This window comes from Salmo salar, chromosome ssa16 (assembly GCF_905237065.1).
Source record: "Salmo salar chromosome ssa16, Ssal_v3.1, whole genome shotgun sequence".
Classification (NCBI taxonomy): Eukaryota; Metazoa; Chordata; class Actinopteri; order Salmoniformes; family Salmonidae; genus Salmo; species Salmo salar.
The window spans coordinates 64044660-64116509 of NC_059457.1; the positions used below are offsets into that span (position 1 = coordinate 64044660).

Below are 71850 nucleotides of genomic sequence, written 5' to 3' on the forward strand. Positions count from 1 at the left end.
AGTTGAGCTCAGCTCAATGCTGTTTGGCTAATTATTTTATCAAGGGAGGCCAAATGCTTGCTGGCATCAATCAGATGCTACGGCAGCAACATACTCTTTTGGTCCAGACAGCATCAGATACAGTGCCTTCAGAAAGTATTTTCCACATTTTGTTACGTTACAGCCTTATTCTGAATTTGATTTTTTTTAATCCTCAGCAATCAACACACAATACCCCATAATGACAAAGCGAAAACAAGTTTTTAGCAATGTGTGCAAATGTATAAAAAAAAAACAGACATACTTTATTAAGTATTCAGACCCTTTGCTTTGAGACTCGGAATTGAGCTCAGGAACATTCTGTATCCATTGATCATCCTTGAGATGTTTCTACAACTTGATTGGAGTCTACCTGTGGTAAATTCAATTGATTGGACATGATTTTGAAAGGCACACACCTGTCTATGTAAGGTGCCACAGTTGACAGTGCATGTCAGAGCAAAAACCAAGCCATGATCTGGGGAAGGGTACCAAACAAATTCTACAGCATTGAAGGTTCCCAAGAACACAGTGGACTCCATCATTCTTAAATGGAAGAAGTTTGGGACAATGAAGTCTCTTCCTAGAGCTGGCTGCCCAGCCAAACTGAGCAATAGGGAGAGAAGGGCCTTGGTCAGGGAGGTGACCAAGAACCCGATGGTCACTCTGACAGAGCTCTAGAGTTCTTCTGTGGAGATGGGAGAACCTTCTAGAAGGACAACCATCTCTGCAGCACTAATCCAATCAGGCCTTTATGGTTGAGTGGCTAGACAGAAGGTACTCCTCAGTAAATGGCACGACAGCCCTTTTTGAGTTAGCCAAAAGGCCCCGAAAGACTCTCAGACCATGAGAAACAAGATTCTCTGGTCTGATGAAACCAAGTTTGAACTCTTTGGCCTGAATGCCAAGCGTCACATCTGGAGGAAACCTGGCACCATCCACGAAGCACCGTAGGACGGAAGCATGGTGGTGGCAGCATCATGGTGTGGGATGTTTTTCAGTGGCAGGGACTGGGAGACTAGTCAGGATCGAGGCAAAGATGAATGGAGCAAAGTACAGAGAGATCCTTGATGAAAACATTCTCCAGAGTGCTCAGGACCTCAAACTGGGGCGAAGGTTCACCTTCCAACAGAACAATGACCCTAAGCACAAAGCCAAGACAAACGCAGGAGTGGCTTCAGGACAAATCTCTGAATGTCCTTGAGTGGCCCAGCCAGAGCCTGGACTTGAACCAGATCGAACATCTCCCCATCCAACCTGACAGAGCTTGAGAGGATCTGCAGAGAAGCATGTAGCATCATACCCAAGAAGACACTATGCTGTAATCGCTGCCAACGGAGCTTCAACAAAGTACTGAGTAAAGTGTCTGAATACTTATGTAAATGTGATATTTCACTTTTTTATTTTTAATAAATTAGCAAACATTTCTTAAATGTTTTTGCTTTGTCATTGTGTAGATTGATGGAAAAAACGATTTAATCAATTGTAGAATAACGCTGTAACGTAACTAATTTTGGAAAAAGTATTTCCGAAGGAACACATACTGAAACAGAGGGGAGCTGTTTCACTCGCTTGGATGCTTTCTCTGGTGAGAATCAGACACTTGCAAATTGACGGAAAATTATAAAAAGAAAGCGAGAGACGAAAGGGAATGTTTTTAAATTTGATTTATTTGTCAAATATTTGGCTAAGCCTGGCTTTCCTTGGCACCCATGAATACACGCTACTGCACCATTATGTGGTATGTCGAAATACCTTTAAATACATTTTTTCTTGACAGTAGAGGCAGTAGACTACAGACATCAACGCGCTCATTGGGCTTACACAAATTTCGTATGGATTCGCTTTGGATTGGTCGACGTGACCTCCTCGCGTCTGATTGAGCGTGCACAATTCGATATTCCCGTAGTTTAAGATTTGCGTAGAGGCCGTCGTAGAGGGTCGTCACTAGTTACCACAGTCACAAAGTCAAAACCCCCGCCCATTTCTAAAATGTATTTTCTTAAAATGTGTTTTTAATCCTAACCGTATGCCTAACAATGGCCTGAAATTAAGACCAAAAATGTATGTTTTCTTTTCATGAATCTTTACAATAGTGGGACTTTTTCTTTGTGGCTGTGCTATTTAGTGGAAATCGTGAAAGGAGATTCACCCACTCAATAGTTTAAGTAATTTGCGTTGTTTTGGTCGTAGTCTGACAAAGAGAACTAGCAGACAGAGAAAGAAGGAATCAAAAGAGAATTTCAGATTTAGTGGTGCTGTATCATGACTATTTTCAACAAAAAAACACATTTGCAATAGTCTTTCACGTCGCCGTCAGCCAGCAAGGACTATCGACAATTGCTTCCGTGTTTATGGGGGCGAAGTTGTCACAGAAACGTCCGTGCGTTTCTTTCGGCCTAAAATCGTGAATTTAGTTCATTTGTGTCCGATTTGAATGTTGGTCGGTCTGAGACTGGGAGCCGCCATGGCTGGTGCTTTCGGATCCTTTAGTCTCCATATAAGAATATGAAGAATTGCTATTGGACCTGATATTGTTTTATTTGGGGAATCATTCAACGTAAGCAGACTTGTCGTTCATGCCACTGTATGTAGCCTATTCCTGTTTACGGTTATGTTTTTTTTAATGTACTGGCAACTTTGAGAGGCCCAATTTATGAGACACCTGGTTCAGGCCGTTATTTTATAGAATGCCTTTATAACGTTAGCCTAGGTAAGTGAAAAGAGCATACAAAATAAAAGGAATGACAGATTCTTGCTGAATGTGGCTGGACGGACAGCTCGAGACCTGACACAGCTGACCGGTTCGAAATTAGTTTGCTAGCTAACAATAAAATTCATGGCCTCGTTGAAAAAAAAAATACTCCAGTATACTGACAGTTGACAGCAACTAGCTGGCTGGCTAGCTAAAACGATATAAGAAGAAGCAGACCTCTATCGTGGAATTAGCTAGCAATTTTCTTTTAAAGTCAAAAGACTAATAGTACTGGAAAAAGTACGATTCGACTGAAGAAGAAGCAGGGATATCTTGGATTGGAATATGTCGGGTCGGCCCAGAACCACCTCCTTTGCGGAGAGCTGCAAGGCAGTGCCGCAGCCCTCAGCATTTGGCAGTATGAAAGTCAGCAGTAAGTATGACCATAGAGCTAAACGCTAGTTTACAACAACAAAAAATCTGAAATGTTCTCTGTGCTTTTTTGTCATAATACTCTGCTGCTGCTATTATGATACAAGGGTAGAAATATATATATTGGAGTGGACTAGGCCTAGCCTAATTCACATTTAATACTGAAATGCCATATGGGTCCACACACATTTTCAGACAGTAACGTTACTCTCCCATTCACTGTCCAAGTCATTTGCTTAGTTAACCGTTGTCACCTAGACCCAACCAGTGCACTTAGAGCCACCGTCTGGTATTTTGCATGACGTTATTAGCATTATGTCTGGGATTATTGAGAAACGTGATCATACAAAATGTAAATGGATGGTAAAATACCATTGTAGCTTTCCAAATGATCACTGATCATATTATTAACCACCATAAAATAGCCTAGATGTAAAAGTATCTTTGCTTGTAGTGCTCAATGTGTAAGCTAGTCAAAATGCCTCTGGCAGGAGGAGTGATCACTGCATTTGAGCCTTACCTCTACTCTAGAGATTGACCCCTTGATTTTTGGGAGTACCGAAACAATGAATTGGTGAAAGAGCTGATAGGGCATGCCTAGGGGAACACTGTCATGTTCAATCCACTCATTCCCCACCCTGCAGCTCTGAGGCAGACACGCCATGGGTAGTGTTGATCGAGCTCTCTCGGGTATCGAGCAGGGTTAGGTCAGATGAAGCCTCGGGGCTACAGAATTAATCCAGACCAGTACATTTAAAGAGAGGACTGTCCACTGGATTGGAGAGCCTACAGTATGTATTGCAGGTTGGTTTTGCTAGACTGTTGGGTTAGGTGTGACCCACAGTATCATTGGTCTTTGCCAAAGGGTTTGTGAAAGTGGGATAAAAACCTAAAAACGCTGCTTAACTTTTCTGTAGGATTCCATTGTATCTCCATTTCATTATACTCACATCTAATACCAATATAAGATTGCTTGGTTCATCAAAATAATAACTGGCACATAGGAGCATCGGCCTTTCACCAAATTGATTTAATCTTCATCTAAATTCTCTATACTGGATGATTTGGCTGCATAGGTCTACTTCTAGTAAAGCTTCAACATCTGGTAAATGAGGCTAGTTCTGACTACTACTACTATTGGAGCTTCACACACAGCCAGCCAGGTCACACAGCTCATCAGCACTTTGTTCAGCTCAATAATTGACAAGTTGCTCAGCGGATGGAGAGCTGCTGGCCCCTGCTCTATCGTTCAGCATCAGCAGACCCCAGAAAATGGGGGCAGGACCGGGACTTTCTGATTGGTCCGCAGCATCTGGTGTCTGCCTACGTCTCTGAAGGTATCCATGGTTGGTCATGACTCCAGTCAGTCAGTCAATCCTGACCTGCTAGTGCTTTTTAAAATGTCTGTCTACTGAAAAGCTTGGTCAACCCTTGGAGAGCAAATAACTGTCTCGTTTCAACACTCCGACTTAATTACATTATAAATAGGCCAAAACCAAGTTCCCATCTTTGGAGAGTCATCCTGTTTATGTGTGCACATAAGATGACAGTGGGCTATGCTCTTTTCTCTCACATCAGTGTATACTTTTTAGCCACTTGTCCTAAGACAGATCTTTTTTTTTACTTGTCCAAAAGATCAAGTCACTTGTCCTCTTTACAAAATACAATGCATATTTTTTACCATAGAGAATAAGACAAATGTAGGCAACATGTTGCCTATTGGCTTTTTTTTAAGGCTCTCCTGGAGGATGGTTGCCCCCCCCCCCTTGGTAGCCTATAAAATATTGCAACATTACAATGACAACCAAGTACTTATGTTTTTATGAAATAATTCCCTCCAGGGCTCGAAATTAAGAGCGTTCCGGCATCCCTGGGACGATAAAAAAAGATGTCTACAGTCGAAAACAGACTCTGGGACAGTTATGGGACCATTGCACGTATATTTTTTTTATAAACAGAAATGAGGCTGATGCAGCAGGTCAGACCGTTTAGTTTAAAATGTTGATAAATATTTATTACTTCATATTATAAGCTCAACAATGCGTACATGGCTGTAGGCTATGCATGAATGTTCCAAAATGCAATAAGGGGGAAAACACTGTGTGTCTCAAAAGTGTACCGCACAATCTGTTTAATGTGACAGAGATTAAAATATCCTTTAGAAATTAAGAAATAGGGGAGTTTTAAAGACGCATCAACTAGCATGGGTTACTAATATGACTAGAATTATGCCTTTGGCTGCTGGACAATAAAAAAGTTGATTTGAAAACCAATGGAACATGAGAAATGCTGGTTTCAATAGCATATTAATCAAGCCTTTAGACATTAATGTTAATTATCCTTCATTATATTTGTCAAACATGAGTGGCGTTTTAACTTATATTTATGTTATTAAAAGTCTCATTAAAGTTTGCCTACATTTTCTGCCGCCTTCCTCATATCAGCATCGTTTTGGACATTAGACTAGCCGATATGCATATCACCTACACTTTGAAATGTAGACTTTTTTAATATGAAAAATTGATTTGAATATTATTCTGATCGGAGTAATTGTTTGATATTGTGATTTATATATATATGTTTTTACTCAAATCTATATTTTTACTTGTCCCGGACAAGAGGACAAGCGTTAATGTCAAGCTATGCCTTGGTGTTTGCTTGCTTGTTTGCTGATGTACAAATTAAATAACCTGGACAAAGATGTTGGGAAATTGCTCAACATAAGATTACCTTTTTAGCCCTTATTTGTATTCGGAGAAGGCTTTGCTCCCTAGTGGTGTATGACATAGTCTATTGTGTACTAGCCAGGAGGAAATGGAAATAGGGATCTGGAGAAGAAAGCATCAGAAGTAATGTCCAGCTGGGGAGAGGAGGAGAAGGAGGACGTGAAGGCTGAGTATATGAGCATGGACGGATGACTGGGTGATATGCGGGTGGGTGAGGTGGCGGCATTGATCATAATTAGATATCTTCTCCATCATTTCCAAGGGAAACGTTCAGTAGGCACCAAACAGTTGAAAACAGAGTAAACCCTAATCTTGGCAGCAGGTAGCCTAGCAGTTAAGAGCGTTGGGCCAGTATCTGAAAAATCTCTGGTTTGGAATCTCAGCGCCGGCAAGGTGGAAATATCTGCCATTCTGCTCTTGAGCACGGCAGTTAACCCCCAACAACAACTGCTCCCGGGCGCCGATGACATGAACGTAGATTAAGGCAGCCCCCCTCACTTCTCTAATTTCAGAGGGGTTGGATTAAATGCGGAAGACACATTTTTGTTGAATGCATTCAGTTGTGCAACTGACTAGTTATCCCCTTTCCCTAAAGCTGGAGGAACTTCCTGGACCTGCCCAATTAGAAATCCAAATGTTCATTTGTTTGCTATGGTGTGTCCTACTGAACATTAAACATGGTAATGAAGGTCAGTTGACATGCCTTGGGCTGCGTTTACACAGGCAGCACATTTCTGATGGTCAGCTCTGAAAAAGATCTGATGTGAAAAAACCTGATGTGATTGGTCAAAGGACCAATTTAGTGTTTAAAAGTTTTTTTAATACGTATTGGACTGCCTGTGTAAACGCAGCCTTGGTGATGCAATTAAAACAGCTGATAAAGAACCCTAATTGACTTGGGAGTTTACTGAAGGGAAACGTAAGTTTAAAGTCCTCATCTAATTGGATCATATGAGAAGACCGAAGTCCACCACATTTAAAAAAAAAAAAAAGCCTTTTTATGGCTTGTTCAAGTCATCATATATTATTTACGCCCATATGTTATCATCAAAAGTGGCTAATTTGTCTCATTCTTCCGTGTGGCCTTGGCTTTTGTAACAGGATAACGCGATGTGAGATGCTCATAAAGAAGAGAGGTGCCGTTACGTAATTCCATTTCAGCTGCCCTCGATCCACTCTTAGTAACGCATAGGGGAGAAAATTGGAGCCAGATATGAGACCTCAGCAGATCCTTCAAGACTGTCGCTAGCTGCCTGGTTCGTTGAATTGGCCTTTTTTTCCCCGCACCGACTCACTCCCCTCTGAATGAAAAATAGGATTACATTTGCTGTTTATTCTCAGCAGGCTTACTACGGCCCAACTGTCACGAACATGCCAAGGGTCTTGTGACCAGTTCAGTGGGTTGTGCGTCTCCTCTGGTGTCCTGTTTCCTTCCTGTTGCTGAGCTACTGCTGCTCCGGTGTCAGGGCTTCTCCCCGTGGCCTTTGGGATTGACTCCGCTGGTAAGGAAACTCAAATAAATCAATGTCCTTATTGGCGTTTGTGGCACCGGCATACATATATTTTACTCGTGCACATGATAGTCTTGACATCAGCTAATGTAGTCATAAGCAAAGTATAGCTGAATATGCACATTACACAATGTCAAAGAAAAGGGTTTGGGAATTGTTTGGGGGAGCAGTTACTGCGTTACATCCCCCAGGAGTTACGCCCTTGGTCTCAGTGTGTGGGTTATGTCTGTGTTTATTTCACGGGATTGGCCTCACCTATAGGGCAGTATTTTGGGCTGAGTGTGTGTATGTGGCAACAGTGAAGCATCCTCCGCTTATAACACTATACTTAGAGGCACGGGTGCTCTTTCCCTCCCCGTTGTGCTAAACCGCACCTTATCAGAGGGAATCACGTGCTGACTCACCGTGGCAGAGGCACTATGGCAACCTACAAACCAAGCAGCGTTAGGATACGTCCTCACCTGGTTGTGGTTTGTGTTGGAGAAGGAATGCCAATGTGTTAAGACACATTCTCATAAAAAAAAGCTGAAATTCATAATTTCTATACATTTCTGTCAGTTGATAGCTTATGAGTATTGCTCATCAACATTCTTAATGACGGCAAGAAAAGGCTGCTTCCACCCATCTCTCACAGCTAAACTGAAAAAAGTTTAGGGAATTGGATGATAATGGCAATACGTTCTTTAAAAAAAGTAAAGGTGGCTCTGTATGAAAAAGGTTGTTCACAGCCTAGGTGTGTGTCAGTCAGTCAGAAGGTGGGTGGGTGGGAAATGTGCCTGTGTTGTCACAGGCTCTGCTCTGACTCATCACATAGCAAAGTGCTGAGCCGGTATCAGGCTCCTCGTCACTCTGCTCACCTTGTTCTCCGAGGAACAGCTTTTGATCCAGAGGCCCTAATCAAACATGCTGTAAGGCAACGTTGAATACTCACACACCCACGCCTACAGTAGTATCACTAACTTGTTTCAGTTCTCTTCACACACCAGGTTTTGGTAGTATTGGGCTAAGACACAAAAACCTTTCCTTTACAGGATTGCTCAAGCACATCAAACCCACATTGCATTCATCCCCTCGCCACATTGAAGTGACACATTATTCCTAGTGGATAAGCTGTTGTGTGCGATGGGCTTCACTTTCTCCCCAGTGTACTGCCCTGCTACAGTGCGTGCAGAAGGTAGACCCTTGTAGTATAACGGCTAACCATATATTGCTCAGGCCCTGCAGGCCTGCGCTCCAATCGTAATCGCATTTGTCTGTCTGTGGGAACGCATCGGTCTCAGTCTGTCTGCTGAATGTGGCGGCTGGGAACGTGGCCCCAGATCTGAAGAACTGGTATTAGCAGCATCATGATGCAACTGCAAACCTAGAACAGCTTGTGACTCGCTCGCTTGTTTAGTTACTCGCTCTGCATCCTGCCCCCTCTGAGGAGTTTCCAAAGCAGCTGGCCAAGAACAAAAAAAGTATTTCGCTTTTATCCCCTGCCCTTATAAAGATTTTTTAAATGAAATCTATACTGCAATCAATGACAGTACTCTGTGTATGCAGGGTTGGGTAGGTTATTTTCTAAATGTAATCTGTTAGTTACTAGTTACATGTCCAAAATTGTAATCAGTAACGTAATTTTTTTTGGAATACCCAAACTCGGTAACGTAATCTGATCACTTTCAGTTACTTTTGGATTACTTTCCTTTAGGCATTAGAAGAAGACAAAAATGATCTATCAAATGCATTTGGTGTGTCATCATAGTGGTCTCTGACTTGGGCCTTGTTTCAATGCTGAATTTAATGTAATTGAGAAAACAAAGGTACGATAATGTATTTTTTCACAAACATACTTTCTGAATTTAATCCAAGAAGTAATCATCTAGTTTTTCCAAGTGTCTGTAATCTGATTACAACATTTTAGCTGGTAACAAAGCTGGTTAGTTGTTTCGTAGTCAGATTACATGTAATCATTTACTCCCCAACCCTGTATTTGTGTGAGGAGGTGGACCGTTTTGATTGCGACGCTTGTTTTCAGGAACTGAGTGACCACATGGCAGCTGTGTCTCTGAAACCAGATCTCTATCATTTCCAACCTAAGAGCATCATGTGTTGTCTGCCGCTTGTTTGCGTCTCCTGCAAGTCTGTGTGAATGGTTCTCTGCTTGCATCCCTCCCTGCGTACATTTGATAATGTGCATCTGGGTAGTGTATCGACAGTGTTGATAATGGTAGCCAGTGTGATGTTATGATGATAGTGTGAGTCAGTGTACAGAAGGAAATGAAAGGCTCTGATGTAGCTGTTGACGTGGGCCGAGCCTCTGGTCCCTGTAGGGAGGGGAAATGGCTCACCACCTGCCAGGCTCTGGAATGTGCGAGGAAAACGTAGGTATCTGTGCTCAGGACTCGGTACTACCGGGAACACATTACATGAGTTCTGCAATCCAAGAGGTTTCGCATTACCTTTCCATTACACAACTCTGAAAAATGTCTAATTAAAAGTTGTAAGATGCCTGGCTTTCACGTGTAGTTCATAGCAGAATGTTGGGCATTCTATGGAAAGTGTATCGGTGACATAACAATTTCAAACATAATATTTTTGTAGTATTAACCCCAATGATAATTGATGGGGGATAACATTAATCTGAAGGTATCAACATAATATGGCAAAAAAATCCTGTGACACTGTTTGAGACAGTTGTGTAACTGTCTGACTGTCAGTCAGGCAGTATCTCTGTCTGTTCAGCAAGAGGTCATTTTTCTCTCTGGACTTAAGACAGTCTAAACTAAACCTTTCCAATCTAAGCCTTAAGGGTGTCCTACAACAAGGGGTGTAAACCTGTTGACAGAGCAATAATACTAAACCCTTTGCTCAGAAATGGTACAGAGCTCTATCTATCTGGTCAATTGTTTTCTGTGGGGCTGACCCTCCATAACCCACATCCTAGCCCTGACTCATGAAATGGGAAGCTGTCAGTGTTAGTGGCCAGTCAGTCAGTCCCTCATAGGAAGGAAGGGAGGGTTGGGCTCTCAGTAGACCAGGGCTCTCCAACCCTGTTCCTGGAGAGCTACCGTCTTGTAGGTTTTCGCTCCAACCCTAATCGAGTGCACCTGCTTCTAATAATTCGTTGGTTGATAAACTGAATCAGGTTAGTTACAACTGGGGTTGGAGTGAAAACCTACAGGAAGGTAGCTCCCCAGGAACAGGGTTGGAGAGCCCTGCAGTAGACCATTGAACTAATGGATCCGGTCATGTGATCAAATCAAATGTTATTTGTCACATGCGCCGAATACAAGTGTAGACTTGACTGTGAAATGCTTACTTACAAGCCCTTAACCAACAGTGCAGTTCAAGAAGAAATAAATCAAATCAATTTAGTCTCAAATAATGAAACATTAATGCAAAAACACAGTGTTGGAGAAGAAAGTACATGTGCCATGTAAAAAAAGCTAACGTTTAAGTTCCTTGCGCAGAACATATGAAAGCTGGTGTTTCATAGGACTATTTCTCTCTCTTTGTATTAAAAAAAAAAAAATACCATTTGTATTTCATATACCTTTTGACTATTGGATGTTCTTATAGGCACTATAGTATTGCCAGCCTAATCTCGGGAGTTGATAGGTTTGAAGTCATAAACAGCGCTGTGCTTCAAGCATTGCAAAGAGCTGCTGGCAAACGCAGGAAAGTGCTGTTTGAATGAATGCTTACGAGCGTGCTGCTGCCTACCACCGCTCAGTCAGACTGCTATATCAAATCATAGACTTAATTATAATGAACACACAGAAATACGAGCCTTAGGTCATTAATATGGTCAAATCCGGAAACTATCATTTCGAAAACAAAACGTTTATTCTTTCAGTGAAATACGGAACCGTTCCGTATTTTATCGGAATGGGTGGCAACCCTAAGTCTAAATTAGAGGTCGACCGATTATGATTTTTCAACACCGATACCGATTATTGGAGGACCAAAAAGAGCCGATACCGGTTAATCGGACGATTATTATTATTTTTTTATATATATATATATATATATATATATATATATAATGACAATTACAACAATACTGAATGAACACTTATTTTAAGTTAATATAATACATCAATAAAATCAATTTAGCCTCAAATAAATAATGAAACATGTTCAATTTGGTTTAAATAATGCAAAACAAAGTGTTGGAGAAGAAAGTAAAAGTGCAATATGTGCCACGTAAGAAAGCTAATGTTTAAGTGCCTTGCTCAGAACATGGGAACATATGAAAGCTAGTGGTTCCTTTTAACATGAGTCTTCAATATTCCCAGGTAAGAAGTTTTAGGTTTGTAGTTATTATAGGACTATTTCTCTCTATACGATTCGTATTTCAAATACCTTTGACTATTGGATGTTCTTATAAGCACTTTAGTATTGCCAGTGTAACAGTATAGATTCCGTCCCTCTCCTCGCACCTACCTGGGCTCAAACCAGGAACACATCGACAACAGCCACCCTCGAAGCAGCGTTACCCATGCAGAGGAAGGGAAAAAACTACTCCAAGTCTCAGAGCGAGTGACGTTTGAAACGCTATTAGCGTGCACCCGGCTAACTAGCTAGCCATTTCACATCGGTTACACCAGCCTAATCTTGGGAGTTGATAGGCTTGAAGGGGTGGGTATAATTTGTGGAACGTTCCAACAGGAATCTGTTCCAAAAAACGTAAAGTAAAAGGTTGCCAACCAACAACGCATATAAACCTAGCTAACTAGCTGCCGAATAGGCATCAACTCACCACGTAGCTTATTCTTAATGTTTGTCCATAGGCAAACAGACGTGAGGACAGACATTTTTCGGAATAAACGTGATGCGTGAAAAACGCTATGAAATAGACCACTCCCTACCCGGTATCTTATTCTGCCGCTATACAACTTTGTATGCGTTGTTTTTTGGAAACCTTATTATTTACGAAGTTTTTGGAATAGATTCCTGTTGGAATGTTCCACAAATTATACCCACCCAGGTTGAAGTCATAAACAGCGCAATGCTTGAAGGGCTGTTTGAATGAATGCTTACGAGCCTGCTGCTGCCTACCACCGCTCAGTCAGACTGCTCTATCAAATAATAGACTTAATTATAATATAATAAACACACAGAAATACGAGCCTTGGGTCATTAATATGGTCGAATCTGGAAACTATCATCTCGAAAACAAAAGTTTTTTTCTTTCAGTGACATACGGAACCGTTCCGTATTTTATCTAACGGGTGACTAAGTCTAAATATTCCTGTTAGGCATTGATGTTTATGGTTAGGTACATTGGTGCAACGACAGTACTTTTTTCGCAAATGCGCTTGTTAAATCAACACCCGTTTGTCGAAGTAGGCTGTGATTCAATGAAAATTAACAGGCACCGCATCGATCATATGCAACGCAGGACACGTTAGATAAACTAGTAATATCATCAACCATGTGTAGTTAACTAGTGATTATGTTAAGATTGATAGTTTTTTATAAGTCTAATGCTAGCTAGCAACTTACCTTTGCTTCTTGCTGCCCTCGCGTTACAGGTAGTCAGCCTGTTAATCCTTGTGGAGTGCAATGTAAGGCAGGTGGTTAGAGTGTTGTACTGGTAACCGAAGGTTGCAAAAACGAATCCTCCCTGAACAAGGCAGTTAACCCCCGTTTCTAGGCCGTCATTGTAAATAAGAATGTGTTCTTAATCTGACTTGTCTAGTTAAATAAAGGTCTAAAAAAAAATCGGTGGCCAAAAATACCGATTACCGATTGTTATGAAAACTTGAAATCGGCCCCAATTAATTATATATGCAACGCAGGACAAGCTAGTTAAACTAGTAATATCATCAACCATGTGTAGTTAAGATTGATTGTTTTTTATAAGATAAGTTTAATGCTAGCTAGCAACTTACCTTGGCTCCTTGCTGCACTCGCGTAAAAGGTGGTTAGCCTGCCACGCAGTCTCCTCGTGGATCGCAATGTAATCGGCATCAAAAAATGCCGATCACTGATTATGAAACCTTGAAATCGGCCGTAATTAATCGGCCATGCCGATTAATCGGTCGACCTCTAGTGTGGAGTGCGATTGAGATTGTGTCATCTGTGGATCTGTTGGAGCGGTATGCGAATTGGAGTGGGTCTAGGGTGTCCAGGAGGATGCTGTTGATGTGAGCCAATACCAGCCTTTCAAATCACTTCATGGCTACCGACGTGAGTGCCATGTGGTGGTAATCATTTAGTCAGGTTACCTTCACTTCCTTGGGCACAGGGACTATGGTGGTCTGCTTGAAACATGTAGGTATTACAGACTCGATCAGGGAGATGTTGAAAATGTCAGTGAGACACTTGACAGTTGGTGCTTTGAGTACACGTCCTGGTAATCTGTCTGGCCCAGCGGCTTTGTGAATATTGACCTGTTTAAAGGTTTTGTTCACATCGGTTACCGAGAGCGTTATCACATAGTCATCCAGAACAGCTGGTGCTCTCGTGCATGCTTCAGTGTTGCTTGCCTCGAAGTGAGCATAAAAGGCATTTAGCTCGTCTGGTAGGCTCGCGTCACTGGGCAGCTCGCGTCTGGGTTTCCCTTTGTAGTCCGTAAATAGTTTTCAAGCCCTGCCACATCCGACGAGCGTCAGAGCCTGTGTAATGCCATTGGATGAATCCTGGAACATATTCCAGTCAATGCCATTGGATGAATCCCGGAACATATTCCAGTCTGTGCTAGCAAAACGGTCCTGTAGTGTAGCATCCGTGTCATCTGACCACTTCCGTATTGAGCGAGTCACTGGTACTTCCTGCTTTAGTTTTTGCTTGTAAGCAGGAATCGGGAGGATATAATTATGGTCAGATTTGCCAAATGGAGGGCGGGGGAGAGCTTTGTATGCATCTCTGTGTGTGGAGTAAAGGTGGTCTAGGATTTTTTCCCCCCATGGTTGCACATGTGACATGCTGGTAAAAAATTTGGTAAAACTAATTTCAGTTTGCCTGTATTAAAGTCCCTGGCCACTAGGAGCGCCGCTTCTAGGTGAGCATTTTCTTCTTTGCTTTTGGCTTTATAGAGTTGGTTGAGAGCGGTCTTAGTGCCAGCCTCGTTTTGTGGTGGTAAATAGACGGCTACGAATAATACAGATAGTGCGGTCTACATCTTATTATAAGGTACTCTACCTCAGGCGAGCAATACCTTGAGACTTCTTTAATATTAGACATCGCACACCAGCTGTTATTGACAAAAAGACACACAACCCCACCCCTCGTCGGGTTTTCTCTTTTGACATTTCGAGGATATACAATAGTCACTGACTGTAGACACTGTCAAACGCATTAGGATAATGAACAGTCTCGTCAAATCTGTAATCTCTGATTGTCAGTCTTTAACTTCAGTGATCACCATTATAATCGACATTGTCCTCATTACAATTCCATCCCCTGCAGTAGTAAGATGGTGTCAGGCTTCCGGTTGGGTGCTTGTTTTCTGTGCGTGTGTGTTCAGAGGAGGAGGAGATGCCTAATTTGGCAGTACTCTCTGCTCTGTCCCTCCCTTCCCCGTCAGGCTTTGACAGCTCTGACATTTTGCTCCACTTTCCTGCTACTCAGCAGAGAAAGGGAGGAAGTGTGTGACCTGGAGTGGTCTGACCCCCGAGACCAAATTCCCATATATTCTACCGCATTACGAGCTCAGTGGCTTCCTACATAGAGATGCAACGTGTTCAGACAGGATTGGCACATTGATAATGTGTACTTAACATTTTGTTAAGACTCTAGTATTTCCTCTATCCCTTGACTTCTGACCCAGACAGTAGCAACGCTGTAGAGAGTGCAGAGTTCAGTGCTGGATCCCCCGATGTAGCTGTTGTGAAATTCTGCTGCTGCAATGTCTCTTCCCTCGTCAAGCCTCTGCAGTAGCTAAGGCAGTAATATCAGAGGTCAGTGTTAGAGGGGCATAAGGGCACTCTGTGTGTGTACACCACAGAGATATGCAAGTGCTGGTTGTAAAACAGATTGCAGGGTGCTAAGAGGTCAGTGCTACACCAACACTCCTCCAAGGTATAATCACTAGTATATAGGCCTAGAGCTAAATCTTCAAAGTATGGAGTGGCCATTTTAAAGCGACTGGAAAAAATAATCCCCCTGTATTTAACAAATCATCAAGCCCACTCGCCTACGTTCCTTGCATGATCTGAGATGATAAATTATCTCTAGTAAATTGGTGAGAGTGGCATTTTGTAGTCTCCTTCTTTCAGAGTGTTTTCTATTTATTCAGTTTGGTGTCTAATTGATACCCAGGACTAATATTCACTTTACGGAATACTTCACTGCTGGTGTCTTTCATTCTCTTCATGCCAATTGGAATGTTGCATGATTACTGTTGCATATCTACTGCCTGGTATGACAACTGCTCGGCCTCCGACCGCAAGGCACTACAGAGGGTAGTCCGTACGGCCCAGTACATCAAGCTTTCTTACATACAGGACCTCTATACCAGGCGGTGTCAGAGAAAGGCCCAAAGAATTGTCAGACTCCAGCCACCCTAGTCATAGACTGTTCTCTCTGCAACCTCGTGGTACCGGAGCACCAAGTCTAGGTCCAAGAGGCTTCTAAACAGCTTCTACCCCCAAGCCATAAGACTCCTGAACATCTAATCAAATGGCTACCCAGACTATTTGCAGGGCCCCCCCTCATCACCTCTTGACAACAGAGAGTAGAAGTGGTGTAATTTAATAACTCTACCCACATGTACATACTACCTCAAATAACCGGTGCCCCCGCACATTGACTCTGTATCCCCCCCCCCCCATATAGTCTCTCTATTGTTACGATCTGCGAACAATGAAGGCTTAGGGCCAAGCGGGATGGGTAAAGAGTGATTTGGGACCGGCTGTTAGTGTTCGTCTTGGTCTGTCAACTCACACCTCCAGTAGACTTTCATTTTCATGTTGTCAAAAGTTGCAATGGCGATGTGCAGTTGTTGAATTGGAGCTATTATTTGGGGAAACATTTGATGCCTGCAGCGCTGCTTCAAAATAGGAACAGTACTAGAAAAGTGCTTAGCCGTTTGCAGTGCACCCACCCACACATTATCTTCGACTAAAACTACATCCTCATTTTCACCACAACCTTTACGCCTATACCTTTTATTCTTATACTTTACTTTCAGGCTGTCGTCATTACACTGTCTGCCAGAGCCCGTTAACATGGGTAGCCCTGCTCCTAGGAAATTACTCATAGCTAAAAAGTGGGTTAGTACAGCTTCCAATTTCTGGCTTACAGGCTTCAGTCTGAGCCTACATCTAGAGATGCAGTGACGAGAGAGGATGACAAATGTTACAGGAGCTTCTTGGTGTAAAGACTGTGGCTGAATGAGTTGTCCTATACTGCATCTCTTGTGTGACATTGCTTGTTCTCTTTCTTTCTCTCAGGAGACAAAGATGGCAGTAAGGTGACCACAGTGGTAGCGACCCCAGGCCAGGGCCCCGACCGGCCGCAGGAGGTCAGCTATACAGACACTAAGGTCATCGGCAACGGCTCGTTCGGCGTGGTCTACCAGGCTAAACTGTGTGACTCCGGGGAGCTAATAGCCATCAAGAAGGTTCTGCAGGACAAGAGGTTCAAGGTGAGGACCATTTCACTGCAGAGACGAATACATCGGAGAGTATTTATTTAAATTTTTATGAGTTCTTGTTGCACGGTGTGTTTTTGAGTAACGACAGTTCTTTGTCTTGGGGTCATTGAGTCACTGTCAGTATGACGTCACTGAAACTAGATCCCTAACTGGAGTCTCACATTAAATAGGCTCACATTTCTACTGTCATTCGACTGAAAACACTAGGAGGTTTGTCAGGGCACTTACCGCTGTGAGACTGCTCTCTCATGGTGATCGTAGCCTGCCATACCACACTGATAGGCATTTGGTTAATCATCCTGGAAGTCGGCCTGTGCATGATGCCCTAGTCCCCAGTGATGTCATGTCTCGTGAGAACACGCCCCTTCCTGTTGGACTCTCTCTCTCTCTCTCGCGCGCGACCTCTCTCTCTCTCTCTCTCCGCGCGACCTCTCTCTCTCTCTCTCTCTCTCGCGCGCGCGACCTCTCTCTCTCTCTCTCTCTCTCTCGCGACCTCTCTCTCTCTCTCTCTCTCTCTCTCTCTCTCTCGCGCGACCTCTCTCTCTCTCTCGCGCGCGACCTCTCTCTCTCTCGCGCGACCTCTCTCTCTCTCGCGCGACCTCTCTCTCTCTCGCGACCTCTCTCTCTCTCTCTCTCGCTGACCTCTCTCTCTCTCTCTCTCTCTCGCGCGACCTCTCTCTCTCTCTCTCTCGCGCGACCTCTCTCTCTCTCTCTCTCGCGCGCGACCTCTCTCTCTCTCGCGACCTCTCTCTCGCGCGACCTCTCTCTCGCGCGACCTCTCTCTCTCGCCGCGACCTTCTCTCTCTCTCGCGCGACCTCTCTCTCTCTCTCTCTCTCGCGCGACCTCTCTCTCTCGCGCGACCTCTCTCTCTCGCGCGACCTCTCTCTCTCTCGCGCGCGACCTCTCTCTCTGCGCGACCTCTCTCTCTCTCGCGACCTCTCTCTCTCTCGCGCGACCTCTCTCTCGCTCGACCTCTCTCTCTCGCGACCTCTCTCTCTCTCTCTCTCGCGCGACCTCTCTCTCTCTCTCTCTCGCGCGACCTCTCTCTCTCTCTCTCTCGCGCGCGCGACCTCTCTCTCTCTCGCGCGACCTCTCTCTCTCTCGCGCGACCTCTCTCTCTCGCGCGCGACCTCTCTCTCTCGCGCGACCTCTCTCTCTCTCGCGCGCGACCTCTCTCTCTCTCTCGCGCGCGACCTCTCTCTCTCTCGCGCGCGACCTCTCTCTCTCTCGCTGACCTCTCTCTCTCTCTCTCGCGCGACCTCTCTCTCTCTCTCGCGCGACCTCTCTCTCTCTCGCGCGACCTCTCTCTCGCGCGCGACCTCTCTCTCTCGCGCGCGACCTCTCTCTCTCTCGCGCGACCTCTCTCTCTCTCGCGCGCGACCTCTCTCTCTCTCGGCGACCTCTCTCTCTCTCTCTCGCGACCTCTCTCTCTCTCGCGACCTCTCTCTCGCTGCGACCTCTCTCTCTCTCTCGCGCGCGACCTCTCTCTCTCTCTCGCGCGACCTCTCTCTCTCTCTCGCGCGACCTCTCTCTCTCTCGCGCGCGACCTCTCTCTCTCTCTCGCGCGACCTCTCTCTCTCTCTCGCGACCTCTCTCTCTCTCTCTCGCTGCGACCTCTCTCTCTCTCTCGCGCGACCTCTCTCTCTCTCTCGCGCGACCTCTCTCTCTCTCGTCGCGACCTCTCTCTCTCTCTCTCGCGCGACCTCTCTCTCTCTCTCGCGCGACCTCTCTCTCTCTCTGGCGCGACCTCTCTCTCTCTCTCGCGCGCGACCTCTCTCTCTCTCTCGCGCGACCTCTCTCTCTCTCTCGCGCGACCTCTCTCTCTCTCTCGCGACCTCTCTCTCTCTCGCGCGCGACCTCTCTCTCTCTCGCGCGACCTCTCTCTCTCTCGCGCGACCTCTCTCTCTCTCTCGCGACCTCTCTCTCTCTCTCGCGCGACCTCTCTCTCTCTCTCGCTCGCGACCTCTCTCTCTCTCGCGACCTCTCTCTCTCTCGCGCGACCTCTCTCTCTCTCTCGCGCGACCTCTCTCTCTCTCTCTCTCTCGCTGACCTCTCTCTCTCTCGCGACCTCTCTCTCTCTCGCGACCTCTCTCTCTCTCGCGACCTCTCTCTCTCTGCGACCTCTCTCTCTCTCGCGACCTCTCTCTCTCGCGACCTCTCTCTCTCTCTCTCGCGTGACCTCTCTCTCTCTCGCGACCTCTCTCTCTCTCTCGCGACCTCTCTCTCTCTCGCGCGACCTCTCTCTCTCTCTGCGACCTCTCTCTCTCGCGCGACCTCTCTCTCTCTCGGCGACCTCTCTCTCTCTCTCGCGACCTCTCTCTCTCTCTCTCGCGACCTCTCTCTCTCTCGCGCGACCTCTCTCTCTCTCGCGCGACCTCTCTCTCTCTCTCTCGCGCGACCTCTCTCTCTCTCTCGCGACCTCTCTCTCTCTCGCGCGACCTCTCTCTCTCTCTCGCGACCTCTCTCTCTCGGCGCGACCTCTCTCTCTCTCGCGCGACCTCTCTCTCTCTCGCGCGCGACCTCTCTCTCTCTCGCGCGCGACCTCTCTCTCTCTCTCGCGCGACCTCTCTCTCTCTCGCGCGACCTCTCTCTCTCTCTCTCGCGCGACCTCTCTCTCTCTCGCGCGACCTCTCTCTCTCTCGCCGCGACCTCTCTCTCTCTCTCGCGCGACCTCTCTCTCTCTCGCGACCTCTCTCTCTCGCGCGCGACCTCTCTCTCTCTCGCGCGCGACCTCTCTCTCTCGCGCGACCTCTCTCTCTCGCGCGACCTCTCTCTCTCGCGACCTCTCTCTCTCGCGCGACCTCTCTCTCTCGCGCGACCTCTCTCTCTCGCGCGACCTCTCTCTCTCTCGCGCGACCTCTCTCTCTCGCTCTCTCTCTCGCGACCTCTCTCTCTCTCTCGCGACCTCTCTCTCTCTCGCGACCTCTCTCTCTCTGCGCGACCTCTCTCTCTCTCGCGCGACCTCTCTCTCTCTCTCGCCGACCTCTCTCTCTCTCTCGCGACCTCTCTCTCTCTCGCGACCTCTCTCTCTCTCTCTCGCGACCTCTCTCTCTCTCGCGACCTCTCTCTCTCTCGCGCGACCTCTTCTCTCTCTCGCGCGCGACCCTCTCTCTCTCTGCGCGCGACCTCTCTCTCTCTCGCGACCTCTCTCTCTCTCTCTCTCTCTCGCGACCTCTCTCTCTCTCTCGCTCGCGCGACCTCTCTCTCTCTCTCGCGACCTCTCTCTCTCTCTCGCGCGACCTCTCTCTCTCTCTCGCGCGACCTCTCTCTCTCTCGCGCGACCTCTCTCTCTCTCGCGCGACCTCTCTCTCTCTCGCGACCTCTCTCTCTCTCTCGCGACCTCTCTCTCTCTCTCGCGCGACCTCTCTCTCTCTCTCTCTCTCGCGCGACCTCTCTCTCTCTCTCTCGCTGACCTCTCTCTCTCTCTCGCGACCTCTCTCTCTCTCTCTCGCGACCTCTCTCTCTCTCTCTCGCGGACCTCTCTCTCTCTCTCTGCGCGACCTCTCTCTCTCTCTCGCGCGACCTCTCTCTCTCTCTCTCTCTCTCTCTCGCGCGACCTCTCTCTCTCTCGCGACCTCTCTCTCTCTCTCTCTCTCGCGACCTCTCTCTCTCTCTCTCGCGCGACCTCTCTCTCTCTCTCTCGCGCGACCTCTCTCTCTCTCTCTCGCGACCTCTCTCTCTCTCTCTCTCGCGCTCTCTCTCTCTCGCGACCTCTCTCTCTCTCGCGACCTCTCTCTCTCTCTCTCGCGACCTCTCTCTCTCGCTCTCTCTCTCTCTCGCGCCCTCTCTCTCTCTCTCTCGCGCGACCTCGCTCTCTCTCTCTCTCTCTCGCGCCCGCGCTCTCTCTCTCTCTCGCGCCCCGCGCTCTCTCTCTCTCTCGCGCCCCGCTCTCTCTCCCGCTCTCTCTCTCTCGCGCCCCGCGCTCTCTCTCTCTCGCGCGCCCCGCGCTCTCTCTCTCTCGCGCCTCTCTCGCTCTCTCTCTCGCGGCGCCCTCTCGCTCTCTCTCTCTCTCTCGCTCGCTCTCTCTCGCGCTTCTCTCGCTCGCTCTCTCTCGCGCGCTCTCTCGCTCGCTCTCTCTCGCGCTCTCTCGCTCGCTCTCTCTCGCGCTCGCTCGCTCTCTCGCTCGCTCTCTCTCGCTCGCTCTCTCTCGCTCGCTCTCTCTCGCTCGCTCTCTCGCTCTCTTCGCTGCTCTCTCTCGCGCCCTCTCGCTCGCTCTCTCTCGCGCCTCTCGCTCGCTCTCTCTCGCGGGGCCCTCTCGCTCTCTCTCGTCGCCCTCCCGCTCTCTCTCGCGCGCGCCCTCTCGCTCTCTCTCGCGCGCGCCCTCTCGCTCTCTCTCGCGCGCGCCCTCTCGCTCTCTCTCGCGCGCGCCCTCTCGCTCTCTCTCGCGCCCTCTCGCTCTCTCTCGCGCGCCTCTCTCTCTCTCTCGCTCGCCCTCTCTCTCTCTCTCTCGCGCTCTCTCTCTCTCGCGACCTCTCTCTCTCTCTCTCTCTCGCGACCTCTCTCTCTCTCTCTCGCGCGACCTCTCTCTCTCTCTCGCGCGACCTCTCTCTCTCTCTCTCGCGCGACCTCTCTCTCTCTCTCTCGCGCGACCTCTCTCTCTCTCTCTCGCGCGCGACCTCTCTCTCTCTCTCTCTCGCGCGACCTCTCTCTCTCTCTCTCTCGCGCGACCTCTCTCTCTCTCTCTCGCGCGACCTCTCTCTCTCTCTCTCGCGCGCGACCTCTCTCTCTCGCGCACGCGCGACCTCTCTCTCTCGCGCTCTCTCTCGCGCAGCCTCTCTCTCTCGCGCTCTCTCGCGCCTTCTCTCTCTCGCGCGCCTCTCTCGCGCTCTCTCTCTCGCGCGCCCTCTCTCGCTCTCTCTCGCGCGCTCTCTCTCGCTCTCTCTCTCGCGCGCCCTCTCGCTCTCTCTCTCTCGCTCTCTCGCTCTCTCGCTCTCTCTCGCGCTCTCTCTCTCGCGCGCGCCCTCTCGCTCTCTCTCTCTCTCGCGCGCTCTCTCTCGCGCGCGCCCTCTCGCTCTCTCTCGCGCGCGCCCTCTCGCTCTCTCTCGCGCGCGCCCTCTCGCTCTCTCTCGCGCGCTTCCTCTATTCCGCTCTCTCTCGCGCGCGCACTTCCTCTATTCCGCTCTCTCCACAGCCTTTTCTCTAATCCTGGATCTGTCAGCCCATCTCAGATGAGCCTCAAAGCCATTTTAAGACTCATTTAAGAGAGAGTGTCTGACTGGTCCAGAATCAGAGGAAAGTTCCTTCTGGGAGAGTGCAACTAGCTCAGTGTGAAGCTAGCTTCTCTAGCCTGTTTGACTTGTCTAATGCTCACTGGTTGTCAGATTTTATCAATGTCTCTCTGTCTCATCTCATCTCAGAACCGGGAGCTGCAGATCATGAGGAAACTGGACCACTGCAACATAGTGCGTTTGCGCTACTTCTTCTATTCCAGTGGAGACAAGGTGGGTGGTTGCTGCTCATACGTCAGTCTGTCTCTGTGTGTTTTTGCAGGTGATGGAGACTCCCTATTCAACAAGTTTTTGTTTGACACTGGCTAGGCTAAATGTTGCTCCTGAAATCTATTTCTACCACTTATATTCTTAGGCTTTCCATTGTGAAGATTTTCATATTAAGTTAAGCTGTTTAGGTTTATACTCTTATATTGTTGGGATTAGGGCTGACCCCATTTAGTTGACTGGTCAATTATTTGTTCAATAGGCTGTTGGTCGACCAAGATTTCTTTAGTCAAGCAGTAGCAAAAAAATAAAAAAATGTATAATCGAGTACCAGTTAAAGGTTTGGACACCTCATTCAAGGGTTTTTCTTTATTTTACTATTTTCTACATTGTGGAATAATAGTGGAGACATCAACACTATAAAATAACACATATGGAATCATGTAGTAACCAAAAATGTGTTAAACAAATCAAAATATATTTTAGATTCCTCAAAGTAGCCACCCTTTGCCTTGATGACAGCTTTACACACTCTTGGCATTCTCACAAACAGCATCATGAGGTACTCGCCTGGAATAGTGCCGACAGAGATGGTGGCCTCACTTCGAGTCCTTAGGAAACTATGCAGTATTTTGTTAGTGTATTATTTCTTACATTGTTAACACTTAAGATTTCCTGGGCTATTACATACAGCTGGGAAGAACTATTGGATATAAGAGCGCCGTCACCTTACCAACATTACGACCAGGAATACGACTTTCCGTAAGCAGATCCTTTGTTCGGACCACCACCCAGGACATTGGATCTAATCCTATAGGCCGGCCCAAAACAATGTATTCGCAGAAGAGGTAGACGGAGCAGCTTCCTGGTCAGACTTCGAAGGCATGCACACCACCCACCGCTTCTGAGTATATTACTCGCCAATAGGGTTGCACACTTTCCAGTAAATTTCCGTACATTTTCGATGGGAGGTTAAGCTCGGGAATTTTGTTTAAATTCATGAAAAAAGTTAGCTTATAACAGTGAACCTTTTTTTGTGGGTTACACATAAGGCAATTCTAGATCTTCTGGCATATTTTGGTTAAACTGTCCCCAATTCAATGGAATTGCAACCCTCTGCATGCACAGTGCATTCTTCCATCACATGTGCAGTGCTCTCTTCCACCACATGAACAGCTGATTCTCAAGATCTTGCACACTAAGGACATGCTATTGAGCCCACATTACTACACTGTCTGAGCCAAGGACTACATGCTTTCTGGTAAGTTTTGATTACAATACTGGGTGGGGTAAATATATTTTATGACATACATGATTTTTTTGTTAACCTCTCTAGGGGGTGTAGGACGCTTGGTGTGGGACGCTTTCACTGGCCAACATCCAGTGAAATTGCAGAGCGCCAAATTCAAAAACAGAAATACTCATTATAATTATTCATTATAATTAATGAAACATACAAGTGTTAAACATCGGTTTAAAGATTAACTTCTTGTTAATCCAACCACGGTGTCAGATTTCAAAAATACTTTCGGCGAAAGCAAACCATGCGATTATCTGAGAACAGCGCCCAGCAGACAAATCATTACAAACAGTAACCAGCCAAGTAGACGAGTAACAAAAGTCAGAAATAGCGATTAAAATTAATCACTTAACTTTGATCTTCATATGGTTACACTCACAAAACTCCCAGTTACCCAATTAATGTTCGATCAAGTCCCTTTCGTTATATCCAAAAAAACCCCCGTTTTGTTAGCGCGTTTTGTTCAGTAATCCACTGTCTCAAACAACATCCAGTGAAATTGCACAGCGTTAAACTCAACAAAACAGAAATTCTCATAATAAACATACATAAAAGAGACAAATGTTATACACCAGCTTAAAGATAAACTTCTTGTTACTCCAACTGCTGTGTCAGATTTCAAAAAGGCTTTACGGCGAAAGCAAACCATGCGATTATCTGAGAACAGCGCCCAGCAGACAAATCATTACCAACAGTTCGCAGCCAAGAAGAGGAGTAACAAAAGTCAGAAATAGCGATAAAATCTGTCAATTACCTTTGATCTTCATATGGTTGCACTCCAAAGAGTCCATGTTACACAATAAATGTTCGTTTTGTTCGATAATGTCCCTCTTTATGTCCAAAAACCTCCGTTTTGTTGGTGCATTTTGTTCAGTAATCCAATGGAACAAAGCGCGTTCACAACAGACAGACAAAAAAAATCTAAAAAGTACCTTAAGAATTCGTAGAAACATGTCAAACGATGTTTATAATCAATCCTCAGGATGTTTTTGTCATAAATAATCGATCATATTTCAACCGGACAATAACTTCGTCAATAGAAAAGGAAAAACAAGAAAGGCACACTCCGGTCACGCACTGGACTCAAGTTTGGAAATTTCCACTGTCCACTCATTAAAAGTGCTGTTACTCCCTAATTTTTCAGAGTAAAAGCCTGAAACAATGCCTAAAGACTGGCCACATGTAGAGGAAGCCATAGAGATTGTGATCTGGGTCTTTGTATGGTGGATAGGCTTTCAATGGAAAAACAGCCATTTCAAAATAAAAGCATTTCCTGGATGGATTTTCCTCAGGTTTTCGCCTGCCATATCAGTTCTGTTATATTCACAGAAATTATTTTAACAGTTTTTGTTAACTTTTAGAGTGTTTTCTATCCAAATCTACCAATTATATGCATATCCTAGCTTCTGGACCTGAGTAGCAGGCAGTTTACTTTGGGCACGCTTTTCATCCAAAATTCCGAATGCTGCCCCCTACCCTAGTGAGGTTAACTAGTAAATAGTAGCCTTCAGCAAAGTGTTCAAATAATTTCTAACTTGTTAACCTGTTTAGGATAGGGGGCAGTATTGACACGGCTGGATAAAAAACATACCCGATTTAATCTGGTTACCACTCCTACCCAGTAACTAGAATATGCATATACTTATTACATATGGATAGAAAACACCCTAAATTTTCTAAAACTGTTTGAATGGTGTCTGTGAGTATAACAGAACTCAAATGGCAGGTCAAAACCTGAGAGATTCCTTTACAGGAAGTGGCCTGTCTGACCATTTCTTGAACTTGTTTTCCATCTCTATCATTTACTAAGGATCTCTGCTCTAACGTGACACTTCCCACGTCGTCCATAGGCGCTCAGAGCCCGGGAAAAAACAGAATGTCGTCATTCCAGCCCCAGGCTGAAACACATTATCGCCTTTCTCAAGTGGCCGATCAAGGGACACTGGCTTATGCGCGTGACCCCGACCGCCCCCGCCTTTGGGATTTTTTCCTCTGTTTGCCGAAAAGGAGATTCCCTGTCGGAATATTATCGCTTTTCTACGAGAAAAATGTCGTAAAAATTGATTTTAAACAGCGGTTGACATGCTTCGAAGTACGGTAATGGAATACTTACAATTTTGTCACGAATTGCGCCATGCGCGCGACACTTCTTTACTATTTCGGATAGTGTCTGGAACGCACGAACAAAACGCCGCTATTCGGATATAACGATGGATTTTTTTGGACCAAACCAACATTTGTTATTGAAGTAGCAGTCCTGGGTGTGTATTCTGACGAAGACAACAAAAGGTAATCAAACTTTTATAATAGTAAATATGATTATGGTGAGTGCTAAACTTGCCGGGTGTCTAAATAGCGAGCCCGTGATGCCTGGGCTATGTACTTAGAATATTGCAAAATGTGCTTTCACCAAAAAGCTATTTTAAAATCGGACATATCGAGTGCATAGAGGAGGTCTGTATCTAGAATTCTTAAAATAATTGTTATGCTTTTTGTGAACGTTTATCGTGAGTAATTTAGTAAAATGTTAGCGAATTCCCCGGAAGTTTGCGGGGGGTATGCTAGTTCTGAACGTCACATGCTAATGTAAAAAGCTGGTTTTTGATATAAATATGAACTTGATTGAACAAAACATGCATGTATTGTATAACATAATGTCCTAGGGTTGTCATCTGATGAAGATCATCAAGGGTGAGTGCTGCATTTAGCTGTCTTCTGGGTTTTGGTGACATTATATGCTGGCTTGAAAAATGGTTGTCTGATTATTTCTGGCTTGGTACTCTGCTGACATAATCTAATGTTTTGCTTTCGTTGTAAAGCCTTTTTGAAATCGGACAGTGTGGTTAGATTAACGAGAGTCTTGTCTTTAAATGGCTGTAAAATAGTCATATGTTTGAGAAATTGAAGTAATAGGATTTTTAAGGTTTTGAAAATCGCGCCACAGGATAGCAGTGGCTGTTACGTAGGTGGGACGAATTCGTCCCGCCTAGCCTAGAGAGGTTAACAATTTTTGCTAATTAGGTTTTGCTACCATGTTTTAGCTTGCTTGAGCCTGCTAACTGAGGAGTGTTAATTCACCTGTTTCCATACACGTTTCATTTAAAAAAAAAAAAAAATCTTACAAAGGAGTTGTTTATTCTAACTGCTTATCTATTTATCTGTACATGCAATTGTATTTTTGAATTTTTTTTTCATTTTATTCTAATCTTTACAGGAAAATGCCACGGGCACTATCTGATGTGTGGAGACGTTTCACTGCAGCTAATGCAGAAGGAAGAGCTGTGTACATTTGCAAATACTGTGCCAAATCATATGTGAAGAATGCAACACGATGCAGAATCATCTGGCCAAGTGCATGACGTTTCCTCATTGCTCACAACAAGCAACCTCTACTTCTGTTCGAGGTGAAAATGATAAATCCGACACCTTATCGATAGCAACAGCTCATGGTCCTCCTGGAATCAGAAGTTGGAGGAACGTAGTCAGAGAAATGCTGATGAATGTCTTGCTTGAGCTGTGTATGCAACTGGTTCAGCTCTGATGCTCACAGGCAGTGTGTATTGGAAGAGATTTCTGAATGTTCTTTGCCCAGCATACACCCCTCCAACCAGACATGCTTTATCTACTCATTTTATGGATGCAGAGTTCAAGTGAAGGTGAAGCAAATCATAGAGAAAGCAGACTGTATTGCAATCATCTCTGATAGGTGGTTGAATGTTCGTGGGCAATGAATAATGAACTACATCTCCACCGCTCAACCAGTATTCTACAAGAGCACAGTCACAAGGGACAACAGACACACCGGTCTCTACATTGCAGATGAGCTGAAGGCACTCATCAATGACCTTGGACCACAGAAGGTATTTTCACTGGTGACAGACAATGCTGCGAACATGAAAGCTGCTTGGTCTAAAGTGGAGTAGTCCTACCCTCACATCACAACCATTGGCTGTGCTTCTCTTGCATTGAATCTGCTCCTCAAGGAGATCATGGCACTGAAAACAATGGATACATTCCACAAGAGAGCCAAGGAAATGGTTAGGTATGTGAAGGGTCATCAAGTTATAGCAACAATCTACCTCACCAAGCAAAGTGAGAATAATAAGAGCACCACATTGAAGCTGCCCAGCAACACACGCAGGGGTGGTCTTGTCATGTTTGACAGTCTCCTGGAGGGGAAGGAGTCTCTCCAAGAAATGGCCATATTACAGTCTGCCGATATGGACAGCCCCATCAAGAGGATCCTCCTGGATGATGTATTTTGGGAGAGAGTGGTAAGCAGCCTAAACTCCTGAAACCTATAGCAGTAGCCATTGCATGGATTGAGGGAGACAATGCCCTCCTGTCTGATGTTCAGACTCTGCTTGCAGATGTAAGAGAAGAGCAGACTCCGTACTGCTCTGCCCACTTCACTGTTGCTCCAAGCAGAGGAAACTGTAGTTCTGAAATTCATCAAAAAGCGTGATGACTTCTGCCTGAAGCCCATACACACTGCACCGTACATGTTGGACCCCAAGTATGCTGGCAAGAGCATCCTGTCTGGTGCAGATCAACAAGGCCTATGGTGTCATCACTACCGTGTCTCGCCACCTTGGCCTGGATGAGGACAAGGTTCTTGGCAGTCTGGCGTAGTACACTTCCAAGCAAGGGCTTTGGGATGGAGATGCCAACACATCTTTGGGATGGATATGCCAACATATCTCATCAGCCACCTGGTGGAAGGGACTTTGTGGATCTTTCTCCTGTTGCCTCCATCATCCTCCAAATCCCACCAACATCAGCCGCCTGGTCCTTGTTTGGGAACACACACACCAAAGCACGCAATACAAGGGTTGAAAAATTTGTGGCCATTCAGGCAAATTTGAGGCTTTGTGAGCCTGACAACGAGCCATCCTCAACAAGGTTGGACAGTGAAGATGAGGCCTCAGAGTCTGATGTTCAAGAGGTGGACATTGAGGAGGTCCAGGGAGAAGACGTGGAAGGCTGAGAGGAAGACAACCAAAGCTTTAGTTTCTAGACTATCATTTTACACATATGTTGAAAATGTTTTTGGGAGATGCGATGGATCATTGGGGATCATTCAATATTCCCTTTTGTTCAGTGAAATCATCCCATGTGAAGAGTCAACTCATTTAAAGTACAATTTGTAACTTAATTGTTTTCTATTGGAAGGATTTAATCATTTGTAATTATGTCTACTTATGATAAGGTAAAAGGTTTATGTTTCTGTCTCCATATGATATGGTAAATATATCCAGTGCAAAAAACATAATTTTAAATGGTATTAATATTCATTTGCATATATTCCCCGTTAATTCCCACGGGAAGTTTCCATCTCTGAATATTCCCCAAAATGTGCAACCCTACTCGCCAATGTCCCGTTTCTAGACAACAAGGTGGACGAAATTAGGACAAGGGTTGCCTTCCAGAGCGACATCAAAGATTTTAACATTCTCTGTTTCACGGAAACATGGCTCGCTCGGGATATGTTGTCGGAGTCGGTACAGCCATCGGGTTTCGTCATGCGTCACACCCACATAAACATCTCTCTGGGAAGAAGGGCTTCATGATTAACCTCTCTAGGGTACGTGGGACGAAATCGTCCCACACTATTCAACAGCCAGTGACAAATCAGAGCGCCAAATTTAAAACCACAAAATGACATAATTCAAAGTTCTCAAACATAGGACTATTTTACACCATTTGAAAGATAACTCTCGTTTATCTAACCACATTGTCCGATTTCAAAAAGGCTTTACAGCGAAAGCAAAACATTAGATTATGTCATGAGAGTACCCTGCCAAAAATAATCACACAGCCATTTTCAAAGCAAGCATATATGTCACAAAAACCAAAACCACAGCTAAATGCAGCACTAACCTTTGATGGTCTTCATCAGATGACACTCCTAGGACATTATGTTATACAATACATGCATGTTTTGTTCAATCAAGTTCATATTTATATCAAAAACCAGCTTTTTACATTAGCATGTGATGTTCAGAACTAGCATACCCACCGAAAACTTCCGGTGAATTTACTAAAAATACTCATGAATAACATTCACAAAATACATAACAATTATTTTAACCTCTCTGGGCTACGTAACAGCCAGTTGAATCCTGTGGCGCGATTTTCAAAACCTTTGAAATGCTATTACTTCAATTTCTCAAACATATGACTATTTTACAGCTATTTAAAGACAAGACTCTCGTTAATCTAACCACACTGTCCGATTTCAAAAAGGCTTTACAACGAAAGCAAAACATTAGATTATGTCAGCAGAGTACCAAGCCAGAAATAATCAGACACCCATTTTTCAAGCTAGCATATAATGTCACAAAAACCCAGAAGACAGCTAAATGCAGCACTAACCTTTGATGATCTTCATCAGATGACAACCCTAGGACATTATGTTATACAATACATGCATGTTTTGTTCAATCAAGTTCATATTTATATAAAAAAACAGCTTTTTACATTAGCATGTGACGTTCAGAACTAGCATACTTCCGGGGAATTCGCTAACAATTTACTAAATTACTCACGATAAACGTTCACAAAAAGCATAACAATTATTTTAAGAATTATAGATACAGAACTCCTCTATGCACTCGATATGTCCGATTTTAAAATAGCTTTTTGGTGAAAGCACATTTTGCAATATTCTAAGTACATAGCCCAGGCATCACGGGCTAGCTATTTAGACACCCGGCAAGTTTAGCACTCACCAATATCAGATTTACTATTATAAAAGTTTGATTACCTTTTGTTGTCTTCGTCAGAATGCACTCCCAGGACTGCTACTTCAATAACAAATGTTGGTTTGGTCCAAAATAATCCATCGTTATATCCGAATAGCGGCGTTTTGTTCGTGCGTCCCAGACACTATCTGAAATGGTAAATCAGGGTCGCGCGCATGGCGCAATTCGTGACAAAAAAAATCTAAATATTCCATTACCGTACTTCGAAGCATGTCAACCGCTGTTTAAAATCCATTTTTATGCTATTTTTCTCGTAAAAAAGCGATAATATTCTGACCGGGAATGTCCATTTAGCTAAACAGAGGAAAGAAAACACAGCTTTCGGTCGACGCGGGCACGAGCCTGAGTCTCACAGTACTGTAACCAGCCACTACCCAAACGCGCTACTTTTTTTCAGCCAGAGCCTGCAAAGCCACGATTCTGCGTTTTGCCGCCTTCTGAGAGCCTATGGCAGCCGTAGGAAGTGTCACGGGACAGCTAAGATCCTCACTCTTCAATAAACAGAGACAAGAAGAACGACACCTTGTCAGACAGGCCACTTCCTGCATGAAACCTTCTCAGGTTTTTGCCTGCCAAATGAGTTCTGTTATACTCACAGATACCATTCAAACAGTTTTAGAAACTTTAGGGTGATTATTATAGATACAGAACTTCTTTATGCAATCGCTATGTCAGATTTTAAAATAGCTTTTCGGCGAAAAGCACATTTTGCAATATTCTGAGTACATAGCCCGGCCATCACGGCTAGCTAATTTGACACCCACCAAGTTTGGCCCTCACCAAACTCAGATTTACTATAAGAAAAATTGGATTACCTTTGCTGTTCTTCGTCAGAATGCACTCCCAGGACTTCTACTTCAACAACAAATGTTGTTTTGGTTACAAATAATCCATAGTTATATTCAAATACCTCCATTTTGTTCGTGCGTTCAGGTCAGTATCCGAAGGGTGACGCGCATTTCGTGACAAAAAATGTCAAAATATTCCATTACCGTACTTCAAAGCATGTCAAACGCTGTTTAAAATCATTTTTATGCGATTTTTCTCGTAAAATAGCGATAATATTCCAACCGGGCGACCGTTGTATTCATTCAAAGGCTGAAAAAAAAATGGAATTCTCATGAACGCGCATCTCCAGTGTCACTGTTCCCAGCCTGACCACTCACAAACAGAGCTCATGTACTTCGCCCAGAGACGGCAGACACCCCATTACACTTTCTGGCGCCTTCTGAGAGCCAATGGAAGCCTTAGAAAATGTCACGTTACAGCAGAGATGCTGATTTTTTGATAGAGATGCCACAGAAGGAGAACAAATTGTCGGACAGGGCACTTCCTGTATGGAATCTTCTCAGGTTTTGGCCTGCCATATGAGTTCTGTTATACTCACAGACACCATTCAAACAGTTTTAGAAACGTTAGAGTGTTTTCTATCCAAATCTACTAATTATATGCATATTCTCGTTTCTGGGCAATAGTAACCAGTTTAAATCGGGTATTTTTTTTATCCGGCCGTGCAAATACTGCCCCCTAGCCCCAACAGGTTAACGACTCATGGTGTAATCATTACAACATACATGAACTCAAGTCCTTTTGTTCACTTGACCTAGAATTCCTTACAACCGACCACATTATCTCCTAAGAGAATTCTCTTCGGTTACAGTCACAGCCGTGTATATTCGCCCCCCCCAAGCAGATAACACGACAGCCCTCAAGGAACTTCACTGGACTCTATGTAAACTGGAAACCATATATCCTGAGGCTGTATTTATTGTAGCTGGCGATTTTATCAAAGCTAATTTGAGAACAAGGCAACCTAAATTCTATCAGCACATTGACTGTAGCACTCGCATGGGCAATACACTGGATCACTGCTACTTTAACTTCCGCGATGCGTACAAGGCCCTCCCCCGCTCTCTTTTTGGCAGATCTGACCACGACTCCATTTTGCTCCTACCGTCCTATAGGCAGAAACGGCATTTGCGCAAAACTGAAAGCGCAAACCACCGCAATCAACCATGGAAAGATGACTAGGAATATTGCAGAATATATAAACCGTGTAGTTATTCACTCCGCAAGGCAATCAAACAAGTGAAATGTCGGTGTAGGGACAAAGTGGAGTTGCAATTCAACTGCTTAGACACGAGATGTTTGTGGCAGGGTCTACAGGCAATTACTGACTACAAAAAGAAAACCAGCCACGTCACAGACACCGTCTTGCTTCCAGACAAACTAAACACCTTCTTTGCCCGCTTTAAGGATAATACAGTGCCACCGACGCAGCCCGCTACTACCTTCCGTGGTCGAAGTGAGTAAGACATTTAAACGTGTTAACCCTCGCAAGGCTGCTGGCCCAGACAGCATCCCTAGCCAAGTCCTCAGAGCAGGCGCAGACCAGCTGGCTGGTGTGTTTACGGACATATTCAATCACTCCCTATCTCAGTCTGCTGTCCCCACATGCTTCAAGATGACCACCATTGTTCCTGTACCCAAGACGGCAAAGATAACTGAACTAAATGACTATCGCCCCGTAGCACTCACTTCTATCATCATGAAGTGCTTTGAGACTAGTCAAGGATCATATCACCTCCACCTTACCTGCCACCCTAGACCCACTTCAGTTTGAATACCGCCCCAACAGGTCCACAGACGATGCAATCACACTGCACACTGCCCTATCCCATCTGGACAAGAGGAATACCTACTGTGCCTTGCAAAATGATTCATCCCCCTTGGCGTTTTTCCTATTTTGCTGCATTACAACCTGTAATTTAAATTCATTTTTATTTGGATTTCATGTAATGGACATACACAAAATAGTCTAAATTGGTGAAGTGAAAAAAATTACTTGTTTCAAAAATTCCAAAAATACAAAAAAAGTGAAAAGTCGTGCGTGCATATGTATTCACCCCCTTCGCTATGAAGCCCCTAAATAAAATCTGTTGCAACCAATTACCTTCAGAAGTCACATAATTTGTTAGATTGCACACAGGTGGACTTTATTTAAGTGTCATATGATCTGTCACATGATCTCAGTATATATACACCTGTTCTGAAAGGCCCCAGAGTCTGCAACACCACTAAGCAAGGGGCACCACCAAGCAGGCAGATCAGGGTTGGGTTATAAAAAGATATCCAAAACTTTGAACATCCCACGGAGCACCATTAAATCTATTATAAAAAAAATGTGAAGAATATGGCACCACAACAAACCTGCCAAGAGAGGGCCGCCCACCAAAACTCATGGACCAGGCAAGGAGGGCATTAATCAGAGAGGGAACAAAGAGACCAAAGATAACCCTGAAGGAGATTGAAGTTTCTGTCCATAGGACCACTTTAAGCCATACACTCCACAGAGCTGGGCTTTATGGAAGAGTAGCCAGAAAAGCCATTGCTTAAAGAAAAAAATAAGCAAACGCATTTGGTGTTCGCCAAAAGGCATGTGGGAGACTCCCCAAACACATGGAAGAAGGTACTCTGGTCAGATGAGACTAAAATTGAGCTTAATGGCCATAAAGAAAACACCATGTCTGGCGCAAACCCAACACTTCCCATCACCCTGAAAATACCATCCCCACAGTGAAGCATGGTGGTGGCAGCATCATGCTGTGGGGATGTTTTTCCATCGGCAGCGACAGGGGAAACTGGTCAGAATTCAAGAAATTATGGATGGCACAGATTCTTGAGGGAAACCCATTTCAGTCTTCCAGAGATTTGAGACTGGGATGGAGGTTTACCTTCCAGCAGGACAATGACCCTAAGTATACTGCTAAAGCAACACTTGAGTGGTTTAAGGGGAAACATTTAAATGTCTTGGAATGGCCTAGTCAAAGTCCAGAATTCAATCCAATTGAGAATCTGTGGTATGACTTAAAGATTGCTGTATACCAGAGGAACCCATCCAACTTGAAGGAGCTGGAGCAGTTTTACCTTGAAGAATGGGCAGAAATCCCAGTGGCTAGATGTGCCAAGCTTATAGAGACATACTCCAAGAGACATGCAGCTGTAATTGCTCCAAAAGGTGGCTCTACAAAGTATTGACTTTGGGGGGTGAATAGTTATGCACGCTCAAATATGTTGTATCTTCAAAGTGGTAGGTATGTTGTGTAAATCAAATGATACAAACCCCCCCAAAAATCAATTTAAATTTCAGGTTGTAAGGCAACAAAATAGGAAAAATGCCAAGAGGGGTGAATATTTTTTTTGCAAGCCACTATGTAAGAATGCTGTTCATTGACTACAGCTCAGCATTCAACACCATAGTACCCTCCAAGCTCATCATTTAGCTTAAGGACCTGGGTCTCAGCCCAGCCCTGTGCAATTGGATCCTGGACTTTCCGGCGGGCCGGCCCCAGGTGGTGAAGGTAGGAAACAACATCTCAACTTCGCTGATCCTCAACACTGGGGCCCACAAGGGTGCGTGCTCAGCCCCCTCCTGTACTCCCTGTTCACCCATGACTGCGTGGCCATGCACGCCTCCAACTCAATCATCAAGTTTGAAGACGACACAACAGTAGTGGGCTTGATTACCAATGACGATGAGACAGCCTACAGGGAGGAGGTGAGGGCACTCGGAGTGTGGTGTCAGGAAAACATCCTCTCACTTAATGTCAACAAAACAAAGGAGATGATCGTGGACTTCAGGAAATGGGGAGCCCCCCCCCCCCCCATCCACGTCGACGGGACAGTAGTGGAGAAGGTGGAAAGTTTTAAGTTCCTCGGCATACACATCACAGACAAACTGAAATGGTCCACCCACACAGACAGTGTGGTGAAGAAGGCTGAAGAAATTTGGCCTGTCACCTAAAACCTTCACAAACCTTCACAGATGCACAATTGAGAGCAACCTGTCGGGCTGTATCACCGCCTGGTATGGTAACTGCACCGCCCTCAACCGTAAGGCTCCATAGGGTGGTGCGGTCTGCACAACGCATCACCGGGGGCAAACTACCTGCCCTCCAGGACACCTATAGCACCTGATGTCACAGGAAGGCCAAAAAGATCATCAAGGACAACAACCACCCGAGCCACTGCCTGTTAACCCCGCTACCATCCAGAATGCGAGGTCAGTACAGGTGCATCAAAGCTGGGACCGAGAGACTGAAAACAGCTTCTTATTTCAAGGCCATCATACTGTTAAACAGCCATCACTAACACAGAGAGGCTGCTGCCTACATACAGACTCAAATCATTAGCCACTTTATAAATCACTTTATAAATCATCAATATATCTGCAGAAATAAGACATGTCCTGCTTTTGTTACCTGTTTGAGTGTTTAATAGCCTACTGGTTCCGTGCTCACGCAACATGTCAAGTAAACAATTTCACAAATTCGGCTTATTTGCTTTGCTGTAATAAAGGCTTTACACTTTTCTTTTGTTAGAACATTCTCTGACATGATTTATCATTTATTTAGTGTTTACACTGTTCCAAATTGTCAAAACTATTTATAATGCTCCTTTTTCTTGATCTCCTTATTGTTGTTATTATTATGATCATAAGTAATGTCATTATCATTGGAATGCTTAGTATAGCAGCCTTGTATAACCACCACTGACTGAGCTGTAGGCCTAAAAGCACCTCCTGTTTAGTCTTAATACCGTAACTTACTTATATTTCAATCAGTCATTCATTTGTTCATGTCATCACACAGCATACGAGTCATTCATGATTTGAAATGCAGTCAAGCATTTTAGTTTTAAAATTAAATAAAGCAAGCCTTGAATAATTAGCTTAAACAATAAATAAAATGTTCCATTTTGGAAATTGCTTTCACGAATGAATGCAACTGTTTTTAGTCTTTGCTGTAATAAAGGCCTAACATAAAAACGCTACAACAGACTTTATTTACTGTTTACATTGTTCCAAACGGTCAGAAAAATTATATTGTATTCTATACAGCATCTGTTTGGCACACATAATATGCACACAGCGCTTGCTCCTTACCTTCTTTTTCTTGATCTCCAGTGTTTTCCACAACTAGTCAAATTTATTCCACACATCTGAATTGCCCTTTACTACCTCAGAAACCAGTAAACATTCCCTTGTTTCGCGTTTATTTGTCATGTAATTTACATTTTAGTCATTTAGCAGACACTCTTATCCAGAGCGACTTCTAGTTAGTGCATTCATCTTAAGATAGCTAGCTGGGACAACCACATATCACAGGCATAGAAAGTACATTTTTCCTCAATGTAGCTGTCAGTAGAGTAAGAGCTGGGAGGGGGGTTGGGGGGGTCAAGTGTATAATTGTGTTTTTTTTTGGGGGGGGTTGAGGTGAGGAGGATTATTTAAGATACTGTTTGAAGAGATAGGGTTTCAGATGTTTTCGGAAGATGGGCAGGGACTCTGCTGTCCTAGCTTCAGGGGGAAGCTGGTTCCACCGTTGGGGTGCCAGGACAGAGAAGAGCTTGGACTGGGCTGAGTGGGAGGGCCAAGAGACCTGAGGTGGCAGAATGGAGTACTCGGGTTGGGGTGTCCTTTACATCTATTTCGCTGTTACGGTGTTCAGAGTTTATGACCAATGTATTGATGTGATTATGATATGCTATAAGTCAGGCCCCATTGTGCCCTTTTCGGACCGGATTAGTTTTACTGGCGGAGGTCGGGTAATGTAATTATGTGCACGATCACAAAACACCACACAACACCACCACATTGTAGGACGTACTGCGAATCGCTAAAAAATCTAATTGATGGTTTGGTATGGTTTAAAAACTTGGGAACCAGTCTTGAGTTATCTGTGTGGTCCTATCACCTGGACATATTGAAATATTATATCTTCATGCCTAGAATAAAAACCTCCAGGCTTCTGTCATAACTGTCAATTTATTTATTTTTAAAAATATTAAAATTACGGTGGGCAGTTTTGAAAAAATCTAATCCTTCCCGAATCGTCCTCTGGAATAACGGACGTTCTGGAGTTATAATTACATAACCAACGTTCTCTAGTAATACTAGTCCCATGCCAATAGGTCTTTGTTCAAGTGCATGCAATACATACATGTGTCACGTAAAGAGAGCAAGGGTTGAGGGAATAGGGAATGTTCTTCCTGAACAAATGAGGGATTTTGGTAACATAACTTTACAGTCAGAAATGGCTGTAATTATATTGCAGCTTCAGCAACACGGGCAGTACGATAAGCACTTTGATATTCAGTGGTGGTCACTGCAGCAGGGAGGAGAGAGAGAGACACTTACTGCTTTTTTTTTTACACAGCGCAGCAAGTCTGAGCCTGGCCCGGCACAATCAAATCAAATTGCTGTTCGGACTCCCTCTAGTCATTTGTGTGTCTTAATTATTTAATCAGGCAGTGTGCTTAAAGCATCAGACAAGTTCAGTGAATATATTCGATTTGATTAAAACACATAGGATGTGTCAATATATGGAAAAATACACATTTTAATATTTCGACCCATCGATTGGAACAGACGACTCTTGATCAACCAAGATTTTATTTTTTTGGGGGGGGGGGACAGCCCTAGTTGGGATATACGTGAAGAAGGGGACATTAGGGTTGTGGCATTAAAACCTGTTAATTAAAAAGAAAGAATGCATGTGGTGCATTTATATTTGTGTCATTGTGGCTAGACAGACTGACATTGTGGCCTATGGTGGTGTGCAGTGAAGGTCTATTTGCATAGATAAAGTGACACAGTCAGTCTGCCACTACGACCTGTAGTGTGTGTTTAATGTGATGTGATCCTGCAGCCTGGCACAGTGTGGTGGGCATGCTGACACTGGGTGTCTGGCCTCTGGATGTGGGCCAGAGAGAAACAGAGCCTGCTATGTGACCAGACTAAAGGCTGCTGCTCTACCTTTAAAGAGCCGGCTCCTATTCTGCCCTGCCTTGCCCAGTGACGGTATTACGTCTCTCTGGCTGACCACGGGTGCTTTTCAAGGGGCTTCATCTCCTCGCCTCTTCTTGTGATGGGAGAAAACATTTATACAGTTATTAGGGTATTATTTTGGGTGGGGACTAGGAGAGGAAGCAACTTTACACCATTTAGCCCCAGCCAGACTGAACACCAGGACCTAGTGTCTGGAGGTCTGTACATTGATCTGTGTCCCTGCTTGCCCTTTCCCCTCCTCTGACTGTGACTTCATAGACACATGAGACTGTCTGCTGTGGAAGGGGAGTCACTGTCGTTCCATAGAGAGGGTGGTGCTCATTAGGGCATGCAACAGATTATTATACTTTTTTTAACTGGGTGGTTTGAGCCCTGAAAGCTGGTTGGTTGAAAGCTGTGCTATTTCATGTAATTTTACTGCTCTAATTACATTGGTGACCTAATAGCAATAAGGCACCTTGGTAGTTAGTGGTATATTGCCAATATACCATGGCTAAGGGCTCCACGTTGCATTGTGCCAAAGAACAGCCCTTATACCACACCTCCTCGGGCGTTATTGCTTAACTGTACCATTCCGGAAAATACACAATTGCTACTTGTATACTGTTTAATTCCCACCATCTAATGGTTAATCAGGGTCCTAAGTGGTCTGGCTGAAACAACATCTCATTTAGACGCATGCAGCCATGGCACAAATTGGCACAAATGACATACCCCATCTAAAAAATCACTAATTGTTATGACATTAGTGTCATATTTTTCCAGCCCAACATCATAGCCTACCACATGATTTACAGATAACCTGTGTTTTTCTGAGTTCATTTAGCGAATACTGGCAAATGCATAAAATAGGCAGACACACACACACTGTCACTTGGGACTGAGCAGTTAAGCAGTCACTACCTGTTGCTGTCAAACCAATCATTTATTTACATGGTCAGGGGGGAACAAGGGAAGGATCCAATCACCTGCCTTTTGTGTGGGCCGATGCGCCAATCAGAGGTGAAATTTAGGGGCTGCTGTTGCCGTAGTAAGAAAGGCAGGAGAGTGAGTCATCCTTTGTGTGGGGCTTATTTTAGAGCATGGCTCTATCAGGAAGTGTTTGTGTGTGTGTGTGCGACTGTGTGTCTTGAGAAGACTTAATAAGGCTGAGCACAGGGATCCAACACCTCTAAGCCTGACTTGGCCTTTTTAATTTCCTGTGTGGTAGGAACAGATGATATAGAGTTAAAACATATACACAAATATTTAGAATACCTGCTCTTTCCATGACGTAGACTGACCAGGTGAATCCAGGTGAAAGCTGTGATCCCTTATTGATGTCACTTGTAAAATCCACTTCAGTGTAGATGAAGGGGAGGAGACAGGTTGAAGAAGGATTTTTAAGCCTTGAGACAATTGAGACATGGATTGTGTAATTGTGCCATTCAGAGTGTGAATGGGCAAGACAAACGGGGGTTTTAACAGGGTATGGTATTAGGTGCCAGGCGCACCGGTTTGTGTCAAGAACTGCAACACTGCTGGGTTTTTCATGCTCAACAGTTTCCTGTGTGTATCAAGAATGGTCCAACACCCAAAGGACATCCAGCCAACTTGCCACAACTGTGGGAAGCATTGGAGTCAACATGGGCCAGCATCCCTGTGGAACGCTTTCGACACCTTGTAGAGTCCATGCCCCGACGAATTGAGGCTGTTCTGAGGCCAAACGGGAGGGCTGGGTGGAGGGCATGCAACTCAATATTAGTACACTGTTCTTAATGTTTTGTACACTCAGTGTATATGTGATCATTCTTAATCTTTTAGTGGTTCATTGAAGACATCTGCAGGGACGGATTCATAGAAAAAGTGTGATATCCCATTGCCCTAACTAGAACAGTCATCTGTTCCTCTGATGCCCTGCCAAAAAAAACAACCATCTGACTCCCTTGATGTAAAGTCTAGCTTACGTGTCTCTGCCAGATCATACAGTAACCGTTTTTCTTATTTTTTTTCTCTCTCACTGTCTGTCTGGCCTGCTTAGTCACCCAGCGAGCCCTGGGTCGTGTTCATTAGGCACACGATGGAAAATATGTTTTGCAACGGAAAACGAAAATGTGCCTTTCTTATTGGTCCAGGTAGCGCCTCAACGTTTCAGTTTGTTTTCTTCCGTTTGGTGCCTAATGAACAAGAACCATGTTACATTGTGATCACTCCAAAGGAATTCATACGTGCTTCTAACCTCCTCAGCCAACTGTCCCAAGTCTGACCCATACTCTAAATGTCTCTGCGTGTGTGTTACAGAAGGACGAGGTGTATCTCAACCTGGTTTTGGACTACGTTCCTGAGACTGTGTACAGAGTGGCTAGACACTACAGCCGAGCCAAACAGACCCTCCCCATGGTCTATGTGAAGGTAAGACCCCCTCAAGTCTATCGCTTCATCAAGATACTACTCTCTGTATGTTTCTTTTTAGATCAGTGTTTCTCAACTCAGGTCGAGCACCCAACAGCACACATTTTTGTTGTAGCCCCAGACAAAACACCCAATTTAACTCATCGAGGGCTTGATGATTAATTGACAAGTTGAATCCGATGTTCTTGTCCAGGCCTTTTAATAAAAATGTGTACTGTTTGGGGACTGGAGTTGAGAAACACTGCTTTAGATGCAATATGTGGTAGACATGGGTCAAATACAAACGTCAAATACTTGAGCTGTTCTTGATTTAGTTTGCTCGGTACAGGGCCTCCCGACTGGCGCAGCGGTTTAAGGCACTGCATCGCAGAGCTAGAGGCGTCACTACAGACCCGGGCTCGATCCCAGGCTGTGACCCATGACGCGGCGCACAATTGGCCCAGGGTGTTGGCCGGCCGGGGTGTCCTTGTCCCATCACGCTCTAGTGACTCAATGTGGCGGGGCGATTTCGTGCACGCTGACTTCGGTCGCCAGCTGTAGGGTGTTTCTTCCGACACATTGGTGCGGCTGGCTTCCGGGTTAAGCGAGCAGTGTGTCAAGAAGCAGTGCGGCTTGGCGGGGTCGTGTTTCGGGGGACGCATTGCTCTGGACATTTGCCTCTCTCGAGTCCGTACGGGAGTTGCAGCAATGGGATAAGACTAACTACCAATTGGATATCACGAAATTGGGGAGAAAAAAGGGGTACAAATAAAAATGTTTGCCCGGTACTGTAGAACCAGCAGAATAGTCTCGCGCAATGTGTGGTAGTGGGATGGTTGTGTGTCTGGGCAGGCAGACAGTCCTTTGGGCATTTCCCTCCCGTCCTCCTCATCATGCTGTCCTGCGTCATCGTGTAGCGGCCAGTTGAGATGCCGTCAGCGGCCTTATTATAGCGCCCCCACCGTCTCTGCCTTTCCAACTTGCCACTTAAGGAAGTGGAAGTAGTGGCATAAACAAAGGGCTGGACTGGAGTCAGAGCCAGGGACCGCTGGCTGAGGCTTCTGGGGGATTTGGACATTGGCACGCTGTTATTTTTAGCCCATTGAATTCGAGGGAGCAGGAATTGCCTCTGCTCTATAGGCCTACCACTCATGTCATTATGTGTAGCTAGCTTAGAGCATGTACTAAGTTGTTTGTGTCCACATCTCTCTCTGCAGATGTACATGTACCAGCTCTTCCGGAGCTTGGCCTACATCCATTCCTTTGGGATCTGCCATCGGGACATCAAGCCTCAGAACCTGCTGTTGGACCCGGAGACAGCCGTGCTCAAGCTCTGTGACTTTGGCAGGTGGGCTGGAACATTGAAAGCCATATTGATGGAGGAGCATAGACCCAACCTAGCCCAGCTCATAGAAATATAATTACTAGAATGGACAAAGCCCCTCAGGCTTACACAACAGCAATTTGCTGTGGTCTGTGCCTGAGTTCTAGTAAGAATTTTTATTTGAGATGGACTAGGTTAGGGTTGTGTCTGAAGATGTGTCTGAGAACGTTACTAGCTTCGTTACCTTGCTTCCTCCATCCTTTTTTCCTTTGAGAGGAATTGAGCAAACTGCTAACTGGTATACATAAAAGAAAGTGCAGTTTCAAGTCTCAAATCCTCCTTTTGACCATCCTTACCCACCATCTTTCCTTCCTTCCTGCCTTCCTTCCTTCATCCTTGGTTATCTTTGGCAGTGCGAAGCAGCTGGTCCGTGGTGAGCCCAATGTGTCCTACATCTGCTCACGGTACTACAGAGCCCCCGAGCTCATCTTTGGGGCCACTGACTACACCTCCAGCATAGGTACGCTTCCAATACTAACACCTTAAGCTGACTACACCTCCCATTACTAACACCTTACACTGACTACACCTCCCATTACTAACACCTTACACTGACTACCTACACGTTACACCAACTATACATCCAGCAAATGTACACTCCTACTACTAGTGTGTGTGTGTGGGTGTGCAAGTCTGTGTGTGAGTCCTCACAGTATTTCTCCATCCTCTGCAGATGTATGGTCCGCTGGCTGCGTTCTAGCAGAACTGTTGCTAGGGCAACCCATTTTTCCCGGCGACAGTGGGGTGGATCAGTTGGTGGAGATCATCAAGGTAAAAACACCTGCCTTCAAATGTCAACAGAACGGACGGTAAGCCGGACCGTCAACCAAAAGAATGCACAGAGATACCGTGACGAGATCCTGAGGCCCATTGTCGTGCCATTCATCCGCCTCCATCACCTCATGTTTCAGCATAAGGCATGGCCCCATGTCGCAAGGATCTGTACACAATTCCCTGGATGCTGAAAATGTCCCAGGTCTTCCATGGCCTGCATACCAGACATGTCACCTATTGAGCATGTTTGGGATGCTCTGGATCAACCTGTACGACAGCTCTTTCCAGTTCCCGCAAATATCCAGCAACTTCTCACAGCCATTGTAGAGGAGTAGGACAACATTCCACAGGCCACAATCAAAAGCCAACTATGCGAAGGAGATGTGTGCATAAGTTAAATGGTGGTCACATCAGATACTGACTGGTTTTCTGATCCACGTCCCTACCTTTTCTTTTAAGGTTTCTGTAACCAACAGATGCATATCTGTATTCCCTGTCATGTGAAATCCATAGATTAGGGCCTAATTTATTTATTTAAAATGACTTATTTCCTTATATGAACTGTAACTCACTAAAATCGTTGACATTTTTGCATGTTGCGTTTTATATTTTTGTTTAGTGTACATATTGTACATAAAACATCAAATATTTGTTATATACACGCATATAAAATATTGATGAAAAAATGTATTTTCAGGACACACTTAAAATTAATGATCAAGCAAAACAAAACCTGTATGTGAATGTGAATATTATGTCATTAATCGCTTACATTTAAGTACTACATTTCCCAGAATGCATTAGTTTATCCCTCAAGTTGACCCTAGAGCCAAACAAAAAGAAGCCAAACAAATGAAATGGTTGGTGGAAATATAATTGGCTATTCTAAGCACTAAGGTTAAGAGTATGAGCATTGTTTCTAGAGAAAACCAATGTATTCTTTGGTATCTGTGTGACCTGTCAGATTCAATGAGTCTCTCATGTTCTATGACTGAGTGGAATTTCTTTGAGTTAAATTATATTTCCTGCCACTCAAATTCTACATCCTGTGGGGTGTGGCCATTCCAATTTAGAATTTCAACTGATGAGTTGAATGGGAGTCAATTCCCAAATTTGGAATTGAGAATAACCCTGGTGGTAATGTAACTAATGTCATGAGTGATTAACTTCTGTTTTGCCATGCAAGTACCAAGTACACACCTGATACTTCAAATGTACATAGTTGTACATATCGATGGGAAAACGGTTCCTCTGTCTCCGTGTCTCCCCAGGTTCTCGGCACTCCCACTCGGGAGCAGATCAGAGAGATGAATCCCAACTACACTGAGTTTAAGTTCCCTCAGATCAAGGCACACCCATGGACTAAGGTGAGTCAACAGGTACAGGAACTGTTTTTTACTATTTTAAAATCTCAGTCGCCTACATCTGAGTGTCTTCTTTCTCTGTCGCTGAGTGAAAATGTAATTTAAGAGGAAGTTCGGATTCTCCCCGTCTTCAAATCTCACTCATGCATCAGTGAACTCCAGTGTTCTTGAGTTAAGCATGTTAAACACTTTCACACGGTCACCAGCCCCAGGGGCAAGCAGAGGAACAGCAGTGTACACACAAATACTCACACAGAGCTCATTTTAGAATCTGCAGGTTGAACAGCATGTGCTCAGTGGGTGCAGGACTCACAATGTACCTCGCCACATTGGTGACAAAAGGGACAGCTGGTCCAAATTCGCTGACTATTGCTCTCCCCATAGGCTCTAACCCTTGAGTGTTTCCACATCTGAAGGGTTGGATAAGTATTCCACCTTTCCAAATCTGCACACATCGAAGGGTTACATGCTCATTGGTTTTTAGGAGCATATACCCACGTGGGTGATTGAAAAATGAACTTAGGTCCACACTCCGGTCGGTTGTAGTAATGCTGTAAAGTTGGTTGCCAACCGTCATATAAAGTCCAAAGAAGCCTGAAGGAAGGAGGAGAGATGACGGGAAACGTATTCGGTTTACCGTTTTTATCTGTGGATTAATTGTCGGAGTAGAGGACCTTGTGCATTTCAGGTAAAATAACAACCCAATGTTTATATACCAGGACAAATTAGCTAGCAACGGCAAACTTGCTAGCTAAATTGCTATAAATGTTTAATGCTTTTTGACCTGTACCCAAATTAATATAATTGGTTCAGAGTTTGTTTTGATATTTCAACCTGCGTGTCCTGATCGCTTCTGGTGTGGGTGAACAAAATCAACTTGCGCGCGATGGCGCATGCGGTTTGGTCAGTATGTTAGGGCCAAGGGGAAGGGATACAGTTAGGGAGGTAATTGGGACTGCAATATTTGGCCCATGGTTTTACACCAGCTCTCTCCTCTGCAAGAGACAATTTATGCTTGATCTGAAAATGTGGTCGAAGGTGCCGTGTGGGTGGTGTGGCCAAGTTGAGCTCCGTACTGCATCTCTTTGCGCCTTTCAAATTCTGTAACAATGCGGAGGGCTCCGTATGGCTCCGCATTGACATGATTGGTTGATGGTAGGAGAGGGCAGGAGGTCCTGTATAAACACAAACTCACGTCTTCCTTCAAAATAGCTCTGCGCTGCTCGGTGAAGCGTAAGAAGTATGAATGCCCTGACTTCTGCAGAGGCCGTATCACCTTAAATGCTGCACGACCAATGCAGAGATTGGGATTGACCATGTAGCGCCTTTAAGATATGTTTATACTCCCTCTGGGGGTGTAGTACTGCACTGCACAGTCCTCTGGCCTGTTGGTGTCTGAATAAAAGTGAATCTACTAGACATTTTAGGTCCCACTTTAAACAGTCACTTCAAAGGTTTAATGAAGCCTTTATAAACCCTTAATAAGTCTATAAATGCTTCAGAAACCATTCGTAGGCAAAAAAACATCAGATGTAAGAACCATATATATGTATATATATATATATATATATATACATATACACTAATATATATGTAAAGTTGTTTAAAGTGGAGCAAGATTTTAAAACCCTGTCATTACACCTGTAGTGTCGTGTATATACAGTGCCTAGTGAAAGTCTTCACCCTTGCACATTTTGCAGCCTTAGATTTAAATGGAAAAAAAATTATATTGGGATTTTGCACAGGCACTGTATAATATTTAGCTGTCATTGGTTTACCAGGTGTAGGGTGAAGTTGTCTCTGGACGCTGATCTTTGATCAGTTTTGCATATTCCCCACTAATGCTTAAGGTTAGGATTGGGGGAAGCTGATCCTAGATCTGTACCTAGGGTAATCTTCACCCAGGAGCTTTAGCCGACGTGTCACCTCTAACCTGTGTCATTGACCGGTTTCAGCCTTGTGTGATTGGCTCTCAGGTGTTCCGGCCGCGCACACCCCCTGAGGCCATCGCTCTGTGCTCGCGGCTGCTGGAGTACACGCCCACAGCGCGCTTCACGCCCCTGGAGGCCTGTGCCCACACCTTTTTCGACGAGCTCCGGGACCCCAACCTCAAGCTGCCCAACGGGCGCGAGAAGCCCCTGCTCTTCAACTTCTCCACACAGGGTATGGATGGAGCTCAGACACAGCTCTGTATCTCCTACAGAATTACTAGAATGGACAAAGCCCCTCAGACCACTCCAAATTTGACTGGAACACTCATGGGACCACTAAATATGGATGCCAGTCTACTCATCACAGAACTTTGACTTGAATAGGAATGTCTGTTCTAGTAATTGTATTTCTATACATGCCAAATTTGACTACTGATTAGCGTGGTGGTTGATAATGGGGAATGTGACGATTACTCCATTAGATAATTGTGATTAAGATTGCAATTTGATCACAGTGAATTAATGCTGTGACTATGATTGATGTAATTGTGTCACTATTCCTTGCTGCTTTGTAATACAGGGCTCCCTTGTAAAAGAGAGCTTGGTCTCCATGGCCCTGCTAAAATAAAGGTTAAATATGCAATGATGGTGAATGTGAAAGTTGGCCCTGTGGTTGTAGGCCAAATGGTAGGATGTGTGTCTATAGGTAACTGTATTTGGGTAGTTGGTTCTGTGGTTGTAGGCCAAATGGTAGGATGTGTGTCTATAGGTAACTGTATTTGGGTAGTTGGCTCTGTGGTTGTAGGCCAAATGGTAGGATGTGTGTCTATAGGTAACTGTATTTGGGTAGTTGGTTCTGTGGTTGTAGGCCAAATGGTAGGATGTGTGTCTATAGGTAACTGTATTTGGGTAGTTGGCTCTGTGGTTGTAGGCCAAATGGTAGGATGTGTGTCTATAGGTAACTGTATTTGGGTAGAGAGCCCTGTGGTTGTAGGCCAAATGGTAGGATGTGTGTCTATAGGTAACTGTATTTGGGTAGTTGGCTCTGTGGTTGTAGGCCAAATGGTAGGATGTGTGTCTATAGGTAACTGTATTTGGGTAGTTGGTTCTGTGGTTGTAGGCCAAATGGTAGGATGTGTGTCTATAGGTAACTGTATTTGGGTAGTTGGTTCTGTGGTTGTAGGCCAAATGGTAGGATGTGTGTCTATAGGTAACTGTATTTGGGTAGTTGGCTCTGTGGTTGTAGGCCAAATGGTAGGATGTGTGTCTATAGGTAACTGTATTTGGGTAGTTGGTTCTGTGGTTGTAGGCCAAATGGTAGGATGTGTGTCTATAGGTAACTGTATTTGGGTAGTTGGTTCTGTGGTTGTAGGCCAAATGGTAGGATGTGTGTCTATAGGTAACTGTATTTGGGTAGTTGGTTCTGTGGTTGTAGGCCAAATGGTAGGATGTGTGTCTATAGGTAACTGTATTTGGGTAGTTGGTTCTGTGGTTGTAGGCCAAATGGTAGGATGTGTGTCTATAGGTAACTGTATTTGGGTAGTTGGTTCTGTGGTTGTAGGCCAAATGGTAGGATGTGTGTCTATAGGTAACTGTATTTGGGTAGTTGGCTCTGTGGTTGTAACTGGTAGATGTGGTTGTATCCTGACTCTCCACCCTTCTCACAAAGTGTGCACTTTCACACTTCTTGTCGTGGATGTGACATGGATGGAAACGCCCTCTAGTCACTATTTACACCAATCCAACTCTTTTAAATCCATGATGGCGAGTGTGCAAGTGCAAACTTTGGGAGTATGCAAATGTTGTCCATAGACAGAATGTGACTTACTGAATTTGAGGATGGTGATTGATTACGACGTGGTCATCAATGCATGCTGTGACTCCGGTAGGATGGTGGAGGTAGTCGGGTCTGTAGTTGTAAATCTAAGATGTGCTCTCTGTCTATAGGTGATTGTGTGTGGTGTTTCTTTCTCTCTGCTTCCAGAGTTGTCCAGTAACCCCTCCCTAGCCTCCATCCTCATCCCCGCCCACGCCCGGAATCAGCCCGGGGCCTTCACCCCTACCAACGCCTCCGCACCCTCAGGTCAGTACACCCCCCACCCCCCTGTCTTTCTCTCTCTCTGTCTCTCTCTCACCCTGTCTCTCGTGTCTCTCTCACCCTGCCTCTCCCACTATTGCCATTCCTAAATCAACCCCTGGACACATTTGTATATCTGACAGGGTTGGATAGGTGTAAACTAGGGTTCTTGTGGCAGGGGCTAGGGGTCAGTGGAGGATTGGGAACCTCTCTCTCTCCTCCTCTGTCCTCACCCTCACCTCTCAGGACTCCTGGCTAGAGTCTCTTCTCAGTACTAACCAGGGCCCGCGTTCACAATGCGTCCCAGAGTATAGCGTCTAGAGAGCTGATTTAGGACCAGATTTCCCTGTTACAAAATAATGAATAACTTGATATGGAAAGGGTGGACCTGATCCCAGATCAGCACTGTTACTCTGAGACGCTTTGTGAATAAGGGCCCAGAGCTCCCCTCATTAAAGGCGAGTAGTGTAACGTACTGCTTCCATTTCCAGATGCCAACAGCGGAGACCGTGGCCATACCACCAACGCTGCCTCCGCCTCCAACGCCTCCACCTGAGCCCTCTTCCTGACCCGTCTGCCAGCTGCCCATGCCCCAGCTCCTGGACAACAACAGTGGCATGGCTGCACACCAACCAACTAATAAAGCAAAGCAAGAAAACTGACACCCGACAAAGATGAACGCAAGGAAAACCGAATCGGAACTTCGTTATTCCCCTACCACCTCCACCCTCTCCTCGCCCATCGTTTTAATGTTTGTTTATTTATTTGTACAAAAAGGACAACCGTGATATGTTCTCAACCGTGATATGTTCTCGCTGCTCTTCATCTTTCTGTGCTTTGAAGAGGAGGGGACTGAGTGCGGGTGTGTTTAGTGTAGACATAATGTATAGCTAAATAAGTATACAAAAGTACTCTTCCTTTTTTCTTATGCTACGTATAGTCACCCACTCTCTGTGTAGGAGAGGCCTCTACATGCATCCTGCAACAGCCTTACGTTCAGACTGTGGCCCCTTGGGGCCCCTGTTGACCCCACCCATTCATACATATACATCTGAGGACCTTGATGACATTGTGACTTTTAATAGTTGACCTCGATATCTGTCTGTGTTCAATGTACACATACACAGTTGATATATTGTAGAATTGTGTCAGCTACTCTCTCTCTCCCGGTTCCAAAATCACAATTCTGCTACTGTATGCAGCACCATTTTGTGATTCTGCTCGTAAGGCAACAGTTGTCTCGCACCTCCGCATGTTTTTTGGGTTCGTCCCCGTTTTAGCTGCAGAAATGAGTTTTACCCCGTTTTTCCCCTACGGGTAATGCCGTACCGACAAAACTTTGCCAGAACAGACCTAAGAGCAAGAGATTCTGCTGGTCTTTCATGTGATTTCAATGAAGACCACGACCTCTGTTTTACTTTTCCTGCTGCTTGTCAGATAGACATTATGACTAGTAAAGCCTGGTATTGTTCTGTTTCTTGTTAGGATGGGGTGGGTTTCGGGGACTGGCTATGAAGGATGCTTGGATGAGGGCGTATGCTGTTGATTGTGCTGCATTTCATCACAATCTTTCTTTGTTACCATTCTGTGTCCGAATGTTCCCTATAATTTAGTGCACTGCTTTTGACCACAGTCCACATAGCTCTGGGCAAAAGTAGTAGGGAATAGGGTGTCATTTCAGACGCAGCCCTATGTAATTTTAAACCACTGTTGGAAGTCCTTCCTCATTCTGACTTCACCCTTTCCTGCTCTCCTTTTGCAACTGAAAGTCCTTCCATCCCATCTCTCAACACTTTGAAGACCTATACAAAAAGTACACACAAATGTGTATGTATTTATGTAAGTAGATGCTCCTCACCAAACTGGCTTACGTGTGCGTGTCTTCCTGTGGTATGTATGGTATGTAAATAGGCAGACCCAAGAACTGTTAACGAGCAAAAACAAAACAAAAATGAATGATATAAAGCAGAATACAAAAGAAAAAAACATTCAGGTTAAAAGTTATTGTATAGTCAAACTGTAGATCAGCTTTGTTTTTCTCCTCCAGCCATGTAGTTCAATCTCAACTGTACAGTAGGTGCCAGCTGTATCATTGTAAGAATAACCAGTAATGTATCCAACTCCTATAGGTTGGAGTGCCTTTGCTTCCACTCGTTCGCTCCTCTCTTCCCCAGGTCTCCTCCCTCTATGGTCCTACTTGGAGGCTCTGTTGTGAAATTGCCCTTATGCACAGATCTAGGATCAGCTTGGCCTCCCGAAATCCTAACCATAGTGGGGAAACACAAAACTGACTCGAGACCAGCGTACAGGGCAGCTTCACCCTATTCCTTCGTGGAGTGCTGTTGACTTCCCCTTTCCACCTCTCTGATCTTTCATGTTCCGCAAAGCCAGGCGTCACGCAGACCACACTCATCACATCACCTCGTCACTGTTTCTTTTTGTACGATTGGCTATGTGTCTTTGACTTTGGGATCCCCTTTGGTGGTGGTGAGTTGGGGGAGTTGTATCATTGATTTTCTCAGACACTTTAAAAATACATTCTCTTTCCAGGAAGGTTTGGGGTGGGTTTTAAAATGTGTTTTTATGGTTTTATGAGCGATGCACGTACAACCCCACATGGTTCAGGGGGGGAAGTCTTGTCGTATTCAGTATTACTTTCTCAACTATGGCAATAAACAATTTGTCTGTAGGATTTGTGTGTCCACATTCTCAACAGCACTCTGGGAGAGATGTTATGTAGCACCGATCCTTCATGTTTTTTTATGACATTTTTTAAAGCATATATTTGTATGCTTGCTTGTAATATTTGCATCCGTAAATGTGTTGCTATCCAATCATTTGGCCTGTAAAACAAACAATGTGACCACTTCTTGTGACTTTAAGGATAATATATGTACAAAACACAATGTTTAAAAAATATATATATTAAAAAAAAAAGAAAAAAAGGACTGGGTTATATTCCGAAATTAAGAATTTACAACAGAAAAAACTAACACTACTACTTGAATGCCTCTGTGACTGAAATTTTGATTTCATTTTGAATATAAACCTTTTGTTCTGTGAAGGTATGCTTAATGTCCCCTCTCCCTGTAAATATTTCTGTCTCTGTGACTTGGTTCAGAGAAATAGTTACCTGGTACTGTAATTTGCATTAAATAAACAGTAGGTTAGCCTGGAAATGAACAAACTGTGTCATGTCTTTTGTTATGTTCTCATATGCTACCTGGGTTGTGTTTAGAACAGAGAAAACATTGAAACAGAGTTACTTGAACTTGTATAAGAACACACGTATTTGTTATTCCGTTGCAAAACATTTTCTACAGTACGTTCCCTACTGAGCACGACCCTGTTGTTATCTCAAAGTTGGATGTGTTCCAGTAGGATTAGCCTATCCCATGGTCCTGGTGACGCGCTTGTTTTGAGCCCAAAATTAAGAAAATCTGTCAAATTATAAAATGCAAATCTACCACAGGTTGTGGATTAAGGTATTATAATATAGATAGTTGGACTCACTTCTACATTCCTCTTTCTAAGAAGGGGATTAACATTAAATACATTTCAAATGAACAAAATACATTTCATTTTCAGATTTCACATATATTTCCTTGTTCCCTTAATTTCCTCACCTTTCTGCAGTATTTACACATTTGCCTGAACAATTTACATAAATGTTTTTGAATCTTCATTTAAAGAAATACTGGTGTTAATCTGGATTTGAGGAACTGCTGAACACAGTTGATTTGGATGGTTCTGGATACATTATTAAATATAACAGTACTGCCTCTTCAGTGGTCTGTCTGTTCAATACAAAAGAGCGGTCATTTCCGTTCTTAAAAAATGTACAAGTGACAGACTGCTGCTGATAACAATTTAATACTTTTTTTTTTGCAGGTGTTACGCGTTCGTAAATTCATCAGTTCTTCTGCGCTCTGGCACACTCAGACGAAAGTGCTCTGAATTGGAGTAGATAGCCCGAGTGAATTTACGAAGGCGCCCAATGTGACCTACCTGTGTTGAACTGCATTCCCTCATATTTAAACACTAGCGGCACGCCACTCTACGGGTGGTACATATTTGTGGCATCACAGTCACAAAATAATCAAAAATACAAAACACAGTGGAATCTAAAGTAGCCTACCCCATAGACCTGAATGATGCACTTCTTTTGAGCCCAAAATTGTAGGACGCAAATTCGCCATGCACCAGTTTATGGCTTATGGTATAATAGGTCTAATGTAGATGTTTGCAACTTCAATATATATCATCAGTAAATGTCTAATATAGATTAATCGCAACCTATACAATGTATGTAACGGAGTTGAAAATGACACCAGGGTATTGCTGCTATTCAAGTCAAGGACTGTTGAGCCAAACGGAGGGTACTTCAAGCCGTCTTTCAATGCTAATTTGACTGTTACAATATTATCATATTGAGGAACATAATGTGAAGACATTTTCATTGTCCGAATGTGGCTTTAAGAGACTTCACAATCAGAGATAGAGAGTTGATACACTTTTTGAAATAATGCTGCAGGACATTCACAGGACAGTAAGTCAGACAAACCAGGATTCTGTTTTATGTGTTAGTTCGGTCTTCTCTGCTCTGCTACAACGAGGGATTCCATATTGAACTGAACCCAGATCCCCTCAAACCAATCAGATCAGTTTCCTTTTATTCCCAAAACTAGGAACTCTGTGTAGAATAGCAGTGTAGATGTGAGATATTACCTGATAAGTGTATTTTTTCAATCAATGTCTGAGCAAGTGAATCAGTTGTTGTTCCCATTTCAATCAAACATTTGTAGACTACATTAGAATGACTCACTATGTCTGTGAAAAAAACTTTATGAAAAAATCTTGTCAAAAAGCTTTTGCTTCAAATGTTTTCTTTGTGTGTAATTATTGACTTTAATTACTTACTACTTACCCTCTGGTGGTTTTATCCGTGTAGGATAAATACTTCCACAGCATTATGAGTAAATATAGAAAGTATAAAGATCTACTGAGAGATATTCTTCTCTTTCCAGATAATGTGTTTAGTTTATATTTATATTATATGATATTCCCGTCTGTTTCTTGGTAATAACAGAATCATAACTGGAAAAACAACTCAAAAGTTTCTCAAAATCCAAAACTGCAGCCCAGAAAAGAGAATGGCCATAGGGTAGTTCGTGCCAAAAAAAACAAGCCTCTTAAGAAATGTTATGATATTTTGTAAAAAATTATAATTTGGCTAATGGGCAGCTGTCCCATTTAAAACACTGGCTCAAAATAGTTTAGTGGACTGGCCCATTTGCCTCTGGTGGGCCAGTGTGTCAGATATGGCCAGGCCGATTTATTGATAGTATTCATCCCCTGCTACATTTTTAACACAACATTTCAGTATAATTTATAACAACCACTTCCAACTCATGTTCAATTTGATCAGACTAAGATGTTTGAATGTTTTGAAAATAGTTCAGCTGTTAGTGCCCGTTTATGTGAATGTATCATGCGTGTTCTTCAACAGTCATTCATTTTGACAGCTTGTAATTCAGACATTTTTACTAATGGAATAACGCGCAATCTGGCGCACCCCAAGAAAAGCTTGATGGGCCTCTACACTAAGTGGAACAGGGAGAAGTACAACAATGTGATGATCAAGAACGTTGTCAAACTGTGTCAGATCCAGGCCCATCATGCTGTCCTGGAGGTAACAGCTTATGTGATACACTTATACCTATTTCAGACAGAAGATGTGGTTACCTGTATAAAATACAAAGCAATGTTTATATGACTTCCTTTCAAACCCTTATGTATCACTTTCTTGCAGGTACTGAATACCCATTTTATACTGTATCAGTCGGTAACTGCAAAATTGGGAGGGGTGGGGGGCTGTTGTTAAACCATGGGGCTGTTTGCAATTCAAATTTGGGACATGTTAAATAATGGAAGGGTTAATGAATTTACCTGCAAAAAAGTTGAGGACCATTCACCCAGACCCGATACCTGTATTTTGGTTACAGGGTTTGTGAAAATGCAGGTTTCATGGCTCGGTCTCAAGGTGGGATTTAATATACCTTGTTTTATGACACCACATCCCTTTCAGATACACAAAAAGCAGGTAGAAAGAAGATGGGATTTCTGTCTGTGTATGAAAGGGGTATTACTTTATTTCACACATACTTACATTTGAGTAATTTAGCAGACACTCTTATCCAGACAGCAGTGAGTGGATACATTTTCATACTGGTCCCCCAAAGGGGTTGAACCCACAACCCTAGCGTTGCAAGCACCATGCTCTTCCAACTGACCGCACGCGCACACACACACACACACACACACACACACACACACACACACACACACACACACACACACACACACACACACACACACACACACCAATTGATCCAGTGCCATCAAATCTACTCTGTCCTCCAGGTTGGCTTTGGTCCAGGCCTGGGGCTCCAGGAGGCTTTGAAGTACCTGACGGACCCCAGGGGCAGGCTGTTCGGCCTGGACATCTCAGAGTACATGCACAAGGTGTCCCGGGAGCGTCTAGGCCCTCAGCTGGCCTCGTGGAGGGTCCACCTGCTCCAGGGCAGGGTGGAGTGTATTCCCCTCCCGGACCACTGCATTGATGGAGTCTTCCACTCCAACTGCCACCTCTACTGGCCGGACATGGCCACCGCCACCGCCGAACTGCTCCGTATCATGAGTCCAGGTTAGTGTAAGCGTGGCACACACAAGCTGCAATTCCTTATTGAAAACAGTAGAGGGCAGTAGAGTAGCCTATACTGAAGACAGTATTTCAGTGCACAGCACGGAACCTGTTGGTGTTGTCTCTCTGTATGACGGTTAATACAACCATTGAAATAGAAGAATCATTCTAATTCTATGAATACAACCTCCTCCATTTCTTCCACCCCGGTAGGAGGGAAGATGTTGGCCACGTGTGACCTGGGCTTCCTGCGTCATGGGGTGGAGCATGGCTTCTTCAAGGGCAAGACAGTGGAGCCTGAGCCCTACCTGCAGGCCCTGAGGGCTTTTGGCTTCCTGAGGGTCAGCATGAAGGACCTGATGGACGAGGGTAAGAGCTTCCAGGTCATCTACACTTCTCCACCTCCCTCCACCAACGAGACTCAGACCAGTTAGGGACACTTTGTGTGCACACTCCGGATGTGTTTGATGGATATAACAGCATGTTGTGTGTCATAAAAACAAATGTTGCTTCCAAAAGAGTACATCTGTTCATACTCAAGGTTTTATATTGAGCACTTGTATGTTACTGTGATGATTGGTTGTCAGAAATAATTTATGAATAAAAGTATTTACCTGTCATTCACTTTGCATGGGAGGGCTATTCACAGTACAAGCCTTAACTAGTAAGGTTTTTTGGTGACCACAGAGCGCACAGTCACCTAGTGTTAAATAGCAGGTTTACATGTTGAGGATTTTGTTATAGGTGACAAATGCATGTATGTTCAACAATTCATTTGATTCTAATATTCACTTATTTGCATGACAGATTTCTGTCTATAAAAAGCAATCAATCATTCAAACAGGGTCTCACAGTCCCATCTCCAAATAGACTGCATTTGAAGGAAACAAAAATATCAAGACATTAGAAAATGTGGGTGAGCTATCTGATCTGCAGTATCTGAAGTCAAAACAAGACCTTGGTTTTTAAATGCAATGGTTGTACTGCTTTTTCTGACCTTCAGCAGAGCGTTTGGCACCACTCAGTGGGCCGTAGGGAACTCTGCGAGGGAGGTGGTGTTCAGGTATGTGGATCACGTGGCCGAGCCAACAGAGATGTTCTTCAGCCATGCTTGCTTCAATGCAGGTCGACTTGGGGTTCGATTCAATCCACATTGCTGAAGTTCAGCACTATAGCGCGATTGAAATGTAAAGGTAATTTCCGATTGAGCCGACATATGTAGTGTTCACCGTGAATGCAGTCTCTGCTAACGCAGTCTCCGCTAACGTGAAAACATTGCCTTTCCATTTGTATTGTGCTGTAGCACAGCTCTTCAGCACTACAGATTTAATTGAGCCCTTGGTGTTGGCGAAGATCTCATTATGGAGGTACTCACTCTGTACTCCCAGGTTAACCTTAAGATGCGTTGGAGGCATCTGATGTGGAAGGATTCCAGGATGATGTTGTGCTACCTATATTGGGTCCAGGTCTCTGAGCCATAAAGCAGACTGGAGACACAAACAGCATTGTATACTGCCACCTCGGTGTGGGTATTATCGATCTTCCAAGACCTTGGCCCGAGGCATCCGAAGGAAGTGAAGTCTCTAATGACCCGAGTATGAACTTCTGATATCAAATAGAGCAGGAATGTATCCTCTCTCTGGGGTCTAGATGTGTGGAAGGATGCCAATAGGGTTTCTTAGAGACTGAGAGGAGGTAGTGTATAAACACATATCAAAATAGCTAGATAAAAAGTTAAAAAGAAAGTAGGAAAGACTAAGAGTGGTCAAGTCTGGTCCTTGGTTGTTTACCAGAGTTTTTTTTGTTCTGTATTCAGGGCACATATAGTTAGTGGCTGTGCCCTGATAGGCTCCCTGCTAAGTTAGCCACGGGCGGTGTCACCTCTGGGTGGTGTCAGTGTAGCTGGGGGGCAGAGCAGGAGCTGCTGCTGCTACAGTTGCTGCTGATGCTACTGCTTCTGCTGCAGCTGGGTTCAGTAGAGTGAACAGAGCTAGCATATCCAACACCGATGGAGTTGCTGCTCCATGATCAGCCACAGCTGGACAGAAGCTCCAGGGAGGAGTTGGGCTCTGGCAGGGGCATGTGAGAGAGGCCTTCCAGGGGACTGTCCCCTGGGTGGTGAGCAGTGGTGTTGGCCTCAGAATCTGTGGGCACCAGGTGGGATTCGGGCACCAGGTGATAGCATGACACCAGGTAGGACTTGCTGGACATTCTGTGTGAGCCTGGGGAAAAAGCAGCTGAAGATCCATGCATAAATAGTGTTTTCTGATTAGCTCAGACAGTTCATCTAGACATAGTTCTAACATTAAAATGGCTGCCTAGCGCTACTGTGCCAGAGGATAATGTTTAACAATGGTCTAAGTAAACCATATAATTAATAGGCATTGGAATGTACGTGTGTGAATTGTTGTGTATGTTTTCCAAACCCATCCCACTTGTCACCAACGTCAGTTCAACATCTAGTTTTGATTTACATGTGGTTGAGTTGTCAACTAACGTGAATTCCACAAGAAATGTCACCATGTCATTGGATTTAGGTTAAAAGTTGGGTGAAAAAAAGACGAAATTCCCTTTTTGCAAATCCAATCAGTTTTCCACATTGATTCAACGTCATCACAATGAATTTCTTTGTTGAAATGACAAGGAAACGACGTTGATTCAACCAGTTTTTGCCAAGTGGGATTATCTATCTACAGTACAATGAACTCCATTAATGGTCAAACTGAATATTTATATTAGTTATTGGACGTACCTGCGGTGGAGGACTGCCATTTCTCTCTCCCTCTCCTTCAACACATCCATAGCAGCACAGGCTTCATTCTAGACATTATATTGCAACTTTAAAAAGGTCCAATGCAGCCACTTTTATCTGAATATCAAATCACTTCTGGGTAACAATTAAGTACCTAATTGTTTTCAATTAAAATTGTGAAAAATAAACAAAAATAGTTTCTTAGCAAAGGGCAATTTCTCAAGCAAGAATTTTGCTAGGAGTGTCGGAGTGGAAAAATGATGGGTGGGGCTAACACCTTTTTCTGGGGGGGGGGGGTGTTGCATGCCAGCAAAGCCACTACAACACTGAACAATACATTAATTTCAGTAGAACGGTGACAAACGGTACCAACAAACTGTTAGGGCCTAAATAAAGCTGTCCCAACAGCAGTCCCAACACCTTACCACTGCTACACCTGGCTCCACTATAAACGGAGCCTTGTCTGACAGCGAAACAGTTCATTCAGCCTCATTTACTGCCTTTTACAAAAACATAGCTGATATGGCTGACTTGCTTAAACAAATGTAGTTTCTACTGACAATTGCGATGTACAAACTATGGCATAAGGGAACGACAAGCGGATAACAGGCAATCCGTAATTTGGATTAAGACATTAATGAGCGAGCTAGGATGGACGTAGTCAATATAACTTTTTGTTAGGCACTTTTGAAATGTACAGCGACAGAATTCAAAATATGGGTCGCTTGTACAGTGTTCTCCCTGTACACCAAGTCAGAACCGTAGGATAAATAAAGGGGGCATATAAGCAGACAATGAAAGCTCTTACAATATTCAATGATTTAATTTCTTTAAAAACAGGTTATAGGTTACATGTGCACCACAAAGTCAGAACAGTAGGTGAAATTAAGAGGGGAAAATAGACCAAATTATTAGGGTGAGGCACATGGGCTACTAACAACTTCAGACACAACATACACTTAGTATTACTTTCTTAGCAGTATACATATCTCCCTGGCATATTACATAATTTATGCAGCAGCATACAATACATTTTTGGACTCACCTTGTTGTGCTGTGCTCACTTGAACAGGAAGGTGGCGCGGTGGTCCTTCGTGGGCAAATTTTGTCATTAACTTTGTCATCAAAGTCTAGCATTCTCTGGATTTATGGTGCATTCAAGACAACTGGGAACTCGGGGAAAAAAACTATCTCAAATCATGATGAAGTCAGTGATCTTCAGGTTGTAGCTCTAGAAAGAGGCCCGAGTTCCCGACTTACAATTCGGAGTTGGATGACCTTTCAAAGGTATTTTCCCAGTTGGAGCTCGTTTTTTCCTGAGTTCCCAGTTGTCTTGAACTCACTGAAGTCAGATTTCCAAGTTCTGAGTTTTAACAGTCATTTTGAGCATGGCAGAAATCATGCTGGATTGACAGCATTGCCAATGTTGAATGTCTATCATTTTAAGCTTGGAAAAGAGAACCTTAAACTGAGAATTGGGACCACACACCCACTCCACTGAATAGCAGGCTAGTGATTGCTTTGCAATGCTTGCAGTTAGCTACTGATTCCTTCCAAACCACTCATTGTTGAATTTCCAACTTTTTTCAACTTGTTGTGTAATGTTTATGTCTAATGGCCGATGAGCACCGATACGTTTTATCTATAATTTCTCTTCATTATTTCTCTTCATATGACAAGGATTAAAAAGGATTTGCCAGTAGATTGTCGACTTGATTCATGATGATGACAGCTAGCTAAGATTTTGAAAGTATGACGTTGACATGATCAGTCCAATCAAAGCTACTGTAGATTTGACGTCATTTTATCTTCGGCCAATGACCTTGAGCCTTCTTGGATGGGCACCTCTAACATGGCAGCACCAAAGGGACATGCATTATCAAGCTCTACCCATAGATTTGGCAGCGACGTAGTGTCCCCATGAGTGACAGAACACTGAGCCAATCACGGTGCAACTAGAAAACATTACCAACCCCTACGCTCTGTATTTTCCGCTGGCTGCCCCACCACCACAGAAAGCACTGAGCTAGGCTGATACACCTGCATTTTTGAGCTGCCTTTTTAAACATTTTTACAAACTGATATGTGACACGTATTAATGTGAAAATATTATGCAACAGAGGCAACCCCACCAAAAAAATATGAGCCCCACCTGCCCTGAATGATGGGTCGCCACTGATTGGCAGAGGGGTTTGGAACACTATTTTCAAACAGCCCTTACACTAAAAGGGCACTATCATAATTGAATGTGTTTGAGCGAGACTGCCAGCCTTGCTTACCTATTTTTTGTCCATTTCCTCCATGCTTCATTTCCAGACCTTGACCACATCTAGTTCTTTGGAGAAGTCGGCCTCATTCTCTCGCTGCATTTAAAAACCTTTGCACAAGCAGATATGCAACCGTAATTCAATAATATCACAATAGTATTTTCAGTCAAGGAAACTTAGAAGTAGGTCCTTTGCACCCATCACACTTAAGCTCACAACTTCCAAGAATAACTTCTGAAAACTTCTTACTAAGAGTGGCAAATGTGCTCTGGAGAGCAGCTGGCAGACAGGATTGGGCCAGCCAGAGATGGCACCGGGAGGTAACCACCTACGCCACGGCCCGTCTGTTGGCGCGGGCCACATCCCTCCGTAACAGGGAAAGCCGGTGAGACTCCTTCATCGCTTCCAGAAAGAGCTTCTCTGCGCCCTCCCGCAGCCAGGGCAACAGAGTCTGCAGGTAGGCCTGCAGCAGCATGGCCGCGTTGGTAAGGCGGCCAAGAGAGCAGAGGGACCCATATGTGGCTTTCAAGTCCAGATCAATGACTCTGGAGGGTCCCGGCTTCAGCCGCGGGTTCCGCCCTATAATCTCCAGGTCCGGGAGTTCCAGGGCAGCTATCATGGTGTCCATGGTTGGGTACTCCCAGAGGCCAAGTGACTCTGCCCCCGCAACATAACTCCATGGTCCAGTCTCTGCTGTGAGTCGGAAGCGCCCCCTGACAAAGGCCCAGCTCTCCTGCAAGGCCTTGCGGAACACAGCAGAGATGGGGACAGATGGAGAGTCATCACTGTCCACCAGTTTGATATCCAGTGCAGAGGCTACCTGAGTGAGTAGGCTCCTCATAGCCTCTCGAGCCGCTGGGGGAGATGAAGCCACGCTGCCGGCTTCGGATGGCCTGTCAGCCTGGTAGCCCAGCTCACGGTGGTGAACAGTGTCAGCATCGTCCCCCAGGAACAGCCTATCACTGGCCAACAGGGAACAGCTGTTGTCGTCACCATTGAAGCTATCAACCTCCTGACGCAGGGCATGCGCCCTCCGCTCAAGGTGGTCCAAGAGGTCCGACTCCTGCCCCCGTCCAGGACTGGCAGCAGATGGGCTCTACCTGCAGTGGCTCCGGCCACACTTCCTGGGATGGGTACTGGGCCCAGTAGAGGGACAAACAGCTCGCTGGTGCACCAATCCTGAGGGAGGGAGGGAGCGCTCAGCCTGACTGACTCACTCACGCATGGCCTCCAATCACGCCAGGCGCAGGCATTTTGAGAACACCACACAAAACCGGCATTCAGTAGGGCACTCCAGCGCCCTCTCCATGTGGCTCAAACCCAGGCAGTGCATACCCATGGTATGCAGATCCCCAGGGGGATGACACCATCACACCTGTCACAAAGGGAAGCCATATATCAGCCATGCCAACAAGGCCACGGAGCAGGGGTCCAACACTTATGTCATGACTCGCTTGGAGGAATAGGAACCCGGTGAGGGTTAAATTAACCAGTACCTCTGCAAAAAACAGGGAAGACCAGTGTGGGAAAAGCAGGCAGACAAAAAAAAAACAGCAACCAGGTAATGGATTTGATTTTTGTTTTTTGCCAACTGCAATATTACCTAGCCGGATTAATATCCAAGCAGTAAAAAACAGCACTATATGATGGAGTAACTCCATTAAGGAACTCCGGAGTTAATGTCTCAACATAGTGGAAAGCCCACCATGATACTCTTACACTCTGCAGGGGAAAGAACAAGAAAAAAACCCCTGCAGGGTAATTAGCAGAGAAGCATGATAAAGCAATTCACAACACATACATAGAACAAGCCAGTCGGCAAGTTGTGTAAGGTAAATTACAGTTTGTGGCAGCAAGAGCCACAATACTAAAGGACGCACACGGAGTCGTAATGTAACGCTAACGATCAAGTACGACAAGTACGACAAACCACGGGCGTAGATACAGATAAAACGCACGCAGCAAGTGGAGCACTCAAGAGGGGCTGGCCATGCGGCTAGCTGCTCCAGGCTGCAAACAGCCAGTGAGTATGCAAGATATTACACTTACACGGAACCCAAACCGGCTGCGCGCGTGCGCCATCGTGCATACATTTATTTTGTCCCCTACACCAAACGCGATCATGATACGCAGGTTAAAATATCAAAACAAACTCTGAACCAATGACATTAATTTGGGGACAGGTCGAAAAGCATTAAACATGTATGGGAATTTAGCTCGTTAGCTTGCACTTGCTAGCTAATTTGTCCTATTTAGCTAGCTTGCTGTTGCTAGCTAATTTGTCCTGGGATATAAACATTGAGTTGTTCTTTTACCTGAAATGCACAAGGTCCTCTACTCCGACAATTAATCCACACATAAAACGGTCAACTGAATCGTTTCTAGTCATCTATTCTCCTTCAAGGCTTTTTCATCTTTGAACTTATATGGTGATTGGCTTCTACACTTTCATAGTATTACCACGACATCTGGCAAAATAGTTTGTCTTTCTATCACCCACGTGGTTATAACCAATGAGGAGATGGCACGTGGGTACCTGCTTCTATAAACTAATGAGGAGTTGGGAGAGGCAGGATTTGCAGCGGGATCTGTGTCAGAAATAGGAATGACTTCTATTTTAGCCCTTGGCAACGCAGACGCTCGTTGGCGGCGCAGTGTGGGTGCAATAATTGAATAACATAGATTTCTAAAATTATTTTGCAACGCGAGCTGTGTGGTCAGCCTATTACCAGTGACCTACCAAGCGAACTTCAGAAAGTTTGTACCTCAAACCATACGGACGTCAGTCTAGAAAATGAAAGAGAACGTGTGTCGCGGCCAGGGGGTCTATATATAGGGCGGACCCCAGCCGTGCCACAGGTGCACAGGAGTAAATCTGTAAATCTTCACCTTGGATGTATCACTCCGCCGCGGAGTGATACCAATATATTGGAGTGATCCAATATAGTGAAACATAACATAATTCAGCGGGTTAACATTAGCACTTGTTTGCTATATAAACTAGTTGGCTACCTGATCAACATCAAAAATAACTAGCCAAGCTAACTCAACCACATGATTTAAGAAATAATTAGGTTAGCTTGGCTCGCTAGTCAACATTATTGAGAGAGAGCTAGCTAGCCACAATAGAGCCGAATTTAATGTAATCTAGTTGGGTAGTTTAGCTAGCTACTGTTAGCATATAGCTACCTAGAATTTGCTTATTAGTTGGCTAGCTATCTAGCAATGACAACGAATTACAATGCTGAACCAACCAACCAAAATAATTAAGACATTTTTGCAACGCGATTACAACATCCAACCTCTTATCTGCCATTCCATCCCCTGGACTACACTAGCTAGTCATTTCACATAAGCTTTGCCTTAACAGTTGTTAGTTGAATATTACATGTTACAGTCAAGGTATAGACACGTATAATGCCTCACACAATGTTTGCTTTTCCGTGCCTTGTAGCCTACTACTGAATATGGTGCAAATGTATGCTCAGATATGTCACCTTCATGTGAAGCAGCACGATGGTTTTCGGCACGTGCAGTGTTGCCATGTCAAGCAAAAACGTATAGCCCAATGACCACTCAAAACCTGCCCACAGGGCCAGAGTTCTCACATTTAGTTAGCCTCTTGACGGGCTCGTCCCGTATACGGAACGGACATCCAGCGAAAAAATCCTATCGCCATTAGCAAAACGAAATGTAATATATTTTTTTTCAAATATAGGACTATGTTATATCGTTTTATAGATACACCTCTCCTGAATCGAACCACGTTGTCCGATTTCAAAAAGGCTTTACAGCAAAAGCAAAACATTAGATTATGTTAGAGGAGTATATCGTAAAAGTAACCACATGCATCACAAATAACCAAAAAACAGCTAAATGCAGCACTAACCTTTGACAAACTTCATCAGATGACACTCCTAGGACATCATGTTACACAATACATGCATTCTTTTGTTCGATAAAGTTCATATTTATATATAAAAACAGCATTTTATATCGGCGCGTAACGTTGACTAACTATTTTCCCTCAAATGCATGCGGTGAAACAGCACTACAATTTACTAAATTACTATTCAAAAACATTTTTTAAATGTAATATTGTCATTCTAAGATTTATAGATGAATATCTCTTGAAAGCACCTGTAATGCCAGATTTAAAAATAACTTTACTGGGTAATCACACTTTGCGATAAAAGGGGATGCGATACTCAGAACAATAGGCTAGCGTTACAGGTCAGCGCCATCTTGGAACAATCGCATATCAAATCTAGTCTTGTATTTTATTGTAAAAAATCCCTTACCTTTGATTATCTTCATCAGAAAGCACTTCTAGGATTCCCAGGTCCACAACAAATGTATTTTCTTTCGAAAAAATGAATCCTTTATGTTCCAATAGCTTGTTGTTGTTAGTGCGTTCTGAAGGCTGCTCCAAATGCTCCGTCGGCCGCGGGACTACTCTTTCAACAAAATGCATTTTTTTCTTATTTAGGTTCGTTCAAACATGTCAAACGTTGTATAACATAAATCTTTCGGGCCTTTTTCAACCAGAGCTCCAATAAGATTCAAGGGGGGCGATTGCATTGTCATTCAAAATGTTTCGAAAGGGGAGGGTAGCCAGGGGCGCCGGCGTCATAATGGTGATGGCCCTCTCCGTGTGACCACGTTCCACAGCGTGTCATTCAGTCAGTTTTCAACGTAACAGACTCAAACCACTTTGTGAAGACTGGGGACATCTAGTGGAAGCAATAGGAAGTGCTCAATGAACCATTTCTCACTGTGTGATTTCTAGGCAACGAGATGAAGTTGACTCCGCAATTTCGAATTCCACTTCCTGTTTAGATCGGTCTCGGGGTTTTGACTGCCATATGAGTTCTGTTATACTCACAGACACCATTCAAACAGTTTTAGAAACTTTAGGGTGTTTTCTATCCACAAGTATTAATTATATGCATATCCTAGCTTCTGAGTTTGAGTAGGAGGCCGTTTAAAATGGGCACGAATTTTTTTCAAAAATCGCTGTAGCGCCCCCTATCCTAGGCGACCGTCAAGAGGTTGTGTTATAGGTGTATCAATAATGACAATCTAAATACTTATTGTCAAATTGCTTCTCTGCATTTTTCCCTTTGTTATTGGTTCATCACACCGAATTATTTAATCTGAAGTGATGAGGTGTTTTTATGTTTTTTTTTCAGAAAAGCTTCTTGTGAAATGGTGTTAACACAATGTTAGTCATTGTGAAATGTAGGAGAAAATTCATGACATCATTGTGATTTTCCAGTATCTAGACTGTTCTCCCAGAAGTAGTGAACAGAATCAACATAAGGTTAATTAATAGACATGTGCAAGCAGAATAAAGGCCGAGCTCAGGTGAATGAACAGAGCTGGACCAACATAGAGTTAAACATTGGACATGTAAAAACAGAATGTAAGCAGAATCCATGGGAGTGTACAGGCTGGGTCAACATGGAGCTAATCACTAGACATGTAAAAACAGTTGGTAAGCAGAAAATGTGTACCTTAACTAATTAATATAGGCACCACAAGCCATGTATCTGTAATAAGAATATATGTTTGTACTAATCAAGTATTATTAGAAAAGCTCTTATATTAGGAACATATATATGCAATAAATGTATTATTTTTTGTATTAATACTATGGCGCCGCCACCAATATAATCTAAATTGAGCAGATGTGGCCGTTAACAAGCAAGAATTGAGACAGAAAGATAATGGGGGCGAGAGGCCAAGGGGTGTTAATAATCTACATAGGTGGGAGTGACCATATGTGTTATCTGAAGGTGGAAACCTATAAAGCCTGCGGTCTGTACCAAGAGAGTTCCGTTGTTCCATGGACTTGCTCGGCTTCTGTTACTTTTGTATTAAAGTCTATTTTGAATTTACAAGTTCCGGTATCTGAGAAATATTTGATTTGATATTTCCACGACAGCAACAACGTCGCCTATGGGCACAAACCCACCGTCGCTGGACCAAACAGGACTGGCAAAAAAACTGGCAAAAAGTGCTCTACACTGACGAGTCGCGGTTTTGTCTTACCACGGATGATGGTCGGATTCGCATTTATCATTGAAGGAATGAGTGTTACATCGTGGCCTGTACTCTGGAGCGGGATCGATTTGGAGGTTGAGGGTCCGTCATGGTCTGGGGCGGTGTGTCACAGCATCAACGGATTGAGCTTGTTGTCATTGCAGGCAATCTCAACACTGTACGTTACAGGGAAGACATCCTCCTCCCCCATGTGGTACCCTTCCTGCAGGCTCACCCTGACATAGGCTCACCCTGACATAACCCTCCAGCATGATAATGGCACCAGCCATACTGCTCGTTCTGTGCGTGATTTCCTGCAAGACAGATCTCAATCCCATTGAGCACGTCTGGGACCTGTTGGATCGGAGGGTGAGGGCTAGGACCATTCCCACCAGAAATGTCTGGGAACTTGCAGGTGCCATGATGGAAGAGTGGGGTAACATTTCACAGCAAGAACTGGCAAATCTGGTGCAGTCCATGAGGATGAGATGCACTGCAGTACTTAATGCAGCTGGTGTTACTTTAGATTTTTTGTTCAGTGACACATTATTACATTTCTGTTAGTCACATGTCTGTGGAACTTGTTCAGTTTATGTCTCAGTTGTTCAATCTTATGTTCATACAAATATTTACACATGTTAAGTTTGCTGAAAATAAAAACAGTTGACAGTGACAGGACGTTTCTTTTTTTGCTGAGTTTATATACTAGGCAGTGTCAGAGGAAGGCCCAAAAAATTGTCAAAGACTCCTGTCTCCCAAGTCATGGACTGTTCTCTCTGCTACCACACGGCAAGCGGTACTGGAGCGCCAAGTCTAGGTCCAAAAGGCTCCTTAACACCTTCTACCTCCAAACCATAAGACTACTGAACAATAAATCAAATGGCCACCTGGACCATTTACATTTGTATTACACTGCTGCTGCTCGCTGTTTAATAGCCTCATTATTGTTATTTCATTTTTTACTTTTTATTTTATTTTTTACTTTAGTTTATTTAGTAAATATTTTCTTAGCTCTATTTCTTGAACTGCATCGTTGGTTAAGGGCTTGTAAGTAAACATTTCACGGTAAGGTCTACACCTGTTGTATTCGGTGCAAGTGACAAATAACATTTGATTTGATTTTGATTTGAAAAAGCTCTGGGCTCTTCTGAAGGAGGCCAGACTCCTGAGCTATGAGAGAAAATCCACAGAGCCGGATGTGAGCAGGTTATACAATGTGTATACATGAACATGTTAAGTGTTTTGCTAGCTATGAAGTAGAGTTTTAACGTGTAGACATCGGTGAGGTTACTCAGACCTATAATGCTCCAAAGTTGTAATGCTGTCATAATCAGCCTGGTATGATCACCCATTTCTCTTTTGACTGACAAGGCCATCATACAGGAGATTCATCAAAATAAAGAACTTGGCTGGGGGGTGTGGAGCCAGAGACAACATTGGGGTTAAACTGTAGAATTCAGTTCCTATATTTTAATATAAAAATGTATTTTTTCAAACAAAACTACTCTACATTTTATCTCTAGGACCCTCAGGATGACAAATCAGAGCAAGATTACTGAATATAAGTATGTTATTTACCTTCAGAGGTGAATGTATCAAACCAGTTGCCATGATAAAAGTGTTTTGTTGTTGTGCACTATCCTCAAACAATAGCATGGTATTTTTTGTTGTAATAGCTACTGTAAATTGGACACTGCAGTTATATTAACACATTCTTTGCTCGCTTCAAGGCAAAAACCACCCTCTGCAACTGGATCCTGGAATTCCTGACTGGCAAACCACAGGCTGTGAGGATTGGCAACAACACCTCCTCCACACTGACTCTTAACACAGGTGCCCCCCAGGGGTGTGTCCTCCGCCCTCTGCTGTACTCCCTGTTCACCCACGACTGCATGGCTTTGCACGACACCAACTCCATCATCAAGTTTTCTGACCACACAACGGTTATAGCCCTGATAACCAACAAGGATGAATCAGCCTATAGGGAGGAGATAAGTGAACTGGCATTGTGGTGCCAGGACAATAACCTCTCCCTCAACATCAGCAAAATAAAGGAGTTGATTGTTGACTTCAGGAAGCAGAGGGAACATGTCCTGATCCACATCAATGGGACTGCAGTAGAAAGATGCAGTTTTAAGTTCCTCTGCGTCCACATCACAGAGAACCTAACATGGACCATCAACATTACCACTCTTGTCAAGAGGGCGCAACAGTCTACTTCCTATGTTTGCTGAAGAAATTCAGCATGCCACCCCAGGTCCACTCCAAATACTATCGCTGCACCATCGAGAATGTCTGACCACGACTGCAAGGCCCTCCAGCGGGTGGTCAAGACGGCCCAGTACATCACTGAGACTGTGCTCCCAGTCATCCAGGACATACTGTATATTCTGTATATTGAGGAAGTCCAGCAGTATCATTAAGGACCCCACACATGAGATGTTCACTCCCTTACCATCGGGCAGACGGTATCGGAACATGAGGTCTGATACCAAAAGGCTTAGAGAAAGTTTCTATCTAAAAACCATCAAACTGCTTAACACTTGAACTGGACTGACCACCTGCACTGACTCTCCGCACCTTAGCGCGCACACACACACACACACACACACACACACACACACACACACACACACACACACACACACACACACACACACACACACACACACACACACAACTGCTGCAAGACTCTTATTATTATTGTTAAATACTGCACAGTTTAAACACTTGCCCCCCAAATCCCACCTTCCCCAAAACTGTAGGAATGTCCACCAGAGCTGTTGCCAGATAATTGAATGTTAATTTCTCTACCATAGGCCACCTACATATCCAGGCTGTATCACAACCAGCCGTGATTGGGAGTCCCATAGGGCAGCGCGCAATTGGCCCAGCGTCATCCGGGTTTGGCCGCTGTAGGCCGTCATTGTAAATAAGAATTAGTTTTTAACTGATTTGCCTAGTTAAATAAATGTTAAATAAAATAAAATAAAAACATTTAGAGAATTTGGCAGTACTTTCAACTGCAAACTACGTGTATGGCGTTGTGTGGACGAGTGGTTTGCTGATGTCAACATTGTGAACAGAGTGCCCCATGGTGGCTGTGGGGTTATGGTATGGGCAGGCATAAGCTATGAACAACGAACACAATTGCATTTTATCAATGGCAATTTGAATGCCCATTGTGAGGCCCATTTTCTTTTAGGTATTTGTGACCAACAGATGCATTTCTGTATTCCCAGTCATGTGAAATCCATAGATTAAGGCATAATGAATTTGTTTCAATTGACTGATTTCCTTATATGATCTGTAACTCAGTAAAATCGTAGAAATTGTTGCATGTTGCGTCATATTTTTGTTCAGTATAGTTAACCAAATAGCTACCCAGAATATCTGCATTGACCCATTTTGCACAAACTCGTTCTGACTATGCACACATACTGGACTCACACATACTTATATTGACACTCCAACACAGGCACACATTTGCCACACGCCCACAATAGTTATGGTGGTTTTAAGACAACTGGGAACTCGGGAAGAAAAAGGAGGTCAAATCATGAAGTCATGAACGCGGCATTACTCTCGTTGACTTTGTGCCGGATGTCGTCATATTGTCAGGGACATACAGGAAATGAAAAGGAAAAAGGCCCAAATTCGATACAAACAGAAATGTACAGCTCTGATAACAACACTAGTGATATTGTTCACTTTCAAATGGAGGACTAATGTTGACTCTCGGAATCCATGGAGGCCCATGAAGAAACGGCAACAATCTACACAATGGAAAACAAGCCGATTGTGACATGTTAGTTAACCTTTCAGTTGTCTCGTTAACGTTAGCTAGCTAGCAATGTTCGCTTTCTTGGCTAGCTAGCTACAGTATACCTCAGTGGTTGCTGTGCGGTGTGAATTTGAGTGACACCTCAACCAATGCAGTGGCTGCTGCAGATAATCTATCTTGTCTAACCGGCATGCTAGCCAGCTACCGTATACCGTTTTTAAAGATTGTTTCAGAAGTCCTACATTGACAATTTTGAAAAGGGCTTAGCTTGCTAGCTTGGCTACAGTTAGTACCTAACTAGCCAACAAAATAGCCTATTCCTTATGCAGCATTTCGGCATCCCCTCTCTGTCTTATTTGACATAGTCGGCTTGTGCTTTTTTAGTTAGCTAGCTAACAAGCTACTAATCAAACGAGGCCTGTATAAGAAGAGCTACAAGTAGCACACTGCGCTGACTGTTCAAGTTTGAGCAGAGGACTGTCAGTGTATCACTGACGGGGTCAAATCAAATAAAATGTTATTGGTCACGTACACATGGTTGGTTAGCAGATGTTAATGCGAGTGTAGCGAAATGCTTGTGCTTCTAGGTCCGACCATGCAGTAATATCTAACAAGTAATCTAACAATTTCACAACAACTATCTTTTACACACAAGTGTAAAGGAATGAATGAGAATATGTACATATAAATATATGGATGAGCGATGGCTGAACGGCATAGACAAGATGCATTAGATGGTATAGAGTACAGTATATACATATGAGATTAGTAATGTAGGGTATGTAAACATGATATAAAGTGGCATTGTTTAAAGTGACTAGTGATACATTTATTACATCCAATTTTTTATTATTAAAGTGGCTAGAGATTTGAGTCAGTATGTTGGCAGCAGCCACTCAATGTTAGTGATGGCTGGATAACAGTCTAATGGCTTTGAAATAGAAGCTGTTTTTCAGTCTCTCGGTCCCAGCTTTGATGCACCTGTACTGACCTCGCCTTCTGGATGATAGCGGGGTGAACAGGCAGTGGCTCGGGTGGTTGTTGTCCTTGATGATCATTTTGGCCTTCCTGTGACATCGGGTGGTGTAGGTGTCCTGGAGGGCAGGTAGTTTGCCCCCGTTGATGTGTTGTGCAGACCTCACTACCCCCTGGAGAGCCTTACGGTTGTGGGCGGAGCAGTTGCCGTACCAGGCGGTGATACAGCCTGACAGGATGCTCTCGATTGTGCATCTGTAAAAGTTTGTGAGTGTTTTTGGTGACAAGCTGAATTTCTTCAGCCTCCAACTCACACTGTTACTCTGGGTGATGTAGCCTAAGGTGTGCAGTGAGACCTAGCTAGATGGCTAGCTAATAAAATGTAACGAAACAAATGAGTCACAGATCTCGTTGATCCCTGAAAATGGAATAACATGCTGGTTGGAAGCACAGAGTACCTGTCTGCTCTCCCTTTCTCTCTCTCTTCTTCACTACTCTGTCTCTCAACCCCGACACACAGGTGCTGGCGACCAGAGCCTGTTCACTTCCCTCTACACCTCTCTGGCACAGCAGTTACCCAGGGAGCCCATGGAGTGGAGGAGGTGAGCTATTGGGATGTTTGCACTTCGCTATCAGATGTGTGTGTGTAGGCATGCGCAACTGTGTGGTTAGTGCAAAGTTGTGTGTTTGAGTGTGTGGCTGACTGTTTTTAATGCCAATGTCTCCTCATCTGAAGGTCCTACGGACGCGCACCAAAGATGATTCACCTCGAGGCCAACTTTGTTCAGTTCAAAGAGGAGCTGCTTCCTAAGGACGGAAATAGAGCCCTGCTCACCTTCCCCTTCCTGCACATATACTGGACAGACTGTTGTGTGAGTAGTCAGCTAGTCACTTTGATGTAGTGAGAACATATTGGACAGACCGGCATTGTTGTTGGTATCATAACATTCAACACCGTATTATGATTCACAAGAGCTCCAATAGCTGTTTGTGTGTTCGTATATTATGGGTGTATTAATGCTATATTTATTTCTAAATCTCAACATGTAAAGCGCGCCTCCCATTCGCCGTTTGGATGCATAGGCTATAGCCTGTCTTCCGTTG

The 71850-nt window shown here is 44.3% G+C and overlaps 3 protein-coding genes and 1 long non-coding RNA gene across 8 annotated transcripts in view; all 4 read left to right on the forward strand.

Moving 5' to 3' along the window:
- Nucleotides 1-2077: 2077 nt before the first annotated feature.
- On the forward strand, nucleotides 2078-51403 carry LOC106574304 (glycogen synthase kinase-3 beta). Of its 4 annotated transcripts, none has more exons than XM_014150116.2 (11): nucleotides 2078-3146; nucleotides 16769-16962; nucleotides 22330-22413; nucleotides 40601-40711; nucleotides 41908-42038; nucleotides 42428-42534; nucleotides 42748-42845; nucleotides 44120-44227; nucleotides 46189-46375; nucleotides 48128-48226; nucleotides 48712-51403. In XM_014150116.2, the coding sequence occupies exons 1-11, from the start codon at nucleotides 3059-3061 to the stop codon at nucleotides 48774-48776; spliced, it is 1272 nt and encodes a 423-aa protein (XP_014005591.2). In that variant the 5' UTR covers nucleotides 2078-3058; the 3' UTR covers nucleotides 48777-51403. The 4 variants fall into 4 exon arrangements, with proteins under 4 accessions (XP_014005591.2, XP_014005589.2, XP_014005593.2 ...); XM_014150114.2 differs by having other exon boundaries at nucleotides 2079-3146; nucleotides 46168-46375; XM_014150118.2 differs by having other exon boundaries at nucleotides 2085-3146; nucleotides 44120-44215.
- Nucleotides 46384-48118, forward strand: LOC123727859 (uncharacterized). Its single transcript, XM_045697576.1, has 2 exons — nucleotides 46384-47101; nucleotides 47228-48118. The coding sequence occupies exons 1-2, from the start codon at nucleotides 46786-46788 to the stop codon at nucleotides 47953-47955; spliced, it is 1044 nt and encodes a 347-aa protein (XP_045553532.1). The 5' UTR covers nucleotides 46384-46785; the 3' UTR covers nucleotides 47956-48118.
- Nucleotides 51404-66628: 15225 nt separating the features above from the next.
- Nucleotides 66629-68075, forward strand: LOC123727860 (uncharacterized). The gene is made up of 2 exons (XR_006759797.1): nucleotides 66629-67552; nucleotides 67718-68075. It is a non-coding gene; the product is annotated as an uncharacterized lncRNA (long non-coding RNA).
- Nucleotides 68076-69373: 1298 nt separating this feature from the next.
- LOC106574302 (trafficking protein particle complex subunit 10) overlaps nucleotides 69374-71850 on the forward strand; it is an 18782-nt gene continuing 16305 nt past the window's right edge. The window contains exons 1-3 of one of the 2 annotated variants that reach the window (XM_014150112.2): nucleotides 69374-69795; nucleotides 71267-71348; nucleotides 71483-71618. In XM_014150112.2, coding sequence (XP_014005587.1) covers nucleotides 69735-69795; nucleotides 71267-71348; nucleotides 71483-71618 — 279 coding nt within the window. In that variant the 5' untranslated portion in view covers nucleotides 69374-69734. The remainder of the gene's footprint in view (nucleotides 69796-71266; nucleotides 71349-71482; nucleotides 71619-71850) is intronic. The other variant, XM_014150113.2, reaches the window with a different exon arrangement.

Excerpts from the sequence above, each read along its gene's own strand:
- LOC106574304 (XM_014150114.2), top strand. The coding sequence starts at position 3,059 with ATGTCGGGTCGGCCCAGAACCACCTCCTTTGCGGAGAGCTGCAAGGCA. Across the intron at positions 40,712-41,907 it reads TCCCCATGGTCTATGTGAAG|ATGTACATGTACCAGCTCTT; the intron begins GTAAGACCCCCT and ends CTCTCTCTGCAG. Across the intron at positions 46,376-48,127 it reads CTTCAACTTCTCCACACAGG|AGTTGTCCAGTAACCCCTCC; the intron begins GTATGGATGGAG and ends CTCTGCTTCCAG.
- LOC123727859 (XM_045697576.1), top strand. The coding sequence starts at position 46,786 with ATGATGGTGAATGTGAAAGTTGGCCCTGTGGTTGTAGGCCAAATGGTA. Across the intron at positions 47,102-47,227 it reads GGTAGGATGTGTGTCTATAG|GTAACTGTATTTGGGTAGTT; the intron begins GTAACTGTATTT and ends GTGTGTCTATAG.